The sequence below is a fragment of the Ascaphus truei genome, chromosome 10 (genome assembly GCF_040206685.1).
Source record: "Ascaphus truei isolate aAscTru1 chromosome 10, aAscTru1.hap1, whole genome shotgun sequence".
Lineage (NCBI taxonomy): Eukaryota > Metazoa > Chordata > Amphibia > Anura > Ascaphidae > Ascaphus > Ascaphus truei.
Genome location: NC_134492.1, coordinates 36,591,649 through 36,652,596, shown reverse-complemented (window position 1 = coordinate 36,652,596; position 60,948 = coordinate 36,591,649). Strand labels below are relative to the sequence as shown.

Below are 60,948 nucleotides of genomic sequence, written 5' to 3'. Positions count from 1 at the left end.
TGTAGCAAGCTTCTACAGAGTACTTTAACCTCCTGCACGCTGGAAAGTCCACTAGCTTCACTATTCCATGACATAGAGACAGTGATTGTATCACAATGTATCTATATATATATATATATATATATATATAGATACATTGTGATACAATCACTGTCTCTATGTCATGGAATAGTGAAGCTAGTGGACTTTCCAGCGTGCAGGAGGTTAAAGGTTAAAATATATATATATTTATATACTCCATCCAGAACCAAGGTACGAAGAAGACACAGCACAATCAGGTAAGTGGTCATAAAAAAAGTGTATTGCACCAAAGACAAAATGCTGTGAAGTACATAGTGTTTTATCTTATTACCTATGATGCGTGCACTCGCTTGTGTATGCTATCTCATTGTTAAGGGGTGCAATCTCCTTCTTTCTTGTTGTAATTTAACAGAGCTTTGCTTATCAAGCCCATTGTTTCTATGACTCTTCATGACGTTGGCACCTTCTTTATAACTACGTTTTCCCTCCTTGTGTGAACGCTCCAATAGCTTTTTCTATTTCCCAGTGGATGTCATTGTTAAGATGTGTCCCTACTTCCCTTTTTTCAAAGTTGGTATCCTTACTGTTAACCCCGTCTCTGCCAGTCTAGCTTGCAACACATTTTGTTTGGGCTATATTTACTAATTATCTTTTTTCCATAAGATACATTCCTGTGCTGGAGAATACCTTCATGCTGATTGTAATTGAATAGTTCTTCTTTGTAACTTTGGCCCAGTGTGACTATAAGGCAGACCTTATAGCAGGAGTGTGCAAACTGGGGGTGTGAGATTTTCTGGGGGCCGGGAGGCGGATGGCGCTTACAGAGGCATTTAATTTAAGCGTGGGAGCGGTGAAGGCCTCTGTACGTTCCCTTACCTTGGCTCTGGTGGCTTCTAGTAACGCGGCGTCACACGACGTCGTGATGTCAGAAACGCCGGAGACAAGGTAAGGGGGGTGGGGTGCGAGCGTGGGGGGAGAGCGCAGAGGAAAAACTTTATGCTCCTCTGCCTTATAGGACAAGATCTTTCTAAATCGTCTATACCCCTTGCATGTTAATCAGTAGTCAGTCACATCCACTGTGAAGACATGCAATGATACTAATCAGCATAACGTAATAATTTCTAGCATTGCATCTTCAGTTTAATGCAGCGGTACAAGATTAGAACAAATAATGCAGCTTGAACAACCTTTGATGTCCGGAGACCAATCAGTTTGTATCTACACTACAAATAGATATTGGTACCGTTTTAGCCCGTAGAAGAGACAAACAAAAGTATGGTAGAAGTGATACCTTTGACAAAATACTGTAATATTGTTGAAATGAAGATACTGTTGATATATTACTGAAATTGACTGGGGGGGGGGGGTCTCTGGAGAAGGATTGAAAGCAATGTTCAGTTTCCATTTTGTAAAGTCAGTTATGTCTCTAGTATCCATTTTGTGTGCAAGATGTGTGTGTGTGGTGTGAATGGGAGGTTTTCGCTTCTAAGTAGATTTACGACTGTGACTAAAGTAACGCCCACATTCTTGTGATAGTGTATACCAGGTACCTATTCATGGCTGTTTGAGGCCAGTTTTAACCAGGTTTAATGAGCTATAAGATGACTGGTTTAAGAATTAAGGAGTGTTAAGTATAATCTGCCTAGTAACACATTTTTAGACAAAGGAACCAAATATGTATAAAAAGAGTCTGTTTGGACACTCCCTGAAGGAGAGTCTATTCGACTTTGGTGTATGATCATACTATGTATTAAATAAACTTCTCATTATCCAACGAACCCTTGTTTGTGAGTTTACAAACAACGACACCTTTAATAGCTAACCAATGATTGTTCTGCCTGAAAAGGGGACCTTTACGGTCCTGAAAGCTTGCACTCTAACCAGTAGTTAGCTATTAAAGGTATCACTTCTACCTTACTTTTGTCTATCCACATTACCTGTGTTTCAAGAAAACCTTTGTTGTTTTTATTTACCTTTTCTCACATCCATTTCACTGACGTCTTCTGTTTCCTAGTAACACTTTACATGCAAGTGGCTGCAGAGGAAAGGCTCAGTCAATATGATCTGATGTTTAGACATCAAGGAGCAACATACATTAAGGAGGATTGTGTTGTCAAAAATAGCAAATGCTGACATGTAAACAGAGAAAATATGTTTTTTTCCCCCTTCCAAACAGCAAACAGCCAACAATTAATTACTTATTGATGAGTTTTAATGGAAGTCGATAAGACCACTGAGTTCCCTGCAGGCGAGCAGGAGAGCAATGCGATCATTTCAATAACAAAATACACTGATGTTAAAAAGAAACAGTTTTGCAGATGGATAACTGTCACTATAACTTAGGTAGTACAATACAACTTTTACAAATACATTCCCACTTGGGTAGTTTTTGCTACATAAGCAGAATTATATTTAGTGTAGATTTAAGTTATACGGTGACATGCAAATCTCTAGAATGCCTTAATATTATGGGAAGAGTACAACTGAGTGCGACAGTAACACAGACATGGTATTATAACCTTGTAACTATTAGCTGAAGGAACTGATCACTCGTCGTCCTGATCATAGACAGAGCAGTTTACCACTTAAGCCACTTAGGGAACCCACATGTCCAGGACATGATGACAAATGGAAGATATTGCAAACAGTCTGCAGAATAGGAAAATAATCAATACATGTGTAGAGCAGGCATCATGCTTCTCTCTGGTGGGATATGTTAGGATATTATTCACAAACAACATTACTATTGAATCCCATGGAAACTCTGTGATATTCTGCGGTATAATGGGACATATGCTATCTGGGGGAACACGGTCCAGCATTACATCTAATGTATTACTGTATGTTATTCAGCACTAACGGGTTTATTCTATGTCCTCTACAGTGGACAATCAAGAATTTTTGGACAAAATTCTCTATTGAAGTCAATGGGAAATTTCGTCTGAAATTGGCCCGATTGGTACCTGTGGCAGATATAGAATAATCCCTAGGGATGCATCTACTGTTACTAAAGTAGGGCGTTAAAAGTTAATTATGCCTAATTTAGTGCAGCAATCAAGATACAAGTACAAAAACAGAAAGTTAGTATATTTGATTTTAGGAAAATACATTTTTTCAAAGCGTAACACTTTGGCCCATGTGGGATGGTGTCTTCTAACCCTGGACATGTCTTGTGGCAGAAGAAGACTTGGTAAATATGGGCCCCAGTGTTCCCTTTCGTATATGATTTCAAGAATGAATTGCAATTTCTTGTAACCCACTTGTTGTTTTATAAGGCAAAATAAGGATTTATGTGGGCTCATTCATGAAGCTGTAAGTACACTCAAGTGGAGGACTTACCACATGCAATACAGCTATATTTAGTCTGTGTATTACACCGTATGTGTGAATCTCCCTCGAGGCTGTTTTGCCGTTAGAATAATGCTAAGAAAGTCACATTAAATCTAGGTGAATATATCAAGGTACTTTGCATCAATGTTTCCACATTGCAACACCAGGTAACATCGGAATGTGACATTTGGTTCGGACCTTCCCACAGTGACTAACTTCCTGCTGGCGTTTAACCATAGGGGAATCCTCTGATGCAGCCGCTCGGCTGCAGCCCGCTTTGAGAAGAAAGTTATGTTTTAGGGCAAGGGGTTAGTTTTAGGGCAGGAGGTTAACTCTAGGGTTTTTTGTTTTAGGGGAAAGGGTTAACTTTAGGGATTTTTTTAGCTGTTAGGGTTAGGGGGTCAACTTAAGGCAGCAGTCCAAGCTGCCGGTTCCCCCCCCCCCTTTAATATGTGCATCAATACAATCCACACAATGATAAGTAATTAGCTAAGTTGCCAATCGTTCCGTTCTCCTGTGATCGATCAGCGACGATTCGGCTCGGAGGTTCACTAAATGGCTGTCAGTGCAGCAGAAAAGGACCCAAGATGCAAAGTTCTGTGGGGAAGATCATGTGACCAGGCAGTCACTGGATACAATTGGTGTATTGCTAGAGAGAGGGCAGGGCTCAAAAAGGGGTGTGCCAGAGCCTGTTTCAGAAGAGGAAGGGGGTGGGACTTTGTAAATGGTTTCTATAGAAACAAAAAATGCTTGTTACATAAAAATACATAAAGAATGTCATTCAGAGTTGTTTTAAAAATATGCGGCAAATATTTTCTCATAGTACAGACCTGATTTATAAAAAAAAAAACACATGTAGGATATTGCTTTGTCTGCAGCTTTAAGGGGTTTAAGTGGTTAGGGTAAGCGGTTAAGGCTTTTAGGCTAGGGTGTAGCGTTAGTATTAGGGGTTAACATTAGGGGGTTATAGGGTAAGGGATTAGTCACCTTAGCGGTGAAGTGGCCGGCGGCTCAGTGTCCCGGTAGTAGGGTGAGTCACGACTAAGCGCCAGCGGTCATTTGGTCGCGGCAAAACTTACGCGACCAAATGTCCTTGGCTGCCAGGTAATATATGGAGTAGTAACGTGTATCATATCTCTCTGTTAATAATGGACTGGTCGGTAATGAAGCGGCAGTGTTTTGATCAATATGGTCATCCGTCTAGAGAGAGCTCTGGATACAACAATATAAATAAATAAGCAGACACACAAATGTGAAGCCCAGCGTGCTGCTTTTATACATGCATTGTTTTCCTATGTTCTCCCGCAGAACATTTTTTGCACGGTTTGCATCTTTGTTTTCCAGAAATGGATAATCTACAGAGGATATAAACAGTGTCATTATTAGAGGGGTCCCCCTGCCACGTGTGCTCTGCAGAACCCTCTGGCTAACGAAAGGACCTGATAGTCATTGTACAGGGAGCGGGGCTGAGCTTTTTTTGAATTTCCTTGTCATCAGGCACCACTTAGGCGTGTAATATAGTCCTCGCCGCTGCGCGTGTGGGCGGCCGGCGTCGCGCGTGCACGTGGTGTGCACATTTAGTTATTAGGGTGCAAGCAGTGACGCGCGCGGTTAGGGGGCGTGACTCTGACGTCACAGCATTAGGCCGCGCTGTGATTGGTTTGCGGCGTGGCAGCAGCGCGAAAATACAACTTTATTGTATTTTCTCTGGTCTGCCGCGCCACCACTCACGGCCGTGTGCACGTGCGTTATATTGCATGCCTTAGAAGGCTAGAATTAACCCCATAACTGCCAGAGAGGCCAGCAAGGCATTGCTCTGTTTGATGAATAACTACGACAGGTTGTCAAATAAGTACAAAGTATTTTTGAAGTGATTTTTTGAAGTAGAAGGTAAAAGGGACTATTCCGTCCCCAAATGGTACTATTATATCCTGGGCGCTTAAAATCTTGTATTGTATCAAAATCCCTCTATTTACATTACGTGGTAATATTGTGAAAAACTGCATGCATGGGCGGCGAGGATAGGATGCGACAGGCACATGAAGAAGCAGACAGAAAAAGAAGGGGAGAAACAAAGGAGCCTATTCAATAAAGAGTAATAGCGTCAATTTGACTTGAGTCTGGGTTATCACACTTTATTGAATAAGCCCCAAAGAGACAGAAGGTCATTTTTTATAAGCCCCGTAACTGCCCATAGCACATTGGTTGGCTGAAAACAACCATTGACTTCAATAAGAACTGTCAGCGGACTGCACTGAATAAGGCAGCGTTCCCGCTGGCGCTGAGCGTGCTGTGCGCTCGGCGCTTGCCGCTTTTACTTATTGCAGTCTTTATGTGGAAGTCCCCGCTCACGCATGAGCGTGGTCAGTGCCAGCGGGGACGCAGCCTAAGCTGCAGAAAGAGATATGGATGGACAGAAGGACCATGTACCACAAGATCAACATACAAACAGCGAGGAAACATGGTAGCAGAAATGTCAACTCTCACTGTTTTTTTGTGAGTCTCACCGATTTAAGGTCAGTCTCATTGATTTTTACCTTCAGTAGTCTTATAGACTTCAATGAAATCTCACTGGTAAAAATGAGCACTTTTCCATTAGAATGCTATTTTTGTTCCTGAACACATCAATCTCATTGATTCTGGTCCTTGGAGGTTAACATCTCTGTGGTACACAGTAATACATCGCTGTTGTCTGCAGTATAGCAAAAGAGGAGCACAGAGCAGGTGGACATGTGGTTCTGTAATAGTTAAAGGGGGAGGTGAGAGAGAAAGGAATCGGAGAGAAAGGGAGGGGGAGGGAGAGCTCTGACGTTCTGCATCTTCTCCTCTCGGTGTTCAGCATCCAGTCTGAGCTCCTTTCTCTGCAGAGGCAAAGAAATACCCACCCACTTAGAGCAAATCCCTTATCTAAACACACAACCCAAATCTGCCCCGCACCCACAAGCTCCCCCACTCCTACCCTACCCACATTCTGTCCTCCCTTTCAGTCTCCTTCAGCATGGCTGAGACCACTAAAACCCACGTTATCCTTCTGGCCTGCGGCAGCTTCAACCCTATCACAAAAGGACACATTCAGATGTTTGGTGAGTCTTTTCTTCTGACACCTCCACCTGTCTATGCACACTTTCCCCTCTCCCCGTGCATTCCTCTCGTTTCTTGATCTATTTCTCCATCTTCCAGTCCCACATTTATGTCTCCCTCCATCCGTCAGGTCTTTTCCCTGTTCCCACTCCTCCTTTTGGATCTGTCGATCTCCCCTATCCTTCCATCAGCCCTGTCCCTTAGATTTTTTTTTTTTCCATTGCGTCTGCCTTACTGGCTTTGCTCCATGATGGAGGATGCAGAGTCAACATATCCCCGCAAACCGCATGCCCTAGACAAGGGGATCTTACTGGATGCAAAAGGGATGCTTAACACAGCACCCTCAGTACCTGTCTATGGATATAATCAACGCTTTGCAGGCATTTACAGCACTGAACCTTATTATTATATATTTATGTCTAGCAGGGAAGGATTAAAGGAGTAAAGCTCTCCCGTTGTCTCCAGCAATTGAATAGTTAAAAAGGCAATGTAACCAGGTAAAGAGTTAATAGTTCTCGGTAGATAATAAATAAAATAAGCAATCCTCTGGAGTGATTCATTTATGCATAATTGCATTTTAACTACATAGAGACCGCTAGCTAAGGTGTCTAAGGGTGAGTATTTTGGATGGGTTGGGGGGGGGCTTGTATTTAGGGTTAGGATTGATATATATGGCGGTATTAGGGTTTACAGTGGGTGTGTGAAGCCTGTTTTAGTGGGATTGTCCTGGCTATGTTCTGTGTATTTTGGATTATCATGTTTGTGTGGGGTCTATGTATTTGGGATACAAGACTGAAGTCGCACTAGGGCATAGCTGAATCAGACAATGTCTTAGAGGCCCAACACCATCAGGGCTTCCCTATTTAATTTATTTATCTAAGTAATTGTCATTAGAATAATTTCCTTAAAATTCTTTTGCTGTTTGTCCCAGAACCTTCAATGCGTTCAATTGGTATATGAAAAGAAATTCTTTATAAATAATCAGCCTTGGAAAAGAAACACCACTGTTGAGTGAATTTTGACTTTACGTATGGTGACGGGTACAACAATGGGGTTTGTAGAGATAATGGGGAACCACAAATATATTCCTGTTGGGGGATCCCAAAAAGGTAACACAACCACTTTTATAATAAATATACGAGGTCTATGTATAGAAAATTATGACCGTACTCACCAAAGGGGACTTCTCTTTAGCATTTCTTAACTCCCATTAATTAAAATGGGAGAAAGAGCGTGTTTAAGAGAAGCAACCTTTAGTGAATATGGGCCTTGGTGTGGCTTTGTAGGAGCTATTGATTTGGGTTTAATGTGGCCATGGAGGTAGAACAGGACATATTTATAAAAACATATGAGATAAAAGAAACATATACTAAATGATAAAGGTAGGCATTCCTTTCGACTTCTCTTTGCACAATATCCCCCTCTTCGTTAATCTCTTTTATATGACCCGTTTGAAGCTGGCGATTACCTTGTTGTATATGAAAACTGTCAACTGTATAAAACATTTAGTAAATTTAATGCACTTGCAGAATGATGGAGTGATAAATAATTGATGTGCTCATTGGAGTTATACCTACCTACTTAATACATAGACCTTTAAATAAGGCCGCACATCTTCCCCCTCCCCAAATAATTAGTTAATGGGAATAGATAGCAGACCTATAAAAAAATAAACTTGAATATAAAACTATTGGGCAGAAATCACAATGTCAGGTTCAGCCCCACAATTAATATTTAATGGGATTGAACGTGTACTCCTCCGGTGAAGAGAATGTACAGCATGTGCAATGTTATTATTTATTAATGATACAAATGATGTCACGGATAAAAGTCACAGGAGACAGAGTTACGCAAGGACTTCGGCTCTTCTCCTTTCAACTTATTACATCACAAACAACATGCTGCTTTTCTTCCATCTATTCATTCACCCGAAGATGTGGATTATAGGAAATAATTAGAGTGTACACCTGGGGTGGGCAACTCCAGTCCTCAAGGGCCACCAACAGGTTTTCAGGATATCCATGCTTCAGCACAGGTGGCTCAGTCAAAGACTGACCTGGATCTGTCTTTCTATTATGGAGGAACCCTCAACATTAACATATCTTTCTCAGTTGGAGACTGAGCCACTGATTGAGCCACCTGTGCTGAAGCAGGGATATCCTGCAAAGCTGACCTGTTGGTGGCCCTTAAGAACTGGAGTTGCCCACCCCTGGTGTAGACTGCAATGTCTTTTGTGAAATCATGTGATTAACATCACAATCACCAACTGCATCCCAGATGCTACACTCCATAAATGTATTGCTGTTATTGTTCATTTGTTCGGGGCCTACACATTCTGCAGTGCTGTGCTGTGTGGGATAAAAGACAATATAATTCAGCCGAAGAAACAAATACACATATTAGCAAATCTCTTCTCCATTGAGCTTGCACTGTAGCTTTAATGCATTGCTCCAGGATAATGAATTTAGGGAGAGAATACTAATGCCATTTGCCATGCAATGATAAGCAGATGTGGCCATCAACTGAAAGCAACTTAATATGACACGCAACCGATCTAGACTTGACATGGGTCTGTATTGAATTATAGTGGTTCAAATCAATACCAAACTCTGTATCCATATATGACCCACTGCCACATACATTGCCAGGAAATGCACACAAATGTTAAACTGTCACAGCTAGAGTGATGGTATCTGCAAATAAAAACTGACTCAATTTAGTAAAAAGGTGATGCTGTCCAGCCCCTTGTACCAGCGGTCTATTAAATCTGGAACAGGTGCTTCAAAAATAGGCAAAATGTGAAAGTGAAATACTATTCTCTCGCTGGAATTGTTTGTTGAATTATTTTAAGAATTTCTGTTCCAAAATGCATAACCGGAAATAATTTATTGTTGGCAAAACATGATTTTCTTAATCAAAACGGCATTTTCAGAATTTGGAATCTACAAATCTAATACATGTAAATTCACCAAAGCTTGTTAGACAATTTGAGTGCAGGGTGTGAATTGAGCTGCTTAGTTCAAATATTGAATGCTTTCATATAAGAGTTTTTAAAAAAAAAAAAATATTTCAATAATTTGTATGAAAATGATAAAGTGGTAAAGACAAGATACATTGGCAATTGTTCCTAGATGTCTCATGCAGTTCCTCCAATATTTCCCCAGTTTCTTTTGTGACTTTCTGTTTCTTCCTTCCAAATGTATCTCTTTATCCTTCTGCATTAGGGGCCTTGTACAACCTTGAGTAAGGAAATATAGAGCCAACAAACAATTCGGGGGTAGCTATTGGATTAATTAATTTGAACATTGCTGCTGGATCTGCATCCCCAGTTTTTCAGCCGGGAGACTTTGATAAATAAATTATCTCAGTCAACATGTTTTATTCCCGTCACCCAATGGGGTAATTAATAGGGGGAAAGGAAAACTAGAATCAAACAATCTATAACCCTCAGTGTTGCATTGCTCACAGATGTATATTCATATTTTTATTTATATAGGCACCCCAGTGTACTTGGCACTTTACAAATAGACAACACAGTACAGGGAATAATAATAGTAATAATAGTAATAATACAATAAGTGTAACAAAGTCAGACAATATGGAAGGAAATCCCTGCCCGCGAAAGGAAATCCCTGATGCATTCTAAGCTCTTCTGGCACTGAAGAGGTTATGTGGGGATTCAAAGGAGTTGATTAAATATAGCACAGCTCTTTTTATGCACCAAGAACCAAGTTTAGCAACGTACAGTAATGATTCTCTTGTTGAATATAGGATTATGTATGAGATTCGAATGGGAGTTGTTAGCTAGGAGCTATCCAGAGTGCTGATGCTGGAACAGCCTTGTTGTTCACATGATCTGTGGATCTCCATTTTTCATGCCGGAAACATCGAGCACAATAAATGCCTCGAGAGATGTCTCTGTAGTTCAGCAGCTAACTGCTTCTGGATCTGTCTTTCTATTCTGGATGAGGCCTCAACCGTAACATACCTTTCTCGTAATTATGCCCTTTCTATCTCTCGCAGAGAGAGCACGTGATTTCCTGCACAAGACTGGAAGGTTTATTGTTATTGGAGGAATCATCTCTCCTGTCCATGACTCATATGGGAAGCAGGTAAAATCTTTAATTCATCTCTCAAATGTATCCATTTTCAAGTCTAGTCTCTTTCTGACCACTATTTACTATATTGAAAGCTGCTTCTCAGTACTGGAGAAAAGTGTGGCTCATTGGGAAGGCTGTTATTCAGAGTGTGATAATACACAGGGGTTGTAAGTAACACTACTTTTTTTTTTATTAATAACAATAGTTTTACTTATTCACTTTAATACTCTTAGTAAAATCCACATGACTGTTATGGTTAAATAATGAGTATGGTGAGCACTTTCATTAGTTAGATAACATGTTTGGTTTTTTTTAATAATATTTTTTTAACTTCACTTTAACAAATGAAAAATAATATAAGAGAACTGTCAGAGAGAGCGAGAGAGATATTGCCCCTTATTCAATAAGCAGTGAAGCCTCATTCTGGTGCCAAATACAACCTTTGTCCCATTCATTGTAGCAGATTTCTTCTCCGGCACAAGGAGAAGTCTTCACAGTGTATTAAATTAGAGCCATAGAGAAGGTGACAAAGGCCGTTATTCAATATACTGTGAAGCTGTTTTTCCACTCTAGAGAAGATTTTAGTCCCAATCATTGAAATAGTGCTAAACTCTTCTTCATCACAGGTAAGTGCATATGGAATTGAGACTTTTCTCTGTCAGTTATCATTAATTGTTTGTCATTTGTTAAAATTAAGTAAAACAATCAATTATATAAATCAGGAAAAGGCTAATTAGACCAATAGTCAAATTGATTTAACCATAAGAATGGGGTTTAAAGTATTAGTTTTAAAATAGGGCCTATTGTTTTTGTAAGAAAATAAGTAAAACTATGGTTAATAAATACTAAAGTTGTGTTACTCTCAACACCTGAGTACAATCAATCAGCCTTTTTCTCCTGAGTCACTTATTGTCATGACCCCTCCAAGTCTTGTTCTATTTCTTTCTTTTCTACAGTCTGTCTCTTTCTTTTTCGGTGTCTTGTTTCTTCCTCACCCCAATATCTCAATTTCTTCCAAATTCCACCAAGAGTAACCTTTTTTCTCTCATTATCTCACCTCGGTTCTGTATTTCTACCGCTAGTTATCTTTCTCCACCTTGGCACATAGCTCTTTGTCTTTTTTTCAGAGTTTCTCCTTCTCCCTACCAAGTTTGGTCTCTTTCTTCCATCTGTATAGACTTGTCTTTGGATACCCATGGTCTTTCTCCATCTCATGTATTTTTTTAAACCCAAGACTCTGTCTCTCTCTCTTTTATAGGTATCTTGCTTTTTCTCCTTGGTCTCCTTCTAGCTTCCCCTCTATATTTCGTCTTCATTTCCTCTCCATTTTGTGTTTTTTCTCTGTTTCTCCACAGCATATAATTGTTTAGCCCATCTGTAGCTATTCCTTGCTTTGTCCTCTCTGTCTTGTCATGTTTTCTTTTATGTTCCTTTTTGTATTACCGTATTATTTCCATTTTTGGCTAACGCACTTCTGTCTCAAACCTCCCTTGTCCTCCTATACATTTCTTTGTCCCTTCCACTTTGGTTCCTCTGGCAATCCTCCATTTTCGATAGGGTTCCTTCTGACTCCAGCCTAGGTCTCAACCTGTTCCTTTGGTCTTTTGCCATTCCACAGTCTCAGTTACCCAGTCTGTGGTTCTCTCACACACAATTCAGTGTGAGATATTATTTTACTAGTTTACTTCTGTCCCTCTTTCTACTCTGTTTCAGTGATCTTTTCTCTGTGGGTGTCCCTCTCTTTTTTTTGTAATTTTTCTAATTTCTATCCTCCCAGTGAGCTTACTTTCTCCTTGGGGGTCTTTTTCACCATGTAATGTCTCTCCTGACCACTTCTCTCACACAGTTTTCCATACTCAGCGCTTTTAGTATGATGGTGCTAGTAGGTACATTTTAATATGCAAATCGTGTCCAAAGAATTTTGCTTCATTGTTTAAACTGTTTGTGTTCCCCTGCAACTAGTCAACTCTTCAGTCAACTCTCTCAATACACTCATCTCCTCTCTACCTACTTCCTTCATAATGATCTATCTTTTTCCCTCTTTGGTCTTGCAGGGTCTGGTCACAAGCCGACACCGTCTAAACATGTGTCAGCTGGCTGTGCAGAACTCCGACTGGATTCGGTGAGATGGGGCTCAGAGAAACATGACAGAGAACGCTAGACAGGAGGGAGCATCTCCCATGGCATAGAAGGGAGAATTCTAGAGACAGTAGGGAAGAAGGCTGAATAATGCTGAGAGTGAGAGCTTTAAATGATGGGGAAGAACTAATCAGAGTGAAATGATGAGCTTTAAAGACTGGAGCGGGAAATTGTTCATGGAACATTGTTCCCCCAGATAACACAATGGACGTTCCATAGGATTCAATGAAAGTGTTGTTGCAATATATCACAACATACCCCAACATGTCACATCAGAGCAAACAATAAAGCCTACTAAATCTGTAAGAAAAAAGGATTTGGTAACTGGATGGTCTGGGTTAACATGAAATATGCTCTATGAGGGGATTTGCTATGCTCGGATAAGGGGAATTGGAGCTATATCCGGCATTAATTGCCATAAAGTTAATGTTGAGTCAGAGCTTAGTGAATCCAGGGTATTCATTTGCATGTTCTAGAGACTGACAGTCTAGAGAGGAGCTCTTTAAACAGGTAGAAGAGTTCTAGGATGACGAGGTCCAATACCCTAATGGGAGGAGCTTTAGAGTTTGGAGAAAAGAGTTTCATTAAATAATTTAAGATATCTAGAGACCAAATGAGGAGCTGCCTGAAACAAGTGCATTTCCTGAGTAACATTGTAAACCGAGTAAGCATTGGTTGAATAGGTGAGAACACATTTTTTAATGAGATTTCCTGTTTCCATGACTGACAGTATAACGAGCATAATCTTCTTATTCAGAGTGGACCCCTGGGAGTGCTACCAGGATACCTGGCAGACAACATGCAGTGTCCTGGAGCATCATCGAGACCTGATGAAGGTGAGAAAAATATACTGACATATACAACATATACATAAAGTACAATAACAAATGCAACACACAGTACTACAGGCAACGCTTTGTACTAACTCAGCGGTGTGGAAACTGGGCGGCACAAGATTGTCTGCAGGGGGCGCGGGGTTTACAGATGCCCCGCGGGCTTCCGAAGACACCTAAATTAAGTGCTGGGGAAGCGGCGAAGGCCTCTGTAAACTGCACTTACCTTGCTTCTGGAGATGTGTCGCCATGGCAACGTGACATCATGACGCCGATGTCGGAGCCAAGGTAAGAGGAGGTGAGGGGGGCGTGGAGAGAGGGGAGCAGCCGGCAGTGGGGCGCAGGGAACAAAGATTGTGCTCCCCTGTACTAACTTATATTGCAGTGCCTTTTCTTCAGAGATTTACATATCACATGATCATATACTGTATATGTGTCAGATAATTAGTGGTATTGCTTTATTTAAAAACTCCCCATAAAGTTGGAGCATATATGTGTAGCCCCCTTTCCCCTGTGTCGGGGCGACCACGTGTGCTGCTAATACCTGCGTGGCAAACAGGCGGCCTGATCCTCCGCCACTGGGAGCCAGGGGTGTGTAATGAGTATACTAACAGCGCCTCCACTTGAAAGGGATCCTACACAGTGGGATAGTCCCCCCCAGGACCATATGACCAGTAACAACACACACAGGATATATGTAACAGTGTTTACTGGACAGATATATGTAACAGTGTTTACTGGATAGATATATGTAACAGTGTTTACTGGACAGATATATGTAACAGTGTTTACTGGACAGAACTTGTAATAATAATACTAACAACACAGGCACAATACCATACAGCATGAAGAAACACCAACCCAGGGAATATTCCCACAGTAATTGGGTGCAGGGGCACCAGTGTCCAGGCCACGAAAGCCTATCCCACCCCCATGTGTGAGACAGCGCTGCCCCACGTGAATGGCTGCACTTGTAGAAATACCTGCCTGGAGCTCCAGCCCCGGGGGTCGCTGAGTAAGGCCAAGCAAACGGTCAGTCGGTTCCACCGAAGATCCGCCTCCATGTTGGGTGGTATCCGGTTGGAGTGTCCCACCGTAGGATAATCTCTGACTTGGTGCCTGGTCTGATCCTAGACGCATGTCGCGCACACCAAGTGTGTCCGTCACAGCTGGGCTGATTAACACTACTGTGCAAAGGGAAGCGTCCTTGCCTTAGGGCCTGCAATACAACACACACGCTAATGGTGAGGGGTCTAGCTAGGACCAAAGGGGGTATTCTGGCCTAGTCAAGCAGAGCACGTCTCCCTGGACCTTACCTATCTCCTTGCTGTCCTGCTTACGACTGACGTGCTCCTACTGAGCGCGTCAAATGTATCCTTTCCTCTCAGGGAATCCTGCCACGCCATTGGCTGTGCTTGTCTTTTAAGGCTACGTCCCCAGTGCCTGCGCTGCACGCGTGCATGCGAGGCTGGCGGCGCGTGCAGCCAAATTCCCCGGTCTTCAGAGAGATGCAGGGGGAAAGACAGGGGGTGGGCAACGGCGGCGCGGCCGTGATGTCACCCGGCTGGTTCGTCCTCATTGGCTGAACCACCGGGGGGCATGGCCTAGTGCTCCATCGCGAGTCCTGATCTCAATTCTCTTGAGAGCAGGAGTTTTTGTCAGCGCAGGCCCCCCTCGCAGCGGGCCCGGCGCCATTGTGGGACGGCTTTGTCCCTGCAGTGTCCGCCACAGTGGGCGCTGCAGTAGCCAGCGGGGACCTGGCCTAACTCGCAGCCCCTGAGGCTCCTGGGCACTGTAGTTCCGTTATGGAGCCTGTCCCTTCAATGGCCGCCACTCTGTGGGTTCCCTGCGTATGCTTAGGCCTCGTTCAGGGTGCCAGAGGCAGGAGTTGGAGGGCGGGCGTTCGCGAGGGCGGGCGGCAGTCTGCTGGGCGATGTGTGTTCATCCTCCCCAGCAGACTTTTTCAGGAGTTGAGGAGGCGGGGAGGGGGCGGGGCTACAGACCTGAGGTTAGGGATCCAAGTTGCAGTCTTGAAATCATTCTCAAGAATGATTTCATTGGCTGCCGAAGTCCCAGTGACGCTGCTGCAGCTTCACAAAATGACTTGGTTTGTTTATTGAAACTGTAGCCAGCGTCAACTCCGTACTTCGGAGACAGGGCAGCTGCTACCCTGACAACCAGTATTCAATTTGAATACATTGTGTCCCACGGCAGCTCGCACGTCAGCACGCCCTCCCTCCGAAGCCTGCACCCTGAACGAGACTTTACATGTTACTTGGAAAGGTCACAGACCACTAGCAAAATTCGAAGCTGAACACAAAATTAACCCCTGGTCCCTGAAGTGCTGGAACCAGGCTACACAACACAGATATATATATATACATAATACAAATGTATTATTCACAGGTAGGGGTAATGGCAGGCTTAACCTTTATTAACATCAGTCACATCTACCCCTACCATCACAATGATAAGTAGTGGGTGGCCACCATTGTTTAATACACTCACATGGACCCAGAGGGTTATAGGCACATTCGAGGGTGATAAATGGTGGAAGGTGGAATATTTTTGTAATGCAAGATGAATTTTTTTTTGAGATGTTCCTCATGTGTAATCAAAAAGATGGAGGCAATTAAATCTCACAGGAACTGTGAAGGAGGAGGAGGGGATGAGACAGGATTGGGACATTGCATAAACTGAGCATTTATTTACTTTTGTAAGTGTTGTCGGTCTTCTAGAATGTTCATGGGGCATATTTGTATGGATTGCTTTATTTTTGTTGTGTTTCTCCTTAATTGTACATGTTATAACTCGTTCGGGCTAAATTGGAAAGCGGGTGCAAGATGCTCTTAAAATGCATTTTGTTCATCAAATATCTCTTATCTTTCTTCAGAGAGTCACTGGCTGCATCCTTTCTAATGTGAACACACCCTCTGTCACACCAGTGATTAGCCAGTCCCTGAACCAATCTACACAGCCTGTCTACCAGAACAGCAACCTCAGCAACAAGCCTACTGCAGGCAAGTTTCTGCTAGGAGGTAGAACCAGGGAAATCGGTGAACAAGGAAGGAACTAGAGCAGTGATTTTCAACCGGGGTTCTGCGAGCACCCCTCAGGGGTTTCACGGCTGCCGGCGGGATTTCTGGGACAACTCTCCCATGCTGTCCCAGGCCCAGCGGCACCACACATAGCAGTGACCCGACAGCTCCCAAGTTAAGCAGCAGTAGTAGTCGCACGGTCACTGCTATCCTTCCTCTCTCTGCCGGCACCGGAAGTTACGTCAACTTCCAGCTGACAGGGGGGAGAGGAAAGATCAGACAAGAGCGTGGGCCGGAAGCTCACTTAAAGTGAGAGGTGAGAGTGTCTGTGGGAATGTCTGTGGGAGTGTCTGTGGGAGTGTCTCTGAGAGTGTCTGTGAGAGTGTCTGTGAGTCTGATCCAGAGTATCTGTCTGTGAGTCAGAGTGGGGGGGAGAGGGAGTAATAGGGGGAGAGTGTGAGGGGTAACAGATGGGTGCAATGGTGGAGGCGAGAGATGGGAGATGAGGGTTGGGGTTCCCCAGAATCTCAAAATCGAATTCTGGGGGTTCCCTAACCAAATAAAAGGTTCAAAACCACTGGACTAGAGAAAGGAATCCACCAACAAGATGGGAAACAGAATGCAGGGAGGATAAGGGAGTACAAAGAAATGCAAGAAAGGGACCAACGGGGAGAGCAGAGATAATATGGAAAGGGGAGGAAGTGAATGTATCACAGCAATGAAAAGGAGGCAGGCAATGTAATGAGACACAGAAAGGAACCCACTAATAATATCAGGGATAGAGATTGCATTTCACCAATAGGAAGACTTGCAAAGAACCTGATACTCCCATTCTGATTTGTATAATCCAGCAACTGGGGAAAGGGGTGTTTCTTGTGATTCTGACACTTCTCTCATTGCCTCTGTCAGTGAGGATCCTGGGGAAGGTGGGAGAGGGATTGAGTCGCATGTGCTGTGCCCGCCCCAACCTGCAGCGTGTTACCTTTGTGGGTGAGTAACCATTTTTGCTATGCACAACCCAATCCATTTCCCCTAATCCTGTAGTTTGCAAACATAAGGTATTTTCATTGTTTGCTTAAATGTGATTTGTTGTCGCTGTTGCACACGTGTACAGAAATGGTGTCCATTCATGCCCTGCACTCACATGCATCTCTTTAACTGAATAAACAAAAAAATCAAGTACCTCAACAACTTTTTCCTAACCTGCAATATCCTCTATTCTGGTATTGGTTGTTGATTCTTCCAGTAGTTTTCTGTGTACTCTGATTTCAGTGGGTGTAATCCTTGGCTACCTTTACGCTTTGGATCAGATCAACAAAAGGGTGCTATGCTTTAGGGCGCCTTCAATCCCATTCATATAAATGGGACTAAAGTCATACTAGGGTTTAGTCCTGTTTGTGAATCTGGGTCTTTATAGTTAAACGAATATCTGGTGGGGTTGGTGTCCTAGTTAGATGGACGTCCTTGACTGATCTGACTCACTTTTTTCTTATTCCATTTTACAGATGAGAATGCTAACCTGGGTACAGTGATGCGGTACGAGGAGATAGGTAAATCCTAATAAACATAGGGTGTGCTGGGAGTAGAACACCTTGGGACTGCTTGGACAAAGGGATGAGTGAGCTGTAGATGCTTAGTTAAGTCTCGAGGTGAAGTTCTACAATGGTATTGTGGGATGAGGCAGTATTTAGTTTTCTCACACATAGTTTTGCTGTCCTCAGAGCTACGGATCTTGCTCTTGTGTGGAAGTGACCTGCTCGAGTCATTTTGTATCCCTGGCCTGTGGAATGAGCCAGATGTGAGTATGGTACTTAATGCTTTTTAAGAGTGCCTGCTGGGTCGTTCCCCTGCTTCCTACCTTGGGGTGTGCTTAACGTGAGTTTGACATGTATTGTGATGGTTATGTGCATGGCATGTTCTTTGGATGTATTCCAAGTCTTCTTAGTATACAGCACTTACTCTAGAGGTTTCCATGCAGATGGAGGTGATTGTGGGGGATTTTGGAATTGTGGTTGTGCCACGTGATGGAACCGACACTGAGCAAATCATGAACCACTCGTCAATGATGCGTAAATACAAGGTGCGTTCCACTCTGATGAGTCAAAGGAGTTGTCGTCTATTCACAAAGACCCAGAATAGGTTTAAGCCTTAAACTCCCACATAGCTATCACAGTGGCTAGATTCTGTCAGATAAGTCCTGATTCCTTAGAGATCAGCTTGCAAAAGTAACCTTGCATTGGTAGAGGACCATCCTGGATTATGGCACAGATGTACTAAATGAAGCTAAGAGATAAAACACCATCCTAACTTTAAACCTGGTGTAATCTATCTGAGAGACAAGTCTTGTAGCACAGGTGATTCTATATTGCCCCAAAATATATGCTTTCAGAAAAGGATTGTTTTTGATGTGCTTTTGTTTAGGAAATATAAAGTTGTAATAATAGCCATACTGATTAAAATGTTGTTTTGGAATTAATGGAACAAGAGAAAAAAATATGGATAGATATATCTTAATATGTGAACCTCAAATATATCTTCTTTCCCCTCTGTGGTCTTAAACTCATGTGCAGTCTATAACGATCTATTAAGTCGTCACTGCTTACACAGAACCTGTGTTTGGAAATGAGCCATCTGATCTTACTTTCTCTTCCTTCTGACAGAACAACATTCTGGTGGTTAAAGATGACAGTAACCACCCCATGTCTATTGTGAGCTCCACCAAGAGCAGGTATACATGTATTTAACCTATACACTATTACATAACTCACGTTACATTATATACAGTACTTGACATACGTACACACCGCTGTATACCTAAACACTCATCTATATACAGCTGACACTCTTATAATGTATAATGCACTGAGCTGTTCTGTCACATGAATATGTTGCTTTGCGCTGCAAGACAGTGACAGTAAATGAGTGACGTGTATCCTCTGCGCTGCACTATTTGTATATGTTCTTTCTCTCTTTTAGGTTGGCTCTGCAGCATGGGGATGGACATGTGGTGGATTACCTTGTGCAGCCTGTTATTGATTATGTCCTGAAAAGTCAGCTCTACATCAATACATCGGGCTGACGCCCCCTCCTCACATACCCGCCGGGCTTGGCTCTGTGCTCTCCTCATCCTCACAACGCGTTTTCAACTCACTACTCATCACCACTCCCCCAGGCATCATGATACCTTTCATTGACCCTCTGTCCCCATGCATTACTCCCCCTCCTTCCTTTCACTCGAGATCTTTGACCCCCTATGCCCGGGGTGTAGGGTGCACTCACCTCAGTAGGCACAAGGGTGTTTGGGGTAGTCTTTTTTTGGTGAATATAAACATTAGATCAAGTATACATTCTACGGTGGGAGGGTGGGGTATGAATTGAACCCTTTTAGTGCTTTGCAGACCCCGAAACACTGAATGGGTGGACATTTCTTTCCCTCTTTATGACCTGTTTTTTTGAGGGTGGTAGTTTATTTATAAAGAATTTGATACCCCCTTGAAATTATTTCCAATGTTCCCATACTGCTACCCCAAGGGCCATAAATACTCTACAGGTGTCCATCTCTCTAACCCTGCTCTCTTTCCAACACATCTCCTGGAGGACTGTGGGTAACAGGAGATGGGGAGTGGTACTGCCTCACCGCCACACACGTGCTGCACGTGATTAGCATGTTCTCGCTGTGCTTTTACCCCCATGGTCTTATCATGTTATATTAACCTCCTGACTTTGGAGGGAAGGGCATGCTTGTGTAGTGGAAGTTTGGGGACTAGGGGAGAAGGTTGGAAGACCCTTCAGAAGAGATCCCTAACAAAAATAAAACTTTAATGGGTTCTCTGCCACAGGAGGTCATTTGAGAATAAGGTGCAGTCCCATTTAACAACGTATAGAATAGTTACATTAAAATAGTAGAACTGGGCAATGTAACAGCGTCTCTACCGTTGTTATGCCTTTCATATATTAAGGTATGTTCAAATGTAAACTTTGAATAGCACAGCAACTGAGTATACAATACACACTCCTTTCACTAAGGGCTAGTTAGGGGCTCACGTCTGAGTAAAGGATGCTGCTGCGATTCCAGTGCTGCAGTGAGCAGTCAGGAATTCCAGTCCCATTCCCATGACACGTACAATGGTGGCTAATTTCAAGATTTTCACAACATTTTGGGGGGGGGGGGGGGGGGGTAAATCACAAATTCATATTCCTCTGACGCAATGATATCATTTCACAATGAAGTTTATGTTCAAGATAAGGGGGGGAGGAGGAGATGGATTTCTATGGAACAAGTGGGACTGTACCTTTAACTCATTTGTTGCCAGTGGAGAATATAACATGTTGCATACCTTGACAGCTCAAGGGGTTAAAAAAAAAAAAAAACCCCAGGTACAACGCCATTCGTCTACACCAAGTCCTTGGCCCCAAAGCCATGTTCAGAGCTGTCCCCTCTTCCACTAACATATCACATATGCTAAGTAACCATGTTTTATCTTGGCTTCTCCTAACAGCATATGGTGGCCACATCTCTTTCAGCAGGGAAAGAGTTAATTAAATGATGATCTGTTGATTTTGGCAAGAAAGGGGTTAACCAAGTACTGGATCCCTAACTGGCGCTGGTTTGGGGGTAATGAGTGTAGTAGAGGGTGCTTTGCAGGCTTCCGAATGGGAGGGGTTAGGGGGAGGGGGGGGGTAAATGGGCCGATGAATCTCCAGCAAGTAATGGGTTAACGGAACTGGTAAACCGAGTGATGTAGTGCAGTCTCTGGCAGGGATGGGGTTAATGGAGCAGTTCTTTGACTAGTGTATTGGGTTCTGTTCATTTTAATGTTGCTGTTTTATCAATAAAGATTTTGCTTTGCTAAAAATACATGTGTGCGGAGTAATGTCACCGAAAGATAGGGGCAGTTCAGTGAATGGCAGCAGAGTTCTGTCAGTTTTTTTTATTAATAAATAAATATAAATCCTATACAGAGATAGAGGCATTGGCAGGGTCTTTCCGTTGTGCTCTGTGGAATGGGTGTTTTCTTGAAGCCTCTCAGTAGTATTGTCTTATCGTCTCTCTCACATCTGTGTGCACCCATTCTGGGTCTCCCCATGGCGCTGTCTCAAGGATTTCCAAAGCAGTATGTGTCTCATTGTTTGATTTAAACTTGTGCACAGCCTCACAGTATGGGTGCCGACTCAGGACAGCTCAATGACAGTATGGGTACTTTTGGAGTTTCTTACATATATGTGTGTACACAGTATGGGAGAAGTCTTAGGAGCCCGGGCCTCTTAGTATGCATATTATCTTAGTGAATTAGTAAGTCTTCTCCTTGGTCTGGGAGCTGTCTCAGGGCCTCTCAATAGCAGTGGTGCTGTAGCATCCGGGCGGCAGAGTGTTACGGATGTCCCGCAGGTTCTGGATGTCGATCAGGGTATGGTCAATCTCCATATCTAGGCTGAGAATCCTCTGTTTCTGGAGAGCAGCTGTCTTCTCCAGATCTTCTACAGCTGGCCTGAGGCGCCTGGACATCTGATTGCGAGCTGCTGCCATACTGCGCTCCAGAGAACTCAAGCCCTCTTCATCCACCCCCAGTGGTTGGTCTGTAAGGATTGACAAGGTGATAGAGAGAACCGCATGTTAAATTACTGGGATTACAGTTAGACAATTAACTCATTGAGAAGATAAACAGCATAATAGGGATCACAGTTAGACTGCATTCACAGAAGAGAGATAGCGGCAGAGCGGAGAACCACAGAGATCATTAGCTCACAATGAAACAGCAGCAGCATCAACATTACACTCACACAGGGAGGCAGCAGCAGAGCTGGCATCACAGAGACATTCATCTCACACAGGGAGGCAACAGCAAAGCCAAGATTATGCAGCAAATCCCCGGCTCACACAGTCAGTGACAGAGCCAGGATCACATACGACACTCGGCTCATATAGAAAGAGAAAAATGACCTAGTGATAATGCAACTGTCTTAAGGAGGGAGAGAACCAGTTCTGAATCCCTCTGAAAGTACAATTAGATTGTAGGCTCTTTGGATCAGGGACTACCATTTCTACTGTACACTGCTACTTACATTGAGTTTACACAGACAGCAGCACAGATCACAGAGATACTTGTTATGAAGGATGAGTGTAGAGGGAAAAGCATTATCCCTTTGAGTATGTTTGCACCCCTGAGTTATGAAGTGTTGGGAGCCACAACAACAATAATATTCTTAATAGTCAAATCATAAATGCTTTTATTGCAGACCCTATAAATGCTTCAACAGTTTAGCACTGTGAACAGAGAAACACACCGAACTGTAAAAATAAATATATATCTTCCCAAATTCGGCATCGTATAAAAATGTTATTAAATATATTTTATGAATGCACATATTTTGTACATCAAGGTCATTATATCAGTGGCGTTCACCTATTTCCAAAGCTAGGCAACCTTGTAGGACCATCCTATAGGCTCTGCCTCCAGCATCAGCTATATTAAAATGTCTGTGTGGAACTCCGTGACCCAGGCTGATATTCCTCATTTTAATTTAACTAGGAGGCATCCCTCTACATTTGTAATATTTTGGGAGATGCCCTTTCTAATAACTTGGTGCGCAGTTATGTGCCTGTGCATGCTGATCAGTGTGGGTTAATATCATGTGCGCAGCACAATGTTAGCAGCAAGCTGCTTCATACCATACAAGATACAGACGGAGTGCTTGCTTACAACTGGACAGCTTCGCACAATAACCTCCTATCTCATTCCAGTCACTGTTACAGTGGAGCTGGGTTCAGAGGACATTCGCTCTGCAGCATCATACTGTGTGTTCTGAGATGTTCCCACAAGGTGGCTGCAGTCTCCAGAAACCTGAGAACCCTGGGAGACTGTTGTCCAACCAGCAGTAAAAAGGTAATTATGGGGGGAAATTGAAGAAAAAAAGAAAAGCGGTAACAAGGATGCAATGGCCCAAAAAATAACAAAATTATACATTTTATTTAGCCATGGTTAAAAAGGTTGCAGAAACGCGTTGGAGGGTTTTTTTTCTGCCTCCTTTTTAACCATGGCTAAATAAAATGGATATTTTTGTTATTTTTGGGTCCATTGCATCTTTATTACCTTTTTTTTCTTCTTAATTTTTTCCTGGACATTACCATGTTTTGGCCAGTAAGTACTATGTCAGGCTACACTCAGGGGATAAAATAAACCCTCCACAACTGAGATACATCCTCTGTGGTTACATCTCTGAGCTGTAAATAGCTTTTGAAACAGGAAAAATCACAAGACATTGCCGGTGTTGCATTACCAACAGATTTGTCATGTAATCAGGGCATTATCCAATGGAAACCAACACCTTGGATCGATTCCCTCCAAACCCCCCACTCACCTATCAGACTCAGCACATTATCCAGGGCACTGATCATCGCTGTCACAGCATCGTGGGCTCCAGAGGCACCAACATTCGCTGCCAAAGCGCTCTGTGCTATCTAATGAAGAGACAGCAGGGGTAAGTGCCAGCAGGGACAGACAGATAGAACCATTGGAGGAGGATGGGAGATAGATGAACAGACAGGAAAGTTGTCACAGCCCAACCACTGGAGTGTTCTGTTGCTTTGATAAATCCAAGTGTGTGGGCTCCTCTGACTTAAGTTTGTAAGCTCCTCTGTAGGGATCTCTGCCTTTTTCCCTATCCACTGTAGTTTTCACTTGTGTCCATCCAAAGAACTGTGATGGATTGTGACTTTAGTGTGTTGTGATGGTACAAGCTCATAATCATAATAAACCCTTCCAGTATCGGAGTGTCAATGTGTCTGCAGGTTCTCCTGGCACTAAAGTGCTTATTAAAGGCATCATACATTCTTTTCAAAAGTATTCATATTGAAAACAATATGTATGTCCAACTCCAGGAAGTATAAAAAAAAAAAAAACTATTATAAAATACAATGTTTACAACCTTGAATTGTGGCAATATTTATGACACATGAAATAGGCTAAAGTGCATTGATATTCGTTGCTAATTGTTTTGGTCTCTGCTACTTCTGGAAAAGCTGTTGTCTTTCTCAGTGCTGCTGACTTTAAAAATGAACAAGAAAGAAGGCAGGGGCCTGGTCTGTGCTGTTTCAGGAGAAGCAGAAACCAGGAGGATTTAGTAATGAATCTCAAAGCATTTTATCATCTCTGATACGACCAGTGTCATTATCGCCATCACAAATCAAAGATGGCGGCCTCCTGATATGTGATGGGTGTGGCTTGTCTGTGTGAGTTTATCACATGACCAATGTGTCAGAGGACTGAGTCAGAGGCCCAGCAGAGATACAACTCGGAGAAACCAAGTGGTTAAATCTGGCGACGGGGAAAGTTCGCAGAGATTAAAAGTGACTCGCCTTTTCTGTGGCTTCACCGTCTTCTTCGGCTGTCTGAGTCTTGGTATTCAGATCCCCAGCTGTATCCTTCGTCAGTCTGCGCATCTCCGCAAGCTCCCGCTCCAGAGTAAGAGCCAGCTCTGCCGAACTGTTAGCATCCTGACTCATCTGCAGCATGTCCTGAGGGGCACAGCAAGGAAGGGGTTATTGGAGCAATGCAAAGGGTTCACGAGAGAGATACTCTGCACAGAGAGGAAAGGGTCATTTGAAGATGCTCTACACACTGCAGGACACAAAAACACATATAAAATATATAAAACACACACACACACATTATAGTGATGCACAAGTCTAGTGATGTTCTGCTCTGTCTGTCTATAAGCCCTTACCATCTGTATAGCTGTGGCAATGCTCTGTGCCTCTCTGGCATTGCCCACTGCTGTGCCGGCGTCTCTCTCTGCTCCTCTCAGTGCTGTCTCTGCTCTTCCTGTCTTGTCTGTGGCTGCTTGAACCTGCCGGCGAATCTCAGGGAGGCGTCGCATTGCATCTTCAGCCTCGCTGCGCCGCTCCCCCACTTTATCGCCGAACCCTGAGGGGCAACATGAGACACTAACACCCCACCCTTTCACTGAGCCTTGAGGGACAACAACAAACACTAATACCCCAGGTGTTCACTAAGCTCTGAAGGGAAGTTGCGAAGCTGATACCCCATCCTTTCTTGGACAGAACTTACTGCAACAAGAAATCTGACATTTAAATTAACGGTTTGTGTTTTTTCTACCCCACATGTGGTTCCTGGGAGTTGCGCTCCAATCTTTACTTTAAAGGAACATGACAGAGACACAAGAATATCAACCATTGAACTCCCACCAGAATCTGCTGGAGTAAAAACAAACCTAATTCTTCACTATGGAGTATTATTACTTCAACCCCCCACCCTCCATACCACTTACAGAAGAGGGAACATCAACCCTTCCCCTTCCCTTGGCCAGGGGTAAGAAGGATGCAGGCAGTGCTGCCTGTGACTCACCCCTCAGGTTTTTCAGGATGCCCTCAATCTCATAGTAGGTGGTGTTCCCAGTGCTCATCGCCTGTGATGCTCTGCTCTTTGCTGTATTCACCCGTGAGAGCAACTGATCCGCCAGCTATAAGACAGCACACGGTGACACACTGCACATTGCAACCATACAGCCTTTCTGTTATCACTTGGTGAACCCATTTCTGAGGGCCATGTAACAGCTTAAACCAGCAGTTCTTTGGGTCACCCACTTGCCTACTAAAAATGAACATGCTGCCCCATTAAGCAGTAGCGGCTAATCCTATATGCTTTTAGTTTCTGATCGGGTTCTCCCTTCATGGAACAGAGCACCCCAGACCCGCTTAACAAAAATTGGCTCTGTTTTGCTGCTGTTTCTAAATGCTTACTAACCCCTTCTAAGCACCAAGTGTAAAATAATCCCTCCCCTATTTGTTATAATGACGGTGACACAGGAAGTGGGTGGCGATGTCAGTGTATAGTGATATTCCTTATCAATAAACAATGTAGTATGTTAGTTTACAAGAGTTAGCCAATCACTGCACAACTACAAAGACCATCATAACTGTGGCTTTACTGGGAGGGAAAGAGTGGTTGTTGATTTGGTCCGGCTTCTCTTCCGAGACATCTTGATGTGCCCCTTTTCCTTACCAATCTGTTCTCCCGCCCATCCTGGAGCTGCTGCTCTGCGTCCTGTTCCGAGATACTAAGTTTGCTCTGCAGATCTTTGGTCTGCAACATTTCCACTTCCACGGAGTCTCTGAGGGCCGAGGATTGTCCTCTCAGACGCTCCAACTCTGCCTGATGACCAGGGAAGATGTGTTACTGACAGCAGTGACTACATATATGCCTCCAATTCTGACAAATGGGTGGCCTGGTTGTTGTGTATTGTGGGGCGACTGTGTTTGGTTAAAAAGCAGGTAGTGGTAACTCACAGCACTTTATTCTGCTGCAGCAACATGCAGTACATCCACGTGTTACAAACTGAACTACTAACATGACCCTACAACTACCTGTAGAAAGAAACATTAACAAGACAGAGCAAGAGAGCTTCTAATTCACTCTGCATGTTGCAGTGCCCTGTGTGCATACACAACATGAGTCTAACTCCGGGAATTACTAGCCGTGACGCTGGATATCGCAACCCCAATCCGATGGTAAGTGTTATTGACGTGAACGTGCTAATCTGGATGTGATACCCCGCATTGGAGCATAATGAATCTGACCCAAAACCTCTATCCAGATGTCCATTACTGGACAGGATGATAATCTCCACCAGCTCATCTTTAAAACTCCAATATTTGATTCCCCACTAAATGAAAGTTATGACACTGCCCTATTAAAATGCGTAATTCATTCAAATTCATGGACCCTTTTATGGTTCATAATGGGTACCCTGCACTCAAAACTCTGATTGGTTCCAACTGTTGCCATGGATGCACTCAAACAATCTCCACAATCAATTGTCAAAATAGCTCTTGATTCACAGTTCGGTAGGCGAGTTCAGTTTACATTTTAATGTGAAACACACAGGTTTTGGCTTTCAGTTGTTTTTTTTATGTCAGGACCTTGATTTGCAGAATGTCGATAGGACTTAGTTGGGCAACCTACATCTTGCGCCAGCACAGGATTCCTGGAAGTCATATGACCTTATCTTTGCTATGTTTCTCTCACGTCCAGGAACTCTGTGCGTGAGATAAACCTTGTGTCAACAGAGGACACACAAGGCCATGGAGGTATATTACATTCCTGCCAAGAATCGCCCATTGCTGATAACCCCTTCAGTGCCAGAGAAGGCTCAGTTCATTGTGTTGCTGACCCCTTTGGCACTGAAGAGGTTAAGAACAATAGACCAGAGGAGTGTGAAGTCTTCATTTCAAACACAAACAGTGAAGCTTGTGGCACCACCAGTTAAGATGGGCTTGTTTTGTTGTTTGTTTTTGCCTTGGAGGTAAATGGGCTATGATTCCGGGCGGGCATTGTTACCTGGAATGCCACGGAGTTGATGCGTCCGGCTTGGGCCACGGCACGAGCTGTCTGCTGGCTGTCGTGGTGAGACCTCTCCGCAGCTGCTGCAGATAGAATAGCATCTGCCTCCAGTGCTCCGGCCTGGGTGCGGGCCTCCTCCAGCCTGCAACACGCATGCAAAGATTATACCTAACCTATATCACATGCTGCATAGAGACAAAGAGGAAGTCAGGTGGATGAATGGACACAGAGACTGAGCTATGCTCTGAGCTCAGGAAAAGAGAAAGGGTAGGGATACTGATATATATATATATATATATATATATATATATATATATATATACACAAAAATAGAAACAAATTATCCCACGTAAAGCACTCTGGTGTGCTTTACGTGGGATACTTTGTTTCTATTTTTGTTCTCATATATGCTTTATCCCCAGCACCGTCAGTATCCTATTGTTATTATTTTTTTCAACAGACTTGTTTCTGTGTTATATATATATATATATATATATATAGACACACACACACATATATATATATACACACACACACACACACACACACACACACACACATATATATACAAACACACACACACACATATATATATATATACAAACACACACACACGTATACATACATATAAACGAACAAGAAAAAGTATCCCAATTAAGCACTCAAGTATACAAGGATACAAAAATGTATTCAAGAGCGTCACTAAAAACAGAATTAAAACAATCTCTCGGATCCAATAGTAGTGGACACGCCTACAACTAATATGAGAACAAGTAGAAAGTTAGTATACTAATCAATAAGCATATGAACTATTTCAAATCAGAACTGTAGTGGTGAGTAGGGAGCAGTAAGGCAACAATTGCCTCCCACCACCTAGGCCAACCGTTCAAGTGTTTAATAAGGTGTGGAGCAATACATCCCCCAAAAGAAACACAATACAGCAAATAATGCAGCCTGAGCAAACGTTGCATGCCTAAACCGTAAAGTGCATCCAGATCAGTATAACAGCTGAATCAAAATAGAATCCCAGAACAATAACTGGATACATCTACCCACATTGTGCTACCAGTCCAAGTCAATGGTAAGTAGTCCAATAAGGCAGAGCAAAAGTAACGGCTATGACATACTTAGCTGATATTGCAGGGTTCTGAGATTCAGCTGGTCACAGCGCAAATACACTAGAGTTCAATACAAGTGCCGGGCATGGACGTCTCCTGAAAGAGGACAAAAAACAGAGAGCCGTCGTACTGCTTCCGGAAGAAGCGTTTTATTCACGAAAAACATGTCGGGACAACCCTCTGTTTTTGTCTTCTCTCAGGATCCATCCACGCCCAGCATTGTATTGAATTCTAGTGGATTTGCGCTGTGACCAGCCGAAAAGTCGTTTTTTTTAGTTGCATACACATACTCTTATACACATATCACACACCTTGCCCTCAGCTTGTCTGTGGTCCCAGGATCAGTGTTAGCTGAGCGCAGAATCTGTAGCACTCTCTGAGTATCTCCCTGCGCCTCTGCTGCATCTTGTGCCACAATCTGTGCTTCCTGAGCCAGTCTGTAATGCGGGGAGAAAAACAGAAATTAGCCAGGTAGAGAGGAGGGCTATATAAGTCAGACTGCACATGGACAATTTATTTAGCTTTGTATTGCCTTTTTAAAAGAGGTCATATGAAAGAAGTCTGCAGCCATAGCAGGGCATGTACAAATCTGAAAAGCTTATTGCCATTCTCTGACCCAGGAGTCTTCCTGGTTAAGAACAGTGTTTTAAGTTGCAAGATATTCCCGAAAATGGTTAAGCTGCATAAGGCTGAAATCTGCTTTGAAGAATATATTATTTGCTTTGAAATGCAGATACATATTTGTAGATTTTTTTTTACAGGTCTTTAGTAAAATGACCCAATCCTTCAAAGAAGGGAGTTGCCAGATATATTGATCTGTTTAACTCTTTTTGTGCTGAATGGGTTAATGTGCAGTGGGATTGTCGCCCTTGTACTGTATGTGTGTGTGTGGGTTGTTAATAACATTGATCTACTTTGTACACATTTTCCCCTTGAACAGGGGTGGCCAAGTCCAGTCCTCAAGGGCCGCCAACAGGACAGGTTTTAAGAATATCCCTGCTTCAGCACAGGTGGCTCAATCAGAAAGTAGATCAATGTTATTATTATCATTCTGATTGAGCCACCTGTGCTGAAGCAGCAAGGATATCCTTAAAACCTGACCTGCTGGTGGCCCTTGACTGGAGTTGAACACCCCTGTTCTTGAAAATACACGTATGTTTCTTTTCTCTGTATTTTTAGTTAATAAAACAACCTGTAATAAAGTAGGTTATAGTTGTATAGTACAAATGTTTAAAAAAAATTGATGATGGTGGTAATTTCCGAAGGAAATGAGCTGCAAGGAGAAGAGGTTGCGGTAAGAATGGGTGAGTGTGGAGCGGTGTTACTATTGATAGAAGTATAAGGTAGAATGCTTTATTACCTGTTCGCGATCGTCTGAGCCTCTTGACTGAGCAGAGAGAAGGAGCCAGAATCCAAGGGTAAGTTCAGAGAGGGAAAATTCTGTGATTTCAGAGACAACAAAGACAAGAGACAGCAAAAGAGGGAGAGAGGGAGAGAGAGGAGAGAGAGGAGAGAGAGGAGAGAGAGAGGGAGAATGATCGATGAATAAGAAAGGAGTATTTATTATTTGTTCATGACTACAGCTTCGTAATGTGATGTTCTGTGATGTTTGCAAGTTGTATGTTATGTAAAGTGTAGATGTATGAAAGTTGTAAGTTTATCATAAGTAAGCTGCTGTATGTACATGCTGCACAGGGAAACCTACTAATGTACAGCAGATAAGAACCGCTAGGCTCACTTAGTCTGCCCACTTTTCTACATGTTGTCATACCTCACACTATGTTATACTATGTAAATAGGTTAAATGTATGCTCCATCTTCTTCAGTGTAAAACAATAGTACTGTGCATATTATAAGTGTAGTTCATGCTTTGGTTACAGTGATCATTTATTTTGCAAGCTTTGTGAGTGAGCTCGGATTGTGCCTGTTGTTGTGCCTAAATGACCTATGCTTGAGATGTATATATATCAGGGGTCCCTAAAGCAGTGCACATGGGCAGCATGGCGCCCGACATACCTTTTGTGGGTGCCCACAGTGCTGCCGACAGATGCTGCATGCCGGTCAGTACCGGAAGTCAGGCCCAACTTCAGCATTTGTGAGCGGGACCGGCACAGCACTGGTGTGTATTGTAAGTGTATTGTGTGTGCGTGCATGAGTATTCATTGTCAACATTTGTGCATATTGTGTGTTTGTTGCATACATATACATGCCTGCTCCAGTAAAACTGTGGGACTGTTATGTTTGTACTGTGCCATGTATACACGGTGTGTGGCCATGCACTAGTTACCATTCGCGTTAACTCTGCCTTCCCCCCCTGCAGCTGCTGCCGCACAATGTCCATCTTCCTCTGTGTCTCATGCAGCTGTCCATGGTACTGATTACTCTGGGCCTGTGCTCCTTGCAGCTCTCTCTGCGCTTGCTCCAGCAGATTCTGTGTTTCAGACTGTGCTCCCTGCAGCCCTGACAGCTGTCTCTGCAGGGAGAGCTCTGCCCCTGAGGGAGAGGTTATCACATTATCACTCGCTTGCTCGGCCACCTACAGTACTTATTTCACCTCCGCTACTGCATTCTATCTATCTATCTATCTATCTATCTATCTATCTATCTATCTATCTATCTATCTATCTATCTATCTATCTATCTAGGGTACAAACTCTCAAACAAAGGAAGTAAAGAGAATTGGGATTATTGATGTTACTACGCATTCTGCGCTTCTCCAGCTCACACCAGCCCACTACTAAAATCAGTCAAAAATATACAAAGGCACACAGACAGAGTCCACAAATGGGGAGCTTTTTGCTGTTCCAACCAACTTGAGTAAGTACATGGGATGTTCCTTACAAATCCTGGACAATGCTTCATTATTCAAGACATTTGGCAACCCCAGTGCTGACATAAAACACAGATTTGCTTATATAGCTGTCATTGATACAACGGACCACTGTTATTTCCAAGCATGTTCAATTCATAGGGGAGTTCAACTTACACTTTCATTTCAAAACACATTGACAAGATCCCGTAACACCTGCAGTGCCACTGCTTTGCACTGTATTCCATGCCACCGTGGCACTGGAGTAGTTGTAACTTCCTTTCTTAGCAATTGGGAGCTCTCACATTACACAATTATGTGAAACTGGAGAACTTGGGCCATTCCCAATTAGTGAAAACGTGACAAGAGTAGCAAACTTTGCCAAATTTCGGCGAGCATCAACATCTTACCCAGCCATTGAAATTAACCCTTACATGTGCTAATTTTTTGTGATTTGCAAATCTTGGAGGGTCTGGGGGGGTTGACTCGTTTTGTTATTTTTGCAATGGAGACTGTTGGTATTGCAGTGAAAAGTTGCTTACACTTAAAAAGAGTAAAATACGAAGGAATCTTTAGTACAAACATTTCCCTTCGCTCAAATTTCTTAGTCCATCTTCTCAAACATTGCACATTGGACCGACCAGGTCAACATTACACAGCGCTACTCAATTGCCACATCAGCCTCACTCTCTCTCTCAGTTGTGTTGACCTCCCTCTTACCATGGTGGTCTACCTATACCACGGCTGTATCTGCCTTATATCTCCTAGATTATTAGCATCATTTTCTATTCAGCGGCTTATATCTAGAGTAGATGTAAGACAGTCGTCATATTTAATTTAATCTACTTTTAATCTTGGTTACACCTACATTATCGGTAATATATGTTTTATGTAATGTCAATAAAGGTTATATTTTAATGTATGTGGTGTGCATCTAAGTGAATTCTATTCTGAGTGCACTGTCTTGTGTGCTCGTCACCTTCCTGATTCACTTCAGTTCACAGGTTTGCACCCACGTGATAATTATCGAATTTTCATTAAATTAGTATGGTTCCTAGGTGATCACTCCCTATCCTTTTCTTTGTTTTGGCCTCCCTCTTACCATGAGCAGTCTCTGCCTCTCTTAGCATGCCTCGTGCAGCCTCTTCTGCCTTTCTGATTCGCTCATCCAGCTCGCCTCTGACTGGAGATTGGCCAGCGTTTGCACCGTCCAATGCTTGGAGCTGCCTCCTGTACAGATTAAACTGTAAAGAAATCAGCCAGTAAGAATAGGGCCATAGGAAATGAAGAAACGTGTTGACTAACTGCACATTCATGCATTGCCCAATGAGATGAAGCAGGTAATAGCGGAGGAGAAATATTGACTATTTAAAAGATTTGTTGTACTTTTGTGCCTATATTTATACATAGTTTATATATACTCTTTGCATTGTTAAAGGTAGCTATTCTGCACGTGTATATAACTTTTTATGAATGCATGACAATATTATTTTATACATTTTTCACTAAAATCTACTCGCCGAACAAAAAAATGTACTCGCCACCTAGTACCACACGTGTGCTGCTTGGGCCAATAGGAGCTCGCTATGATGTTAAATCCACTCGCCCGGGGTGTGCAAATGTATAGGTTTGTCGAAACCTGTATATATATATATATATATATATATATATATATATATATATATATATATATATATATATATATATATATATATATATATATATATATATATATATATATATATATATATATATATATATATATATATATTGTTTTTGCTACTTTTTGTATTGTTAGCTGAGCTGTGCAAAATTTAAACAGAAGGCCCCCACTTCAGGGGCCAGTGCTCACTCCTTCCAACAGACTTACCAATTACTTAAAATGATGTGGGGCAAATGGGGATCAAGTAGTTCAAAAAGAAAGGAGAGGATAGAGGCCCAGTGAGTGGGGGAGAGAACACGTGAGAGCAGGTGGGACCGTACACGCAAGGTGTCCCCAGTCCCATGGTGAGTGATAGTGTCCTGCATGGCATTACCTTCTCGCTGACCTGACTGTAACAGCTCGGGCACTGCGGGCGATCACAATTCTCACCCTCAAAACCAGGTTTGCAGAGACAGGAGACATCCTTCTGGCACCCTGTGTGTTCAGCACCCATTGGGTGGCAGTAACAGGCTGTGGGAGAGGAAGAAAGTGTAATGTTAAGATAGTTGGGGAACATTGTGCAATGCAGCATACATCAGGGGAAGCGTTTAATAGCATGTGCTTTATAATAATAATTATATTCTTTATAGCGCTGCTAGTTTTACGTATCGCTTTACAGAGACATTTTGCAGGCGCAGGTCCCTGCCCTGTGGCGCTTACAATCTGTGTTTTTTGGTGCCTGAGGCACAGGGAGATACAGTGACCGGCCCAAGGTCACAAGGAGCCGACACCGGGAATTTCACCAGGTTCCCCTGCTTGAAACTCTCAGTGCCAGAGACAGTGCCTTTATTCCTGAGCCGCTCCTTCTTCTTATAGTTATGTATCCTATGACAATGCTGGTTGAGGCATGTGCAAGGTGCAGTAATATTTCAGTGACATGTTGGCTGGAGGTGTTATGCAGTCTATAATATATATCAGTGGCAGTGACACTGTATACCATGTAATAATATATTAATGGCAATGATGTATGGTGGCAGGTGCTCCGCTTAATAACACATGAGTGGCAATGCTAGGCAGAGGAAATGTACACTGTGCATGCAGTGTATAGTAATACAGGAGTGGCAATACTCAGTGAGGATACTGTAATAGTGCATCAGTTGGGGCATCATGCAGTGTACAGTATACTAATACACCAGTGGCAAACCTGGGAGAAGGCACAGGGTATAAGATATATAATATAATGCACCAGCAGTGGTGAAAGTGGCTTAAAAATGTAGCCGTACTGTACCACACTTAAAACAGATTCAAAATGTAACATTGTGGAAAAGCTATTCTGACCACATTATATGCAGAATTGTGAAGTATTTACACGTACAAAGGAACAGGGGCTTCTTAAACTAAATCTATTTTTCTTTACACAAAGTGGAACTATAATTTGATCAGAAGAAAAGTTGTGGTCCTCTGATGTAAATGAGAAGGTTGTGGTCTCCCTTAGCACCATTGTGCTTTGACCACTGTGCATCAGTGGCACATTTAGCTGGGGGCCCTGTCCGGTGTGTAAATAACAAATAGGGCAAAGGAGCACTCACAGTTTTTTCAAGAACTGCCACGGGTGCCACGGGTGCCACGGGTGCACTGCCTTCCTCACTGAATGAGGATCACATGCAGGAACAGAAAATGAGACGGCACGCCACGGGACTTGTGGCAATAATAGTGCTTATTTATTGAAGGGTCGATGTTTGGGTTCTACTTTGGATGAAGGTCCTTAGTGGGACTGGAACATTGAGCCTCCAATACACCAGCACCATATTCACACAAGCCCAGTGGAGCGCCCTTTGAGCTTCTGTTCCTGCAGTGTGTACATAATACGTCAGTAGCAATATTGGGAGGAGGAACAGTGTAGTGTATATAATATATCAATAGCAAGTGGGAACACTGTTCAACGTAAAATATTATATCCGTGTCAGATCTGGGTGGAGGCTCCGTTGTGCAGTGTATAATAATACATCAGTGGAAGTGCTCAGTTGAGGCACTACTGTGCATAATAAACTAATAACAACGCTGGGTGAGGACAATGCGCCATGTGTGATGTACTGTATCAGTGGCAATGCCAAGTGATGGCATCAGATGCTTAGAGCAGGGGCTGCGCCACCCCACCCCCCCCCGCCTGCTCACCTCCGTTGTGTGCCAACTCCCTCCTTACCTTGCGTGGCGTCGTGTGACGTCACGGCTGAATCCCGGTAAGTAGAGGTTGCAGAGGCCTCGCGCGCTCCCCCAGCATTTAATTTAAATGCCTTGGGGAAGAGCGCGGGACCTCTGCAACCGCCCCCCACCCCCCAAAATAATAATCTCGCGCCTCCCCTGGGTGCACCGCAGGCTTAGAGGATACATCAGTGGCAATCCTGGATGGGAAGCCATCTAAAAATGTTCACTACCACATGGCTCTACATGCCATTTACCCACAGTGGTCAGATATCATCATCCACAATACCTTTGCACTTGAGGTCAGGGTTTGGTCCCAGCGGGTTTCCGTAGAAGCCATCTTTGCAGCGGTCACAGTTGAATCCGGCTGTATTGTTGATACATTTCAGACACTCTCCAGTTACCCTGTCACAGTTGCCCTCCGCGTGGCGGTCAATATTGTTGTTGCATTCACAGGGCCTGCAGGGGCGGCGAGGTCCACGTTCCCCCAGTGGCTCTCCGAAATATCCATCTGCACACACCTCGCACCGGGAACCTAAATTGATAGGTGATAGCTCAGTTCATCTGTAATTAACCCTTAACCTGCCACTGGGGCCTGCAACAATGCAAAGCAATGGGTCGCAGGTCCTCTGGACAAAAAGTGGTCAATAGTCAGAAATATTATATATATATATATATATATATATATATATATATATATATATATATATATATATATATATATATATATATATATATATATATATATATATATATATATATACACATATATATATACATACATATATATATACATATACACATATATATATATATATATATATATATATATATATTACATACACACACCATCACTTTACAAAAAATAACAAACAACAAAACTTTGCACAGAATAAATTCTGTATTATTGGATCATTGTAATAATCAGAGCAGATAGCATAAACATGTATCAAAGTATGATATACAGAATGTCATATCTTTCTGTGTCCTTGAAAAAGCAAGCAAAGGTCAACATAAGTTTGCACAGCAGTCTCACAAAATACTTTTACAATACAGATTAAGCTCTATGTGAGGGTACACATCTCACACCAGCCAATAACTGGTCCCAATTAAGTAGCAAATTCACAATGCTATGCGTTAATCCTGCTATCTTTGCACAAGGTAAAGAGAAGTAGGTTAACATGTACAAATTACTTAACTGTCCATCGACTAAATTAAAAAACGAGAAGAGGGAACAAATGATGAAAGACAAAAACTAAAAACAAGACTGAAAATAGACAAGTGGTAGAATAGCCAGGAAGACTAATCAGACATGTGAATATGTGCATTTAAATTATTAAGGGGGAAACGTTTCGACCCAATGGCCCTTCTTCTGGCTCATTCCCGAATGCCCCAGCTATAGTATCATGTGCTACTTCCCCAAGGAAAAAATTATCCTGTGGCTTCTAGTTTGAGTAACAAAAAAAACAGTATAACAACATGGAAAAAATAGCACTTATTCTCTCACTCCATGGTAATCCTTCCTACGCATAGAGTGGTCCTGATATATTCCCTCAGCATCTCATCAATGTATTCATGAGATCCTGGCAGGAAAATAACATTCGGGATGCTTAAGGCTTAATGCAGGGGCTTTGTGATGGGACCAGGCAGAATGTATCCCCTTGTCGGCGATTTCTTCTGTTTTAGTATCAAAAATGGTTTTAAGTGACATAGCAAACTAAGAGAATGCTAAATATCTCCACAAGGTGGCAGTCAGACCCTCAAAGCCTTTAAAGTAGCCAAAAATGTAGCACTGCGCAATTTTTTTAACATTGTTTTTTTTAATCACAGGTTTGAAGCAGGCGGTCTCTGTATCTGAACGGTGTTAATTACAGCTCTGGGGACACCCTAATTCCAGAGATACTTATCTCCGTATGGAGTGCCGGTATCTCTGTGGAGTTTAAATGTCCAGGTCATGTGGGCCAATAGGAAGTTGCAAGGGGTGACATCATGGCTTCCTATTGGCCAGTGTGACGCGTGGCATTTAAGCCGCCATTGCAGCCAGGGAACTTGTGTGCCTAATGAAGATACCGGCAGCACCTATGGAGGTAAATATCTCTGGAAGCAGGGGGTCCACGGAGCTGAAATTAACACAGTCCAGCTACAAAGACCCCCTGCTTCAATCCTCAAATAAATAAAAAATCACGCAGTGCTACATGGTTTGCAGCTTTAACAAGAGAAGACAGAAAGAGATCCCGGACTTGCACAAAGGTATAACACATGCGCTCAATACGTTCTAAGCTATTTCTTTATCATTTATCTTTGCAGATAGAATCTTGTGGCACATTATTGGCCAAATCTAAATAAAAGTTGCCACATTTTGCAAGAACAAACTGATTCATATTTACTTAAGTAAAGTGGTGAGATGCCAAGCACGGGAGACTTATGATACCAAGAGGGATTGAATTCTATCAAAGAATGTATTGCGGTTATCACCCAGTGCAGATGGCTGGGCAGTGTAGCCGTCACTCATTGGAGACCTGGGAACTTTGAATTTCCCATTTCCACATCTTCATGAATCATTTGCTCAGCAACCTGATTTACAATCCCATGTAATCTTGCTGCACTAAAACTGGCAGCGGAAACGTTCACTCTGCCCCTATTCCATTTGAGACCCTGCTATGTCGGGGGTGTGCAAACTTCATGCGCTGCGCCCCCCCTGCCTGCTCTCCCCCTGTGTCGCCCCCCCCCCTGCGTCGTCAAATGACCCCTCGGTGTATGTGAAGTCCCGTCACGTGACCCACAGCGTCATTTGACGCCGCTGGGTCATGTGACATCACATCGCATGACGCCGCGTTGCCATGGAGACGCGTGGACACTGAAGTCGACTTAAGCCGGGTAAGTGAGCCGCGCACCCCCAAAAAAGTCTTGCACCCCCCAGTTTGCACACCTGTGTTATCTAACCCCCTAATGCCTACTCCAATAGTTTTTGTACATCATTTTATTCAAACAAAATAGTTTGATTTTACAGGAAAAAGAAAAAACTTCTACATATCAATAATAACACACAACACAATATATAAGGCAACGATGCAGAAGCAAATGTTCCCCCCTAACTTTCGAAGTACCGCAAAATGAGAAGCTGGACAAAACGAAGAAGTATTGACATTTATATAAGAAGATAGAAAGCAAAATGTAAATACAGATTATAAATCATAATTTAGGAAAGAGTTTTCTAATCTAGAAAAATTCCCCACAAAACAATCACCATGGAAATGCAGGACCAGTATTAACAAATGCCATTCATTTTCTCCCTCATTTTTAAAGCGCACCCATTCATTACCCTCAAAAACTTTAGTTAGGGAATCTCTTTGATGGAGAGGGAGTGATTGTAAATATAACACCCGTTAAAAAAATTAATTAAAAAAAACCTTCCTAGAATTCACTTCGAATGCACTCAGGGCCTCTTTTCTGTCGTCAATACTTCTGACTTGAGCTATTTGATGAATCCCACTGTTTCAGGATTACTTTTTTATCCAATGTTATCATTACTCTTACTATCGGTGATAACTGAGGATTTTTCCCAATCTTCAAATGAACAAATAACAGGTCTTTAAATATTTCCATTTCAAAAATCTTTTATTACCTTCTCACAAAATGTTACGATTTTTTCCTGCAAGACCAGGGAAACGCATGAAAAGAAATACTTATAATCTGCGCTACTCCCTCTCTGAAGTATGGTAAAAAGATTGGCCTTACATTTACGGAAAATAAAAATACAATTCCAGCGCTCCCTCCCAAATCCGCTTGCAATTTACTAGCATTTCTACATTTAGAACAAATAACAAAACATGATTCAACTGGAACAAATACACAACTATAGCGTTATACCCTTTGACAATCAAATATATACAATATATAAATACTGTTCACAAAAACAACCTGATGAAATGTAAACAGTCAGACAATTATTATATACCAATATTTGGTAAATTACACAGAGGTGGATTTTGTCCTTTAAATTGTGTAATACCTCATTATTGTTCTCTACACTTTTTTTTTTTTTTTTTCATTTCTTCATGTACTGCATTGTGCAAGAGTAACAAGTACCAGCGTCAAGGAGGACTCTATTTTGCAAAAACATGATTCAAGCCTGCTAACCCCAATCAAGGTAAACGACAAATAGCAGCAGGTACCTACGCTGAATGAATGCCATATCGTACTGTCCGGAATAGGGGGTAGGTTTTAACTCACCTGGTTCTGTTCTACTAAACAGTTCTCTAGAGGTGCCTGGCCCTTCCTATCAGGTCTGAACTCCTCACCAATTCCCCAATTAGCAAATAGGTGTACACCTCCGTTTCAGTCTAAACTCTCCACTGAAGAGGTGGTGAGTGCCCATGGCTGACAGGAATAAGAGAAATGTGTATGTATTATTATTTTACACTAGGGAATTTGTGCACCCACAGTTTCTCTTCATAATATGGGAACTTTGTTTACTGGCATATGCCAGCTATTAATTGCACCAAGTCACAAAAAGCATGAGGCTCTCTTCATTTAACCCTTTCTGGGCACTTTTTTTATTTCACAAAGCTTTGTCCATGGGACAGTAAGATATTGTATTCATTCAGTGTAGGTACCCGCTATATTTGACATTTACCTTGATGGGGTTAGAAGACTTAAATCATGTTTTGATCAAAAGACGCAACTAAATAGCTCCTTCGTTATTAGACTCCGGTTCTAAAAGTATATACAGTATATCACTGTATATAGCCTTATAATAATGACTGTGGGCAATTGCCCTTTTCATCTTTAATTAAATATGCTCTTTGCCTTGGAGGAATACATGTTCCATTTAAATCTCTGATATGAGTTTCTTGTAAAGATGCAGAGCACAGATATACCAGCATTCAGTCACAGCTGCGTACGATTGTCCCCCAATTCAGAACGTCAGGGAAATCTTTCCTGCACACTTTAAATGTACGATCCCCAATGGAGATGGACCCCACGCGGCATTAGAAATCCACAGGATAAAGCTGCCTAATCTAAACTGGCTTTATCTGAATTTCAAGTGTATCATTTGTTGCAATTCGGATTTATCAAAATTCATCTTATACTTTATGCATTTTTAATTCTTTTCTTAGAATGAATTTGTAAAAACAACAAACAGAAACCAACAACACTTGCACAAAGAGGCTACTCTATGTATCCAGCACCTAAGGACGATCCAAGGTCAAGGGGTGGAAAATAAACTGAAGGGCAAATATCCAAAAATATAAGAGAGCTGCATATACACAATGTCTGGAGCTGTCCCACTACTCACCAGTCAGTCCCGCGGGGCAGTGGTCACACGCAACTTCTTCGGTCTCTGGTGACAGTAAGCAGCCAAAGCCAGCACCGCACGGACATTGTAAGCAGCTCTGCGGGTCTCGTGGGTCATTGTAATACCCGTGGGGGCAGTCGGCACACTCATTATCGAGATCCTGATCCCCAGAGTAACAGTCACCTGGGGAGGGTTTGAAGAGAGGGATGGGAATTTAACATGGGTGTGAGGTTTGGGTGGTTAAATAAGAGTAATATATATATATATATATATTAATTGAAAGATTCAACAGCACCTGGGTGTATACTAGCCCCACAGTAGACTCCTGACAACAAACAAACCACAACAAATGTTAGCACAGATGACCCGCATAAAACATTTGTAAAAATGTATTATTATAAAATATATATAGGAACTCAGATGGTGGTCATAAGTATTGATGGTGAGTGTGTGTAAAATATAAAAAATGTAAAAATTGTATATGTATAATTGTTGTGTGTCAAAAAATATAGAATAAAAAATGATGAATGATGAACTATTATTGCAAAAAACACTAAAAAATATGATTATCAAAATATAATATGATTAGGTGAAATGTATTAATTTGCATTGACAAATTGTGAGTGTGCATTTTGTCTTGTGATTTTTTATTAAAATTTTGTTACCAGATTTTACACATGGATCGGGCGCTTTTTCTCTTGTTTCTCCAATACTCCAATATATACAGGCATACCCCGGTTTAAGGACACTCACTTTAAGTACACTCGCGAGTAAGTACATATCGCTCAATAGGCAAACGGCAGCTCACGCATGCGCCTGTCAGCACGTCCTGAACAGCAATACCGACTCCCTACCTGTACCGAAGCTGTGCGCAAGCGGGGAGACTATAGAGCCTGTTACAAATGCGTTATTTACATCAGTTATGCACGTATATGACGATTACAGTACAGTACATGCATCGATAAGTGGGAAAAAGGTAGTGCTTCACGTTAAGTACATTTTCGCTTTACATACATGCTCCGGTCCCATTGCGTACGTTAATGCGGGGTATGCCTGTATTCTCTTTTTAAACCCTTTAGTGCCAATGTAGTGTTGTCAGCACTGTCAATGTTGATCCACTCACCAGTATCTGGGTCACACAGGCCTCCACCCTGGCAGTTGCAGGCGACGCATGGGCTGAAAGGACCACGTTGGGAGGACTCTCTGCGGTATCCTGGGGCACATCGTTCACAGAACTGCCCCTGGTAGGCAGGGGGGCAATCACATTGCTCCACCCAGGGAGCAGCGACACCCGTAACAGGATGAGCTGATACAAGAGTCACAGTTTGTAGATATCCTGTGCCTGTCAAGAGAGAAAGGAACAAAGTGTTTTGATATATGTATAATAATAATAATATAATTTCTTAAATAGCGCTGACACTTTATGCAGCGCAGTACATAGTAATAGTTCCTGCCCTGAAGAGTTTACAGTGTGATTTGGTGCACAGGGGGCAAAGGGACTTGCCCAAGATCATAAGCACAGCGGACACTGGGATTTAAACCGGGGTCTCCTGCTTTAAAGGCAGTGTCCTTACTAATGAGCTACTTCTCCATCACAACATGTCCATTCATCTAACAGATTAGTGCATGAAGAGATCTTCTGCAGGATGGCAGCTGATAAAGAGTTAATGGAACAATGTTCTGCAGACTCTGGTTGGGAAGGGTTTAGGCCTCTGTAGTAACAAAGGGGTGACATTTAAGATCAATTATTGGGAAAAGTCCCGTTTTATTGATGATTTATAAGAGCAAAGCTCTGCAGCTCCATCTGGCATTAAACAGATTATTGCATTAATGCCTAGAATTGATGTCTATAGCAAGGGGGAGTTTCGAAGTGATGCTCTGCAGGTCTGTGCAGCAGTGGAGTGTGGCTTTTCACCAGGCGTCACGTACTGTATTCCCCATAGGTGGCACGGATTCGAAGTGCGGTCACATTACTCAGGAGGCGTCGGAACTCAAAGTGACTGAGACGAGGCGTCCAGGGGCTCCCAGAGAGCTCATCCAGCCTGTGATGGGGAGGAAAAGGGGAAGAAGGAGTTTGAGGAAGAAGGGAAATGGAAAAGTGCATGTCCTGGAACAGGATTATGTTTTTTCTCTGCTCTCTGGATGCCAGCACACTTACCCTGAAACTAGTTGTGCATTTCTCCCTGTTATGTGATTCCTGTCACTGTTCAGTGTAATATTGCAACAAATGTATCCTTCCCTCCCTGGTTTGTCTGTTGCCTACAGCACAGACCCCTGTTAGATTCTCCCAGAAACCCTGTTTATACAGTTAGTCCTACTATATCCTGTGTGTTCAGACTAGCCTACTTCCTTTTGGATCCAGCAGTCTGTGAGTACACATCTCTTACTGCCTCATCCATATTGTTATTGTTTGTTTTGCAATAAAAGAACAGAAAGAAAGAAGTGTGCATCTAAAGGGAGTAAGTTAACCTGCCTGACCCTACCCCTTCGTTACAATGGGCTAGAGGGCCAGAACAGCACAGATAGCCGTACAGCGCAAGCAAAACTAAGTGACTATAAAGTTTCCAGCAAGCTATGAGGTCGCCTATTCATTTCTTGGAATTGTAATTATTATCCATTTGCCATGCAATGGACATTTGGCTCACAGCTCTTAAATCTCATTCATTTGAGCCCTTTGACCCTGGCAATTTGGGGATGTAATTAGGCTAGTGTGGGGGGAAAGTAATAGGTCTTGAATAAACCCCAAGTCTTTGAAAAACACCACTGAACATTCAGTTTTTGTGTCAGAATGGGTAACATACAGGGTTTGAGGAATAAGTTGAAGTAATGGGTGAAGGTTGGTGAAGGTTACCCCCTGAATATTGCAGCCCCCCAAGCCCCTGTGGAGACTGTGTGTCCACACTGTCACCTCACCTGAATGTGTATGTTTGGGGTAACCTGCAGGGCAATGCAGTTTTGGAAGAGGTAAGTGGGGCATGGACACTCAGGCCGCCCCCCTCCAGCACCAAATCCTCAGGCCCCGCCCTGCGCCGACCCCGATCCACACGAAAACTTATGGTCAGAACTTGTCCATAACTGAGAGACTGGTCTCCAAGGAACTGCCCTGTAGAGAGAACACAGGTTATGTCTGCAGGGGACAATCCGTGACGCAATTCTTAAGGTCACATTTGATTAAACCGTGTTTTCATGTTCTGTGCAGTAATTATGCTAAATGTTTATGATTAAGAAGCCTTTAGATATCTCTTTGCAAATTTCTTACATTTTAGAGAATAAAAATAAAATGTTTTTTTTTTTATGCCTAATATTCCAGTGCATATGATACAAGATCTGAGAAGATATACAAACAAATATATTAAATAGCCGTGTTAGTACAGAGTAAATAAGTACTTCGGTATTAGGTGATACCTTTTTTTAATTTGGACGAACATTTTACTGTATATTTATAAGACAAGCTCTTGAGAATTCCCTCTCTTCCTCAAATCAGCAATACTGATTTACAGAGATTCCATGAGCTGGCATCCTGTTAGAGGGGTGAGCTGAAAAGATGGTATCCGGAGTTAAGGGAGGTCCTAATAAGAGAGGGTTGGGATAGAGGGAATGTTCTTAAAAGTACAAACGTCTTATAGGCAGAAGGTTCGAATAAAATGGGTGTTTCTGCGATACCAAGGCTCCATTAAGAAAAAGGTTCTGATGCATTAAGGTGTTAATACCGTACCTGGTGCATTGAAGTACAGAGGCTCTGGCTGTCTTGATGCTATATACACCTCTTTCTGTTGGCGGGACAAGCGCAGGGGGACTGGAGCTGTGGATCCATCTCTTAGGGTCGAGCTCCAACCTTCTGTGTCTGCAGGATATGGAGAAACACACATTAATGCCGAGAACGTGTACAATATCAGGGAGAGGGGGAACTGCTGCAAACTCCCACTGGAAGTATGGTTGGCAGGAAGCTCACACTGGAAGTATGGTTGGCAGGAAGCTCACACTGGAAGTATGGTTGGCAGGAAGCTCACACTGGAAGTATGGTTGGCAGGAAGCTCACACTGGGAGACCACACTGCTAATAGGAAGCTGAAGCTGGGAGACAAAGCTCTCTGTTGTTTACCTTTCTGGAAGGAAGAGGTGATCTTGCTCACACTGTAGTTACTGGAGCTGCTGCAGCTGGCAGAGTGACCATTACAAAAGCACTGTAAGCAACCTTCCAAACGTGTGGCATCCAGGTGGTAATATCCTGGCTTACACCTGTGAGAGACACCAGGATACTGAATTACATGTGATTCATCCTGGATCAGGCTGCATTTTACTACATTACACCACATTATATCGCGTTCCACTGCAACACACAACGTTCCATTTAACTCCACCACAGGCCATTGCAATATAAGCTATCTCAGCGCAACTCAATGCAATATTTACACCTAACTGCAGTTATACGACACCACAAATTGCTGCACTGCTACATTGCTATATTTAAATCGGTCCCATCCCAAACTTCCTAAAAGGATTTCCATAGCAACTACATAGAGTTGAAAAGCTTAAGGCCGGGCGTATAGTGCCCGCGACGGCGACATCACACGTCGCCGATAGCGAAAATTGTTTTTCGCTTTACGGCAGCGTCACAGGCGACCAGGTCATTGATTGGTTCAGGGGCTGTCACATGAGGCGACAGCCCCTGAAAAATCAAATATTCCCAGCTTCAAAATATCACGTTGCCCCATCGCTTTGTCGCCGTCGCGCTTACTATAAGCGCATGCGGCGGCGACAATGCATTTGTTTTCGGGCGACGTCGCCGGCACTATAAGCGCGGCCTAAGGCACAAACTTAATGACTGGAAAGGTGTCAGACCCAAGCGGCCTAGAACCCACAACCACTGCTTTTGTAGTCCACAGCTCTAACAGTGTGAGCTAAACCAGCTGATGGGTAGTATTGCTGTCACATCCTACTTTTGAGCGGCTCACTGCTAAGACATGTAGCCCATCAATACTGCATTATTAAACTGAATAATGCAGTGTCACATTATATTGGCTTTATTGTGCAGACTCGCACTGCATCCATCAGTGCACAGTAAAGGTTATATTTACCTGTCACATGTTTCTCCAGTGACGGTGGGTTTGCACACGCATCTCGCTCCTTCTGTGTCACATGCCCGACTGCTGCCTGCAGGGTCACACTGGCAGCCCTGTTTCCTAAGGGTAGCATGGAACACATATTACCCCTTTCTCTTCGCCACATTTCTCACAAACTGGTCCCCATACCTATCAAGTGACTCCTGGTCACCTGAGTGATCGGAATCTACTCCAGGTATTGTATCAATCTGGTCTCTTTCCTATTTTGTTATCAATAGGTAGAACAGTGTTTTTCAACCAGGGTTCCTAGGGCGTCCCTTAAGGGTTCCCTGCAATTTTCAGGTAATTTGAAAATGGTTCCAAATTCAGAAGAATTTACAATGCATCCGATCTCAGTCCATTACAATACATCTGATCTCAGACAGATTATTAGAGAGGGTTGGGGTTCCATACAATGCTTCTGATCTCAGACACGCTATTAGAGAGGGTTGGGGTTCCTTAAATGCATCTGATCTCAGACACGCTATTAAAGAGGTTTGGGGTTCCTTACAATGCATCTGATCTGAGATGCGCTATTAGAGAGATTTTGGGTTCCTTACAACGCATCTAATCTCAGACGCGCTATTAGAGAGGGTTGAGGTCCATTACAATACATCTCACCTCAGACACGCTATTAGAGAGGGTTGGGGTTCCTTACAATACATCTGATCTTAAACACTATAGAGGGGGTTGGGGTTCAGCAGAATTTCATAATACAATTATAGGGTTTTTTAACAAAAAAATGTTGAACACCACTGAGGTAGAGGATGAGGAAACACTGGCGCAGTCTCTATTACAAAGGTGAGTTAGTGGGCAGGTATGGTGGCTGCACCATTAAACTGTTGCAGTGCTGTGCATAAGATAACAAGGTTAATACACTGTTCACCCTTATAAATGTACCATAATAAACCTTTATATGGGGTGGAACAGAAAAGGAGAGACTTCACCAACAGTAAATACATTTCTATGCCTGGAGATAAAAGGTGATGCTACTTGGTACAATCTTGGTCCATGATCAATGCTTTGAGTAGTCTTTTGTTTCTGGCTTCTCTGGCAGGGAGGGGGGGTGCACCCTCTAAAGACCATTACCTGCAGCCAGCCTCGGTGAGGGAGTGGAAGCCAGGCTGGCATCGGTCACATTTCTCGCCCATCACGCCCGGCTTACAGCTGCAGCGCCCGCCGTTATCGCACTGGGTGCTCGGGGACCCTGCAATGAGAGGATGAATGAGAATAGGATTCCTGGGTAAATGGGGGGCGCGGGGGGATTCGGATGCCTGTTGAATACATGAAGGTTTTTATTTGGTGCCCGTAGACAGGCGTGGGTCTTTTTTGCATGTGAATGTGTGTGTGTGTGGATGTGTGTGTGTGTGTGTGTGTGTCTTGGGGTGTCTGCGAGCGGGTCCAAGTATTTCTTTTTCCTCTTTGGGCAAACCGGCAGTTTTTTTCGAGTGATTTTTGTGTAGGAATTTATGGGCCATGTTTACTAAGCGGTGCTCTGCCATAACACACCGGTGTCGCAACTTATGGCCCAAAGACTAGCACCACTTACATATGGCCCAACGTGTTTCTGAGGAGCTTGTATACAAGTGTGTGTGTTTTGGGGGAAGAAGTGTTTTTGTCTAGTGTTGGGAAGTCTATACATAAGTGTGCATCTTTCTGGTCTGGCTGTTATTTGTGTTGTGATTATGCAGGTGGAAGTGGTTTGGATGGTCCTGTCATTAACCTCAGATTGTACTGTGTCTCTGATAGTGTTAGCACTGAGTGCTTTCTGACTTTTCCAGTGGTTTTGTCCCCATATCAGTATTGTATATCAGGATGACACTGGCAGGAGACACAGCTCCCCCCAGGCTTGGGATGGTAGCCCTCCTTGCAGCGCTCACAGTGGGGTCCGTCAGTGTCTCCATTACAGTTAATACAACGGAACCCAGCACCGGTCTGTACCAGCAAAACTGGGTCAAACAAACACATACTGCTGGGACCGTCCATTGCAATTACAGACTGATCCCGGAATAAAGATGGAAAGATACAAAGGGGAGAAGGAACGTGGGAGCAGAGGAGATAACAAGAGAGATGGAGAGAGAGGAAAAGTCAAATATTAAATATTATTTGTTAGACATTTGTCAGTTGACGTACAATGTTATTTACAGCTCAAGAAAACAAGCTGGAGGCCCCAACTGTTAGTGTGCATGTATGGGCTGGTTATTCCCTTAACGTTACAGATGTGAGAACCTTTCGCATGCGCTCACTAATCATGCCAAATTGGCCCAGTAAAGATGTGCAGACAATTCGCCAGCCATTCAGTGAATGTAAAAAACAGAGAAAATACTGTGCGCTACTATCTAACCCAGAATTTAGAATATAAATATAGTGCAGTGACTAAACCACATAAATAAGTGACCAAGAAATAAATCACAATAACCACAGTGAGGGTGTATATATGAAGAAATTATATCACATAACCGTGTATTTGTAGAGGCGTCTGCTGCTATAAACACAGGGGGTGGCTCAGCACCCCCCACACTCTAAGAAATGGAAACAAAAGAAACAGCGCACAACGCCAAATAGTGAAGCAAGTAATGCTATATATTAGTAATTACTGAAGAAGTAGTTTATTCTACGAAACATGTTGGATGATTTTTATCTAGTGCCTTAATATTGCCATTGCCTCCATTGGCTTCACCCTGCTAGTATTACTCCCGGTGGTAATTTTGGGCATATGAGAGACTTTGAGAGACTTTGACTGCCTCCCTGCCGGTTCCCTCGCTGCTGCGGAGACTGTGACGTCATCACGCAGTATCCCGTGACGGAGCGACAACGTGGCACGCCGAGTGTACCCTTGCAGAGCTGAGGTCTTACCCCTGTACAGTGGATCTGCTCGCTGAGTTACACGAGCTGCACCAGACGGCTTGGAAGCGCGAGCGGTCCCACCAAGCACCAATACCTGCAACGGAGCCTGGTTGCTGTAAAGGGAAATCCCCTTGGGAGCGATGTACTGCTGGATGAGGTGTTTTGGACATTAATCCTGCTCCTGAACCAATGTAGCGCCCCCGCTGAGAGAAGCAAGCTGCAGACTCTTCTGACAACAGTTGCTGAGTGGTAACTTGTGTGAAACACACTAAATGCACCTATTCCACTGTTTTGATGTACGCAGATTTATTACCCTGTAATTACTAATATATAGCATTACTTGCTTCACTATTTAGCGTTGTGCGCTGTTTCTTTTGTTTCCATTCAGTGAATGTGCATTGCAGTTTCATGCAATATGCTAATTTGCCAAATTCTCTGAAATTGCCAGATTAGCTTCATGCGGAGAATATAAATAGCTCGCGCACACGTTTTGCGCACGGTCTCAGGATATTTCGCGGAAAGTTTGCTAACTTAGCCACATTATTAGACCTTTGAGGCTCTGCGAGACGTTTGCGGGGAATCACATTGTTTGGGGGGTTGGGGGGGAACCTCACGTGCAATTTTTCGGATGCATTTTGGATGGTTTCGCTCATCTCTACTAAACGTGACTTTAAAATCAGAGACTCTTAATGAGATTCTCCTAAACCGGTTTCTCTTTCCCACAGACCGTTCAAAGCGCTCTGTATAAAAAGCTCCTTTAATTCTGTCTTCTGCACAGATCTTGCAGTCCCTCTCTCGTCAGGTTATAACACGATAACATTCCAAGCTCGTTAGATTATAATATGTATAACAGTGTATGTATGCACAGGGTCCCCACCCTTATAGACCCGAGTGACGATCATCATTCCATATACTGTATATCCTCCCACCTAATACACCTTCATCTAGAGTTACTCTCCGGATCCCTTCGCTATTACCCTCCTCCCGCATACCTTTCCCTTCTATGGCCAAGTTAGGAGAGTGGTCTGCTGGTAAGAGACGCTGAGTTTATTAAGTTATGGGTTCGTTCCAGCCCATTATGGTTTGTGGGGCTTTTGGCAAATCACCTTGTCTATTGATGCATCACCATTATTCAGCTGTAATTGGGTAATAATGAACTTTTCAGACACTTAGGGGCTACACGTAGATTGTAAGCTCTTCGGGGCAAGGATTTCCTTTCCTATTGTCTGATTTTGCTGCGCTTATTGTATTATTATAATTCCCCGTACTGTATTCTTTGTGAAGTGCTAGTACACTTTTGGCGCTATATAAATAAAGATATACATACATACATACAGCACAGAAAGCCTAATTAAAGTCAATAGTGCTGAGATGGCGCTCTCACCGTTTATAGAATAAACCCCTTGCGGGGTGGGGGGGATTCAATAAGCTCTGATGAGGGGTATCATAGCTAAGGCTGGCGTTAACCACCATACATACAGTACAAGTCCATAACAGTTGATTGCCGGTTCGAGCTCTGATACCCCTTATTGGAGCTTAGTAAGTCCCAGGTTTAGGACTGTTGATCCACAAAATATGCCTCTTTTGGTCTCTTTGAGGTTCAGCAAATCTGCCCATTTTTTAAAATGAGAGGTAAACTTTGTGAACTAACATTACGAAAAAATGATGTGTAACCACAAATTGTGAGCTGCATTAAAACAACGGTTTCTTGTTTTCTGGCTTTTTCACGGCAGCTTCTCATATTGTTCATCTTTGCTTTGCAAAGGGACACCAGTGGGATCAATCGTGCCTTCATATCAGGGGTGGGCAAGTCCAGCCCACAAGGGCCACCAACAGGTCAGGTTTTAAGGATATCCCTGCTTCAGCACAGGTGGTTTAATCAGAGGCTCAGTTGAAGACTGCACCACCTGTGCTGAAGCAGGGAGATCCTGAAAACCTGACCTGTTGGCGGCCCTTGAGGACTGGAGTTTCCCACCCATGCTTTACATACACAAATAAAACACCTCCTGTGCACAGGTATCTGATATGAGGTGTTTCCATAGTGGGCCATGCCTTGAAAGTGGCAGCAGGCTTAGGCTGCGCTTATAGTGCCTTGCGACGGCGACGCAACGTCGCTCCGAAACAAATCCATTGATTCCGTCGAAAGCGCTTATAGTAAGCGCGACGGAGCGACTAAAAATTTTGAAGCCGGGTAAATTTGATTTTTTTTTGAGGCAGCCGCCACATGTGACTTTCTCTAAACCAATCAAATTATGCAGCCCGTCCCCTTTAGTGACGTCACTGGCCTTGTCGCCAGCGACGTCGCTAAAAATCAAATTGCAACTTTTGCTTGTGGCGACGGGTGACGTCATCGGTCGTGTCGCCGTTGCCAGCACTATAAGCGCGGCCTTAAGACGCTTTGGCCAAAGGGTTAAACTAAATTACCCTTTTTCAAGAGAATATATAGGTATTGCACTGTGTATTTTTGTCACATTGGAAGTAGCTTTGGGCATCTTTGTTTGTTTTATGTTGTTTCCATAGTGTCAACTGATAAAAAGATCCCCACGGAGTGTAAACAATAGACATGATATTGGACATTTTACTGCCCTCTGGGTACCTAAATTGTGCTTTAGACCAGTCAAAATAGAACCCTTAATAGAATTTAGGATAGCTTTGCAATGTGAGCCTTGCGTCCCTGGCATGAAACCCACAGCAATAACCAACAAGGTCCTTCCCGACAGCGGCTTCTCAATAGTAAGAGGGCATTCGGCACCACCGTGATTGTAAGCTTTTGGGGGCAGGGCTCCGGCCAGCTTGTTGTTGTACAATGTCTGGTTCTCAGTTCCATACACTGGTTAGGTTCTCTGCTTTTTGCATATAGGGTTGGTGCTATAAAACAATAAGTAAAAGCCCCACAGCCCAACCTCATTTGTGTGTCTGCCAGGCACAGAGAAAGATAATGGTCACAGTGACTGAAACCCAGCAAATTGTCCCAGATCAGGGTTTTAACCCCGTCACCTCCAGTAACAGAGCCCAATTAGATTGTAAGCTCTTCGGGGCAAGGACGCCTTTTCCTAAATGTCACTTTTATGTCTGAAGCGCTTCTTCCTATGATGTGTTATTTATATTATTTGATATTTATATGATTGTCACGTGTATTACTGCTGTGACGCGCGATTAACATTAATGGCGCTATATAAATACATACATACATACATAAATACATACCTACATACATACCTACAATGCCCTGGTATTAACCTATGTTGACAGACACATTTTGAAAGCATTGCCAACCATTGTGATTAACCCCGTTGATGTCAGAGGCGCGTGAAACGCATTGGGCATTGAACATTTGTTCATTGCTCAAACTTTCTTTTATCTTTAGGCATCAGGCAGCAGAGGGGTTAAACATACACTACTCACTATTATATAAAGGCAAATTATGTTACCCATAACCCACCACGATCTAACAAGGGCGGAGGGATCGTGCTGCTCACCTTCTCTGCCTGAGTTCCCCGTCACCGACAGCACAAGCAGAAAGGGCAGCAGCTGTGCAAGGCACCTCCACAGACCCGGCATAATGAAGAAGTGGGACCCCGGTTCTTGTTGCGTTAGGTTTGTGGGTTACTGGTGCCTCTCGCCGTTCGTTTGCTGTCTGTGCCTGTCCCACTCAGGTGTGTTTTATGAGTGCTGTGTAACCTGACTCATTACAGACACAAAGATGTAATGTGGTGACTCACCCTGTGATTAACAGCCCAGCCCTCATTCCCTCTCTCACTTACACACAAGTCCCTGCCCCAAACAGCTCAGAGTCTGACACTGGCACACCGAGAGAGGCAAAAGGGGCGACTGACCTTGGCTAAAACCCTGGTCCATTCCTTGAAGGTCCACCAATACAGTTAGCCACTAAATGATGGCTTAGACAAGTGATTTTAAACTTTTTTTGTTTGTTAAGGAACCCTATAATTATATTGTGAATTTATACAGAATCTCAAATGAGATCAGATGCATTGTAAGGAACCTCAACCCTCTCTAATAGCGCGTCTGGGATCAGATGCATTGAAAAGGAACCCCAAACCTCTCTAATAGCGCGTCTGAGATCAGATACATTGTAAGGAACCCCAACGCTCTCTAATAGCACGTCTGAGATCAGGTGCATTGTAAGGAACCCCAACCCTCTCTAATAGCGCGTCTGAGATCAGGTGCATTGTAAGGAACCCCAACCCTCTCTAATAACGCGTCTGAGATCAGGTGCATTGTAAGGAACCCCAACCCTCTCTAATAGCGCGTCTGAGATCAGATACATTGTAAGGAACCCCAACCCTCTCTAATAGCACGTCTGAGATCAGGTGCATTGTAAGGAACCCCAACCCTCTCTAATAGCGCGTCTGAGATCAGGTGCATTGTAAGGAACCCCAACCCTCTCTAATAACTCGTCTGAGATCAGGTGCATTGTAAGGAACCCCAACTCCCTCTAATAGCACGTCTGAGATCAGGTGCATTGTAAGGAACCCCAACCCTCTCTAATAACGCGCCTGAGATCAGGTGCATTGTAAGGAACCCCAACTCCCTCTAATAGCGCGTCTGAGATCGGGTGCATTGTAATGAGCCCCAACCCTCTCTAATAACGCGTCTGAGATCAGGTGCATTGTAAGGAACTCCAACCCTCTCTAATAGTGCGTCTGAGATCGGGTGCATTGTAAGGAACCCCAACCCTCTCTAATAGCGCGTCTGAGATTAGATACATTGCAAATTCGTCTATATTTGTTCCAATTTTCGAAACCTTAAGGGATGGCAGGGAAAACCTTGTTTAAAAACCCTGGCTTTGACCCTGACATGGTAAAGGAGACATACAAGGGAGGGATTTAATTGCCTCACCTGTAAACTGCTCCCAACTTTTTATGCTTCCTTTTTTTACAACTAATGTTGGGGAATAGCCTCTTCTTCAATTCCTTCAGAGTCTGGCATACGGTAATTGTATTTGTGTAATGCTTTGCGGTCCCTGCTAGCACCGGAGCTGACATATAAGCAGTGGGTCACACGAATGTTCAATGGGTTGCAGGCTATAGCAACGTTATTATGCTTATGAAATGTGGCATAAGCACAAAGGTGGTAATACATTATTTGGCTGCCCAGCAATATATGGACACTGTGTGCTGGTTTCCGCAGGTAACCCAACTCCTGGAGTGCACACAAAGTGCAGTGGTAGTCAGGGATGAAGCAGAGCCTGTTGCGAACAGGAAACGTCTGATGAATCAGCCGCAGCCGCAGGGAATGATTGGTGAAGGGGTCAGAGAAATGACACCTGGCTGAGCCGCAAAACATGTCTGGAGGGGAAGGAGAAGACGGCTGCGGTGAGACACACCCGCTTTGCGCAGACTGTCTGCCCTTGGGCGGCACAAAACAAACAGGGAAGCAGGGGGCGTGAGCTTCCCGACTCACAGCCAGATCAAACTCTTATTTAAAGGTGCTATCCCACCTAGCAACATATATAAATCCCGCAATAAATGAAAAAGGTCTTCGGGGACGTAACACCTTTCCCACCACTGCCTCTGGATCCAGTGCCGGATTACCCAACAGGCACACTAGGCCTAGGGACCCCAATGTTACCCCCCCCCCCCGGTAGGTGACTCATATATAGTCTGTTTTATTACAGAAAAAATAATAAATGTTCAAAATGAACGAGTCCGCACTCAACTCTGAATATCCACTGCCTCCCCAAGGTTAGGGGATTCCCCCCAAAGGCTGACTGTTATTTAGTGAGTATTATTGAAAGCCCCAAAAAATAAATTAATATGTCAAATTTACGTTTTTTTTTCTTATTCTAAGGAATTCACATACAGTAATTAATAAAATAATCTCTACATGTAATTTCGACGCCGGATGCCACAGGTGCAGGTCGTTGGGTCCGTACACTACACGTCTGTTGCACGTTGCACTTCCGCTGGTGGAAACCCCCTGCTGCACGGGATGGGTTTGTAACCATTTATTTACATGCTGCAGCCTGCACAGCCTCATATGATGTCACACTGCCCACCACACTGCCCACCACTCTGCCCACCACACTGCCCACCACTCTGCCCACCACACTGCCCACCACACTGCCCACCACTCTGCCCACCACTCTGCCCACCACACTGCCCACCACACTGCCCACCACTCTGCCCACCACACTGCCCACCACTCTGCCCACCACACTGCCCACCACATTGCCCACCACTCTGCCCACCACTCTGCCCACCACTCTGCCCACGCGGCTCCTGCTCCCTCTCCCGTCCGCTTAGACCTTCACACAGCGACTTTTTTTATTTTATTTATTCAGTGATTGGCAGCTTCTCTCAATTTCCTTTTTCTTTGATTTTTTTATTTATTATTTGTTACAGTTTCACTCGATTTACAATCGATGATCATTTTTGCATTTTTTTCGAATCCAGTTTCTTTGACAACTTTACAAGTCCTTGTTAGGTTCTAAAAATAAAAAATAGAGCGAGTAGTAATGGGGATTATTTTTATATTTATTTCAATCTTAAAATATAAATTAAAATGTTAAAAACAACCGTAAACAAAATAATAGAACAATATGCCATTTCTCCATTTAAAAAGAGTTGTAATGTTGAGGGGGAAAAAAACCCAAACCTTTTTCAGTATGATACCATAGTTTATTTTGAAAAAACCATTACAACAATGAGGAAAGGCCCCCAAAGTTTTGGCGCCTAGGGGCCTCACAGCGTCTTAATCCACTACTGGAAAAGTGTCTTCACTTTGGAAGTTTAGAACCAGAAGATGGACTGCGAAGCGCTGGGTAAATATCACGGTACGTACAATGCATGCTGGTCTTGTTAAGCTCTATGGAGTTGATACACACTTATCACTAGGCGTACCTGATGAAGATGTATGGACCGCTGAAACGTTGTTCATTTTTGGACGCGTTTTTCACATATGTTAGAGTAACAACTCCGACATGCAAAGTTCATAAACTGAGGAAACAATGCAACGTGTAAAATTGTATTGAACAGGGGTCTCTCTCTCTCTCTGTCTCTCTCTCTCGTCTTAGACAGGTCTGCAACCCCCGCCTTTCACCATTATCACCCACCAAACAGCACTTCCACTGCTGCAAGGGATTCTGGGAAATGGAGGGTTTTTGTCACTTTTTTTTTTTACCCACATAACTTAAATATCTACACACACAGAGACAGGAGAGAGAGACAGAGAGAGGAGAGAGAGATTGTTTTTTTTTTTTTTTGGTCAGCCCCAATAAAAAGAGTTTTTACATATTTTGAGAAAAGGGAATACCAGCTAATTTCAACATAAATAATATAAGGGAACATAAAGAGACAGTAAATGCAATTAAAAAACAAACAATATTAGATAAGCTGCGTGGGACAGGTAAGAATGACAGGGAAGGACAACAAGTATATGATAAGCATGAATTTAACATGGCTTAGTGATAACAAAAAGGTTTTTCAAAGGACAAGTACACTTTATGAGTTATTGAATCTTTCTTAGGAAGACTATTACACTGATAAAATGTTCACAATATATTCTTTGCGAGATTGTCCTTTCAAAGCAACAATTCCATTCAAAATACATTTATGATTAAACCTGCCCTCGACCAGGTTATCATTACACTGAGCAATGGCGTTGTTGCGTGCCAGCAGGGTGGCACCGATCTTCCAGCATACAAAGGGTTAAAGCAGCAGTCCCTCCCAAATGGCTATTTAAAAATAAATTAAAAGGGACCCGAACAGAGGGGGGTCCTTCGGAGCTCATCCATGGGGTCCCACTCTCCCATTCCCTAGATATTTGTAGTTTTTTGGTGCTGGTTTTGATACACACAAAAAAAGGATAAACACGAGCGTGGGGTCACCGCAACAGGAAGCCGCATCGACAGCATGTCTATCCGCGCGGGGCTGAGCAAGGACCATGCCGCCATTTTGTGCCCGGCGGGCGCATGATATTCCCAGTGCTGGAGCAGGGGTTCTGGGGGGATATTCCCAGATGTCACAGCACCCCCCGGTTTAGGTTAAATAAATAAATGTTAAAAAGACAAAACAGAGCCAGTAGCATGGGATGCGGCTTTAAAAACGTTGGAGCGGAGAAAATGCCCAAACATGAAGAAAAAAAAACAACATTTGCCGGCTCCAATATTATAAAGAACACCCATACTGCTCCCTGTCTAAACCTGCCCTGTCACTTCTGCCAAAATCACACTGTGTGCCTCTTGTTTTTACCCCCCTGGGCTTTTCCAAACTGTACCCCCACCCATTGAACTCTTTCCATTAACTATGCCTTAGTATCCAAAACCTTGTTTTACAAAGATACGATTTCTTTAAGCTGCTAGAAGATGCTGGTGTTTCCAGAGGCAAAAGGGTTAACACCGGCAAGAATAGCTGCAGGGCGTGGCTCTCAGAGCCGCAGTCGGAGCTGATCACCGTTTTTTGCTTTCAAGGAGCGGTACTGTCTATAAAACAAGCATGTGTAGCCCCGGTCTTATTTTGGTCGCAGAGACCCACCTCACTAAGTGCCGAGCGGTCGTGGGTGCCGCCGGAGGCAGCGACGGACCCGCCGGCACACAGAGAAGGTGGGGGCCGGAGCAGGGAGCGCTCCGAGGCTCTGCGGCGCACCCGGCTAGCGGGGGCCTGCCATTGTGTCTGCTCGCGGTTGCGCAGTGTAGTCGCGCACGCGCTGTACAGTGCCAGGAATGCCGGCAGCAATATTAAGGTTGGCGTGAGGTCGCACATGCGTAGAACCACCGCGGTAGCCATTACAGGATCGCACAGGCGCAGTAAGGGTTGCGCACGCGGTCCCAATGCTAAAGAGGTCCTGCGTGGACTACAATTTCCAGCAGCCTCTGGGGATTGCCCTTTCACCCACATCACGTGCAGCCAGACAGCAAATAGGGTTTTGCAGCTTCTCCTGTGGAGGAAGGCTACAATGTTGCGGGGACCACGTTTGTCAGTTGGAGCTGGGAGCAGGAAGGGGAAGGAAGGGTGTAGGGAACAAGTGGCTCCTACACCAGGTAAGGTAGTTCCCCAGATCCCAGGCAGGCCCCAATCCCCACCAGGGTAGTGGGTAGGTACTGAGGGAGGGCCCATAGGTTAGGGACTCTGCCCTTAGGTGTGAGTGTGCAGTCTTGTCAGTGTCACGGGTGGTAGTGCTGTGAGTGCTGACAAGTAGGCACAGTGCAGTGGGTTGCTGCAGGTTGAGTGGTGTGCAGTGTGTTTGCTGCAGAGGTTAGGGAGAAGTTAGCCAGAGGGGACCCGGGTGGGTACGGGAGAGGTAGTGTGGGTGCAGGGGGTCAGTGACCCACCTGCATAGGATAGGCTACCCCGCAGGCCCTAGGAGTTTCCCCTAAAGCCATTCAAGGTTACTGTGCTGTAGGGACGGCCTATAGTACAGCGAGTGTCACGTTAGTTCACGGAGTCAGATAGGGACTCCATTGACGCTGCGCACCCATGCAGAAGGGTGGGCGCTGCTCTTCGTTGCGGCTGCAGAGGCCATCTTGGTGGGGTCTTCCCGGACGGTGGATCCTGGATGTCGGGCCGGAACTCGGCGGATCCTTTGTGAAGCGGTTGCAGATCCGAGCACTGGAGTGCTCGGCAGGTACTATATCATCACGTGCACCAACACCGGTCATCAGGCGCTGATCCCGCCTTAGGCTAAACTCTTTGTAGGAACACTGAGCGAGTGGTTACAAGACTGAGCCTATACAATATAGTACCGTACATGGACAGACACGGTGTGTGGGGCGCGCGGTGAGGGGACGGAGACGTTACTCCTGATGAGAGTGGCCGGGCCACTAAGGTTACCTGTTGCATTATAGAGTGATGAGGTTACTCGGCATTATCGTTAATACAGTAAAGTTGGTTGCATTACATGTGTGTGTATGTATTTCTTGCACAGGGGAATCTCACATCATGGGGATGCTGGGTAAGTGGAGGCGCTGCGCTAAGTAAGTGTATGAGTGTTACCCCAGGCTCCCAGCTAGCGGAGGCTCAGATCTCCTGGAGCCACAGGTGTTGTACAGCGACCAGTAGTTCCTTTGGGAGGGTTCAGAAAAAGGGCTACACATGTATTTCTCCCCCCCCCCCCCCCCTAGATTTGAACCATGTTTATTTCAGCTCCGTGGATCCTCTCCTTCCCAAAATACTTACATGTAAAGGTGTTGCCGGTATGATGTTGTGGCTTCCTATTGGCCGCGGGAGCTTCAAAATGTCATATTGGGTGCCCAGGCAGAGCGGCTATTGGTGGCATCTTCCCAGGTATGTATCTCGGGAAGCAGGGGGTTCCCAGCGCTGAAATTAACGCAGTTCTCCTGTAAGAGATCTATTCTTGCCCTTTTCAATTGTTTTTTTTTTTTTTTTTTTAAGGCTGATGCCCAGTTCAGGAGATATAAGCATTTTGGAAAAATTAAGTGTCCGGGAGCTTAAAATGGAGTTCTCCCCAGAGACCAGTGCAAAGTTTACAACCGTAACCTCAAACTAAAATGAAGAAAATCATGGTTTTTTTTAATACCAATATATATATATATATATATATATATATATATATATATATTAAAAAAAAAACCCCATGAGAAAGGGCTGCTGCTATAACTCAATCTCCAAGCTGGTCTAATTATAAATAGGGATTTTGGTTTTCTGTGTTTATTATTTTGTAAAATCAGTGTTTATTTTCATTATTTCAAAATGTTTCCATATATATATATATATATATATATATATACACAGTATATATATATATTTATCCATATCTTTGTTTACTGCTGTATATTGGAGGCCACTTTCCCAGTAGCGCTCCAATTGACATATATAATATTGTGGGACCTGGGTTTGAGCTTGTGTATGTCCCTCTTAGTTTGGGCTCACCCATCCCACTTCTATTCAATCATCAGGTCCAAGTCCACATGGGAATGTAGTAGTCTAGTGCGAGATTTCTTCCCCCGGGAGTAACGTGGGAAGTAGATATTTATTTTTTTCACTATATGGCACATCTGGTTTTGAACCAGTTTTAACTGCACGGTGGCTCACACACACACAGCACGTACAGTGCTCCTAAATATTAACCCCTCAGGCACTGCATACATGTCACGCATCCGACGATGTTGGCTATATTGTTGTGTTTGTGCGAGAAGGGTACCACGAGAGGACGCTCCCCCAATCTAAATCATCAGTAGCTAAAATCAAGTTGTTCATTTTTCGGTCTTAACGGGAAAGCCCCAATGATCGGTTTTATCAAGTTTTTCCAGTTAACACCCCATTTAAAAATAGTAACCCCTTTCCTGCCAGAGTTGTGCCGTGTGCTACAGGGCTTCAATTCACTCCCTACCCTTTTTCCTATTGCTTCATACAGTGAGTAGAGTAGACACGGCGTATCACAGAAATATTAGTCATGATTATGCAATGAAAAGTTATCACAAACTGACATGTTCCAGATCCTGCAGTAACAACCACCTCACTTCCAATGTTCAAAACATGTTAAGATGTGAATCCCCTGGAATAAAAAGAAGAGGACGGGTATTACAAAGTGTTGTACCACGAAGAACCTCTGAGCTCAAGAGAAACTGGCCGAAGGACTCATCTTTTGTTATACCAGAAGAAGTTCTCCTGGGGCTTCCCACACGGACACTATACAGGCGGTCCTCGGTTATCCGATACAATCCGTTCCGGAAACTGCGTCGGACATGGCAAGCATCGCAAAGCGAATCCCCTGTAAATGAGCGACGGATAATCCGTGTCGTGGAATACATTGTGACGTGTTAAATCAGCCGTTCGACGTAAAGCAAAATGACGGATAGTGAGGACCGCCTGTACAAATAACAATCCGATACATTTGTTTCAATGTCCACTTTGTGGGCGTATAAAATGGAATTTGTGAAGGAATATAATTTTGAAGCTAAACTGGAGAAAACGAGCATTTTAAAATGGTCTCCCTATTATGCGTGAATATACTTGGCTATCATTTTGCATTCATGGAATGTATCAAGTTCTGTCTGTCCAGTTATTTATTTATAAAATATTTTACCATGAAGTAATACCTTAAGTGT

At 43.5% G+C, this 60,948-nt stretch overlaps 2 protein-coding genes across 2 annotated transcripts; one reads left to right on the top strand and one right to left on the bottom strand.

Moving 5' to 3' along the window:
• Window positions 1–6,149: 6,149 nt before the first annotated feature.
• On the top strand, window positions 6,150–20,959 carry NMNAT2 (nicotinamide nucleotide adenylyltransferase 2). Its single transcript, XM_075616584.1, has 11 exons — window positions 6,150–6,434; window positions 10,456–10,544; window positions 12,587–12,654; window positions 13,429–13,507; window positions 16,398–16,524; window positions 17,452–17,532; window positions 18,048–18,092; window positions 18,264–18,340; window positions 18,521–18,622; window positions 19,203–19,270; window positions 19,519–20,959. Exons 1-11 carry the CDS (start codon window positions 6,350–6,352, stop codon window positions 19,619–19,621), a joined length of 924 nt encoding a protein of 307 aa, XP_075472699.1. The 5' UTR covers window positions 6,150–6,349; the 3' UTR covers window positions 19,622–20,959.
• A 486-nt stretch (window positions 20,960–21,445) lies between these two features.
• Window positions 21,446–52,619, bottom strand: LAMC2 (laminin subunit gamma 2). The gene is made up of 22 exons (XM_075616581.1): window positions 52,400–52,619; window positions 47,163–47,280; window positions 46,050–46,154; window positions 45,074–45,210; window positions 44,688–44,816; window positions 43,886–44,075; window positions 42,902–43,014; window positions 42,096–42,314; window positions 40,973–41,155; window positions 35,963–36,208; window positions 33,866–34,002; window positions 32,932–33,073; window positions 31,308–31,513; window positions 30,381–30,460; window positions 29,332–29,457; window positions 27,900–28,044; window positions 26,565–26,714; window positions 25,908–26,022; window positions 25,267–25,466; window positions 24,899–25,057; window positions 23,902–24,001; window positions 21,446–22,119 (listed from the first exon to the last, which is right to left on the bottom strand). Exons 1-22 carry the CDS (start codon window positions 52,479–52,481, stop codon window positions 21,866–21,868), a joined length of 3,336 nt encoding a protein of 1,111 aa, XP_075472696.1. The 5' UTR covers window positions 52,482–52,619; the 3' UTR covers window positions 21,446–21,865.
• Between the last annotated feature and the right edge of the window lie 8,329 nt (window positions 52,620–60,948).

Excerpts from the sequence above, each read along its gene's own strand:
- NMNAT2 (XM_075616584.1), top strand. The coding sequence starts at position 6,350 with ATGGCTGAGACCACTAAAACCCACGTTATCCTTCTGGCCTGCGGCAGC. Across the intron at positions 17,533-18,047 it reads GCAGCGTGTTACCTTTGTGG|ATGAGAATGCTAACCTGGGT; the intron begins GTGAGTAACCAT and ends TCCATTTTACAG. Across the intron at positions 18,341-18,520 it reads GCCTGTGGAATGAGCCAGAT|ATGGAGGTGATTGTGGGGGA; the intron begins GTGAGTATGGTA and ends GTTTCCATGCAG.
- LAMC2 (XM_075616581.1), bottom strand. The coding sequence starts at position 52,481 with ATGCCGGGTCTGTGGAGGTGCCTTGCACAGCTGCTGCCCTTTCTGCTT. Across the intron at positions 44,817-45,073 it reads CACCTCTTCCTTCCAGAAAG|ACACAGAAGGTTGGAGCTCG; the intron begins GTAAACAACAGA and ends CATATCCTGCAG. Across the intron at positions 33,074-33,865 it reads ACAGTCAGGTCAGCGAGAAG|TTTAATCTGTACAGGAGGCA; the intron begins GTAATGCCATGC and ends ATTTCTTTACAG.